The sequence below is a fragment of the Ovis aries genome, chromosome 26, assembly GCF_016772045.2.
Source record: "Ovis aries strain OAR_USU_Benz2616 breed Rambouillet chromosome 26, ARS-UI_Ramb_v3.0, whole genome shotgun sequence".
In the NCBI taxonomy this organism is placed as follows: Eukaryota; Metazoa; Chordata; class Mammalia; order Artiodactyla; family Bovidae; genus Ovis; species Ovis aries.
Genome location: NC_056079.1, coordinates 44,211,619 through 44,283,707, shown reverse-complemented (window position 1 = coordinate 44,283,707; position 72,089 = coordinate 44,211,619).

The following is a 72,089-nucleotide window of genomic DNA, read 5'->3' as shown; positions in this document are numbered from 1 at the left end:
TTTAAGCCAACACACGACTGCAACCAGGACAGAAAACAGTGCATTTGACAAGGAACCCCTGCGATGCTTACCATAGTTTCTTCTTTCTCTGGGTGTGCAGTTTCAAATTTGGGTATTTTGAACTGCAATTTCATGAGTTATGGATAATAATCCCTGTGAAAATGATACTCTTCTAAGCTTTTGATAGACTCCCAAATATGCAAGCCATACACTCTTGAGCAAGAAAAAAAGAGTGGTTTTCTATACCAGGAGAAATAGAGTACAATGTATTACTTTGACAACCTTGAAGGTGACTTTTCCAAGCCATTGATTAGCAGGTCCATGCCCTGAAATCCGAGTCAGGGAGATTCATTACAGTTCTTTCAGTCACTAGAGCATTAAAACCCAAAATGCTTCATTAACTCAGAAGTGGGCTATGCCATTTGGCAACATGAGATGACTTGACTTTAGTGACAAAGCCATCTACGCATATTCTTTGGGCTTCAACACGAAAGGGAGCAGTTGCTTTTTGCATTAGAAATGAAAGCAATCATTTTCCCTACTGCTGTTCACTTTTGCCTGTTTAGTCAAAAAGTACAGATTCCTGGGAAGAGCTTTGGCACAGGTGAAGTCTAAAGAGGAACAGGCAGGGCAGGACTTGGTCGGTCAGAGAGTTCCAGCAGATTTCTCTGACGATGGTCTACCAGCAAGACATTAAAGGGGTTTGGAGAGTTGAGGAAATAGGAGTGTGAGGTGGCCAACCAGCAGGAAGGACAGAGAACAATTGCTATTTTCTTTTTCATTTATATTTTGAAACAAACAAACAAAACAAAGGGCTTAGTGAAAGGCCCTTTTCTCTCTGGTTTTGTCCAGAACTGAAAACATAGTGTTAAATAGATCTGCATTAGTTATCATAAAGCTGGTTTTGGAACTGGACATAATCCTTTTCCATAAGCGATCCTTCTTTTAAAAGGAACTGAAAACAAGCCTTTAGTCAGCGTGACCCTGCACTCTGACAGAGCCCTTTCCTGTGCTACAGCAGCTGGGTGCACAGCAGTGCTCTGTGTTGGATTTTTGTAGCCCTGCCCGCTTAGGAAGTCATATTATCTCAGGGAAGCGTAGCCACCGGTTCAACTTTCCTAAGCCTCAGTGTCTTCATCTGAAAAAATGGACATAAGAGCATTATTTCTCCTGTCTATACAATAGGTAGTTTCAAGAATCAAATTAGATAATGAGAAGCTTGTGTGTGCTTTAATGTACTATATGTATTCATCATATTCATATCCATCCTGTGTGTACCAGATGAGTATTTTCAGTCCACTACCTTATTTAATCTTTATCACAACACTGTGAAGTCAGTAGTAAAATGTAGAGAAACCGTAACTTAATCAATTTTATTACTATTTTTTCTTTTTATTCCATTTTTTAGACATTTGTGATGTGGACATGATTTCAACATAATCCCTGACTTTAGGAGACAAGCAGTCTGAACCTTCCTTGGTGGTCCAGTGGTTGAGACCCCGCACTCCCAGTACAGGAAACCTGGGTTCAGTCCCTGGTCAGGAAATTAAGGTCTGGTCTGCTGTGTGGAGTGGCCATAAAAAGAAATAAACAGTCTACTAGAAAGATATAGGTGTCGATAAAGAGTCCGCTCAGACTCTCTGTGACCCCATGGACTATATAGTCCATGGAATTCTCCAGGCCAGAATACTGGAGTGGGTAGCCTTTCCCTCCTCCAGGGGATCTTCCTGACCCAGGGATCGAACCCAGGTCCCCTCCAGGGGATCTTCCTGACCCAGGGATCGAACCCAGGTCTCCCGTCTTGTAGGCAGATTCTTTACCAGCTGAGCCACAAGGGAAGTCCAAGAATACTGCAGTGGGCAGCCTATCCCTTCTCCAGTGGATCTTCCCAACCCAGGAATCGAACCGGGTCTCTTGCATTGCAGGCGGATTCTTTACCATCTGAGCTATGAGGGACCCAGTGTAAATAAACAGCAGTATAATGGGATAAAGGATATGAAAAGAATAGATATGAGACAGAGTTTGCACAGACGAGGATGCTAACTCTCCTCACTGCCAGCGGTAGAGGGTGATAGAGAAAGGAGAAATGTGTGTGTGTGTGTGTGTGTGTGTGTGTGTGTGTGTGTAGGGAACAGTTATATGTCAGAGAATGCTTCCTCTTGGATAACTTTAAATATATATCTTAGCATCTTCTGAGAAACTAGGTTGACCTGGCAGCCTGGAAGTAGAGAGCATTTCAGGTTGAAAAAAATGAGGATGCCTCTTAAGAAGATAAATGAGTATTAAGCAAATGCTGATTCACATTAGCTTGTATTAACATAAGTGCTTAATAATAAAATAGTGAAGTAAATTCTGTAGACAGCAGGAACGTTTAGAATCTATCTTCCATTTACTGCTAGTGACTAGATGTTACTTGCAGACAAAATTTCCTTCCACCTGCTTGAGCTGCGTTTGTTTCAGCATGAGTCAGTATTATTTGGAGACTGTAACACTCTCCATATCTTTCTCTTCTTTAGACTATGTGGTCTCTGATAATAATGCGACCACTCTTTTTCCCTCCTCTAATTCCATGTAAAGACTCTTAGAGTCAAGCAACTTAGAGCCATAAAGTTTGAAACGGGCAAAATATCTTGGAGTGGGGTAGAATTCTGTCTAGTGGGCATCAAAATACAGAGTCGCAACAGATGGCGGAGCGCGTGGTGGACGGGGCCCCTGGTCCCGTTACTCACTCCGCGGCATGTACCTGCGCACTGCCTGGGTGCGCTCTGGGCGCGGTCTACGTCTCCACTCCGTCAGTGCTGGCCTTTGGCCATGTGACTTGGTTTAGTGAAGACATGACTTGAGCACAGGGTTTAAAAGTGTGTTCGTGGCTTAGTTTGCCTTCTCTGCTTCTGGATCCATAAGAAAATCATGCCTCAGACAGAGGTCACCCCTTCACCTTGGACCCCAGAATGAGGCATGGTGGAACAGAACCAACCTGGCCGGCAGCCTGGAGCCAAGTCCAGCCAAACCCCTCCAAAACTACAGCTTTGTATTTCAACAACAATCTTTGTTTATATGCCTGTCCATGGGACTTGGTGTTGGTTTCTATGCAGCAAAAATCTATTAATAGGCACTTTGGAAAACAGTTTGACCATGCTTCTGAAGTTAAACACACACTGTTTCATTCAACAATTCCACTGCTAGAGATTTATATAAGAGAAACAAAACAAATGTTTATAATAGTCGTAAATTGGAAGCAATCTGAATGTCCATCGGCAGGTGAATGGATAAACAGATTGTGGTAAATCTGTACAATGGGATAGAGAATTAAAAGGAAACTAAAAACCTACTGATACAGAACAACTTGGCTGAATCTCAAAAGCATTAAGCTAAATGCTAGAAACCAAACTGAAATACTATATACAGTATGATTCTATTTATATGAAGTTTTAGAAAGGGCAAAGTTACCTTGACAGAAAGCCAATCAGTGGTTGCCAAAGCCCAGGAAGGGATTAAGTACAAAGAGAAACAAAATGACTTATGAGGATGATAAAAATATTACATATCACTCCTGTGGTGGTGGTTCCAGGATTATATACATTTGTCAGAACTCATCAAATTGAACATTTGTAATTGGTAAGTTTTTGCAAAACTGCTTTTTAAAAATTAAATAGCAAATGTGAATTTTAAAAATTACGAACAGTATTATTGTAAAACAACAAATTCAGCAAATTATTAAAATCAATTGGTGCAGAAGTTCCTTTTTGGTTCATGGTATGTTTAATGACTTAATAATATTTCCTTTATTAATGACACTCCTAGTTCTAAGGAAGCACCTAATGTTTCCATTTACTAGATAAATACTTTAATAAGTATTTGTATTCTTAAAACTTAGCAGCAGTGTGTAAAATGTGTTGTTGTTTTTTATTGTTTTAGTCCCTAAATCATGTCTAACTCTTTGTGACCCCATTGACTGTAGCCCACCATGCTCCTCTGTCCATGGGATTTCAGGCAAGAATGCTGGAGTGGGTTGCCATTTCCTTCTCCAGGGGATCTTCCCACCCAGGGCCTAAACCCGGGGCTCCCACACGGCAGGAGGATACTTTATCTCTGAACCACCAGGGATGCCCTAATGTATAAAATAAGCCTCACAAATTAAAATAAAGATACATTCATTTCATTCTTAAATATCCACAACTAATGCACCTATTGCATGCCGTGCGTTTTCTTGAGCTTTGAAATAAAATTGATCGGTGTCACCCTCATTTTTCTTCACACTGAGTTTCATGCAGGACTGGCTTTACATCACAGTGACTGCTGGGAACTCAGCTTCACAAGGATATGGCATCATCGGAAGGAATACAGCGTGGTTAACTTTGAAACCACGAAAGACCTCAGCATAATAATTCAATGTCTGACATATGCCAGTGTGTTTTCTTAAAAAGTTTGAATTATCCTTTCATGTCACTGTAACTTTGGTTTACTGCCAGAGTTTACGAACTGTGAGATTAATGCAAGAATCCATTTCTACCACATTTAACATTTTGTGGGAGGAGGTCTTTGAGATCTCTGTAAATGTAAATTAAAATATTATTTTGAAATGACTTTGATGTATCACATTGATTTCTCCCATGGAGCCTCTTAATTTTAAACGGGTAGTATTGCAATCTCCTCAATGACTCTCAGTTCAAGACCTCATAATAGGGTGTTGGATGCCAGAACCTTAAAAGTAAGCTCAAAAATTCTTCTCAGGGAAGATAATAAGGGTAGACACACAGGGAAGAGAGACACCTTCACAGCCCAAGGGCTTGGTGTGGGTTTGAGCTACCCCGTGCACATGCAGTTCCAAATGCTTGGGCTAGGAGAAACTGTTCCTAATATGGTGTGAAAATACTGTGCAATAAAGATACAGAGTTAGCAAGACCCGGGATCCCGCTTCACACAGAGTGTGAGTGCCGTCTTTCTGTCAGGAGTTTACCAGAGTTTGAACACAGTGATAAAGGGCACTTAAGTAAGATGGAACCTGCTTGTCTTCTTGTTAATATTTGTAACTTAAGGGGGGAAGCCATCAGAGAGAGAAAGCCTGTGTTCAGATGTCGTGTAAGGAGCATGCCACCAGGGCAATGACATCAGGAGCGTGTGAGCAGCCAGATATGGATTCACTTGGATCACGTGGTGACATCGCATTCCAGAGTCCTCAGGTCAGCTCTCAAGGGGGGTCTCCCATGGGTTTCTCACTCTTTTTGGACATCAGTCCCTCATTGTTGAGTAAAATTATGGCTTTGCTTATCTCTATGGACTCTTCCAACTCTTACTTCCCATAATTGTCTGAAGTGCAGTGTATGAGAACAATTGTAACTTCCACCAATCTTCATGAGGAAAACTCCAAACTCCCAAATTTACGTAAGAAACAACGATCCTTTTAAAGCAATGTATGCTTTATTTTCATATTAGACTACTCAGTGCTTTTAAAAATAAATGGGGGCTTACAAAACTTTGTGGAATAAATGTCTATCAACCTACTGATGATGTTTTGGTTTGGAAGCCGGAGGATTTAGCTGTTCATCTCATTCTGCAAAGATGGATGCATCTCTGCATTATAAGAGGTCGATGTGTAGAAGCTGCTCTTTTTAATTCTCCTCTGAGGGAAAGAAATCATTTTTACATGAAATACATCAAAGACAGAAAGAGCAAATCTCCAGATTTAGCTATTTTTGTAGATGGTAGAAGACTATCTGTAATAAAAATGAATAAAATACTCTGCCAGCACCAACTAAAACGAGGCAAAAGATAAGAGTGTTTGCTGGCTTTGAGGCTAAAGCAGTTACTTCTCTGACAATCTTTTACCATCACTGTCTGTTATAACACTTTCTTGTTTGTGGTATTGTGAAAAAGCTTCTTTTTCAAGTCTGAGGACTTATATACCAGCAAAAATGATGATTTTATAATATAGGGAGTTGTCCTTTTTGAGAACTGTAGCCTTTTACTTAACTTCTTGAAACTTTTGAATTTGGCTATTCCAGAGTGCCGTCTCTGTATGTGTCTGTGCATGAATATGTGTGTGCGTTTGTAATCATCCTAGTATTTTTTAAACATTTTGCTTTATTAAGATGTTGGAAAAATTCTTCACAAGTTCTTCCTTTCACTATTTTATTTCTTTAGGGGGGTTTGCTTACATATTTATTGAGTTCTTATTACACTCTGGACATTGAAGATACCAAGATATAAAAAACACCCTGTTTGGAGAGAGTGGCATGTAAAATGCAAGAACACACCTGAGATGACCCTTCCAGAACGAGAAGGAGGACGTGAAGGGCAGATAAAGACGAGCAGTGATTTGCGTGTGAGAGAGTGCTTTTGCAGGAATCCACAGCCTCAACTCAAATTTTGGTCCATGAGCCACAGCCTTGGCACTGTCAGAGAGTTCACTAGAGATAAGGAAACTCAGTCCCTACCCTTAAACTACTGAACATGAATCTCAATTTTCACAAGATCCCAGCTAATTGTTAGGCATCAAAGTTTGTGAGGATCATTCTTCATAAAGGTTGCTATTTTACCTGTTAAAGAAAAGAGAATGAAATCTCTAGAAAGGAGACTGTGAATAAATTATTGGAGCAACAGTGGAGAGGAAGACCCCATGCCTGATGAGCCACAGTGATCTGAAAGGATATATGCACCCTGGTGTTCACTGTTTACAGTAACCAGGACATGGGAGCAACCTAAATGTCCATCAGCGGACAAGTGGATGAAGAAGATGGGATGCATACATACAGTAGAATATTCGGCCTTAAAAAGAATGAAATTACGCCATTTGCAAATAGCAACACGGGTGAGCCCAGGGACTGTGACTGTCCTGGTAAGTGAAGTAAGCCAGACGAGAAGGAGAAATATCGCATGAACCCCTTACATGTGGAATCGAAAAAAATGGCACAAATGAATCGATAAAACAGAGGCTCACAGACTTGGAGAATGAGCTTATGCTCTCTTTGGGGGAAGAGGAGAGCTGAGGGCCAGTGGGGAGTTGGGATGGACATGTAGCTCATGCTCGCTTTGGGGGAAGAGGAGAGCTGAGGGCCAGTGGGGAGTTGGGATGGACATGTACACACCGATACATTTAAAATGAATGGCCAAAAAGGACCTAGTGTACAGCACATGAAATTCTGTTCATTGTTATGTGGCGGCCTGGGTGCGAGGGGAGCTTGCGTGCGAAAGGATCCGTGGATATGTACAGCTGAGTCCCTTCACTGTTCACTTGGAACTATCACAATGTTGGTAGTTGGCTAAGGGTGTGTGAGTCAGCCGCTCAGTTGCATCCAATTCTTTGTGACCCTGCAGACTGCATGTAGCCTGCCAGGCACCTCTGTCCATGGGATTTTTCAAGCATGAATACTGAGAGGGTTGCCATTTTCCTCCTCAGGAGGATCTTCCCTACTCAGGGATCAAACCAGCATCTCCTATGTTTCCTGCATTTCAGGCAGATTCTTTACCTGCTGAGCCATCAGAGAAGCCCCTTAATTGGCTACAACGCAATGTGAAATAAAAAGTTAAAAAAAAAGTCTGTGAGTACTTGTAACAGGCACTTGGGGAATGAGAGTAGGCCACTGGTGATATCAAAGCTGGCTAATACCAGAAACCAGATAATTAGATGCTGTAGTTCACACAGTTTTCTCCAATACTACTTTTGTAGCTAGCTCAGTTAGTTCAGCTGCTCACAGACATCCAACTCTTTGTGACCCATGGACTGCAGCGTGCCAAGACTCCCTGTCCATCACCAATTCCTGGAGCTTACTCAAATTCATGTCCATTGAGTCAGTGATGCCATCCTAGCATCTCATCCTCTGCTGTCCCCTTCTTCTCCCACCTTCAATCTTTCCCAGTGTGACGGTCTTTTTTTCTAAGGAATCCCTTCTTCGCATCAGGTGGCCAAAATATTGGAGTTTCAGCTTCAGCATCAGTCCTTCAATGAACACCCAGGACTGATCTCCTTTAGGATGAACTGGTTGGATCTCCTTGCAGTCCAAAGGACTCTCAAGAGTCTTCTTCAGTACCACAGTTCAAAAGCATCAATTCTTCGGTGCTCGGCTTTCTTTAAAGTCCAACTCTCACATCCATACATGACTACTGGAAAAACCACAGCTTTGACTAGACTGACCTTAGTCAGCAAAGTAATGTCTCTGCTTTTTAATATGCTGTCTAAGTTTGTCATAATTTTTCTTCCAAGGAGCAAGCATCTTTTAATTTCATGGCTGCAGTCACCATCTGCAGTGATTTTGGAGCCCCCCAAAATAAAGTCCCTCACTGTTTCCATTGTTTCCCCATCTATTTGCCATGAAGTGATGGAACCAGATGCCATGATCTTCATTTATTAAATGTTGAATTTTAAGCCAGCTTTCTCACTCTTCTCTTTCACTTTCATCAAGAGTCTCTTTAGTTCTTCTTTGCTTTCTGCCAGAAGGGTGGTGTCATCTGCATATCTGAGGTTATTGATATTTCTCCCAGCAATCTTGATTCTAGCTTGTGCTTCATCCAGATGAGCATTTTGCAAGATGTACTCTGCATATAAGGTAAATATAGGATGTAGGGTGACAATATACAGCCTTGATGTACTCTTTTCCCAATTCGGAACCAGTCTATTTTTCGATGTCCGGTTCTAACTGTGGCTTCTTGAACTGCATACAGACTTCTCAGGAGGCAGGTCAGGTGGTCTGGTATTCCCATCTCTTAAAGAATTTTCCAGTTTTTCCTGTTCTACACAATCAAGGCTGGATGAAAGTGAAAGGGCAGAGTGAGAAAGCTGGCTTAAAATTCAACATTCAAAAAATGAAGATCATGGCAACTGGTCCCATCACTTCATAGAAAATAGATGGGGAAATAATGGAAACAGTGAGGGACTTTATTTTGGGGGGCTCCAAAATCACTGCAGATGGTGACTACAGCCATGAAATTAAAAGATGCTTGCTCCTTGGAAGAAAAGCTATGACTAACCTAGGCAGCATATTAAAAAGCAGAGACATTACTTTGCCGACAAAAGTTCATCTTGTCAAAGCTATCGTTTCTCCAGTAGTCATGTATGGATGTGAGAGTTTGGCTACAAAGAAAGCTGAGTGCTGAAGAATTGATGCTTTTGAACTGTGGTATTGGAGAAGAGTCCTGAGAATCCCTTGGACTGCAAGGAGATCCAACCAGTCCATCCAAAAGGAAATCAGACCTGAATACTCATTGGAAGGACTGATGCTGAAGCTGAAACTGCAATACTCTGGCCACCTGATGCAAAGAGCTGACTCATTGGAAAAGACCATGATCCTGGGAAAGATTGAAGGCAGGAAAAGGGGACAACAGAGGATGAGAAGGTTGGATGGCATCACTGACTCAATGGACATGAGTTTGAGCAAGCCCTGGGAGTTGGTGATGGACAGGGAGGCCTGGCATGCTGCTGTCCAGGGGGTCGCAGAGTCGGACACGACTGAGCGACTGAACTGAACTGAACACAGTCAAAGGCTTTGGTGTAATCAAAAAAGCAGAAGTAGATGTTTTCCTGGAATTATCTTGCCTTTTTAACCATCCAATGGATCATCATAGCTAGTCATGGAGGAGAAAAATCTGATCTGAGGGTGATCCTGGGCTTTTAACTCACAAGTAGTAAAGATGCCATTATCAGCTTAATTAATTAATTAAAGATCAGCAATAAGCTTCCACTCGAATACCTGTGGGGAAGACATATGGGGCATACTGCGTAGATGGGAAGTTGCTGTTTGAAACAGCTTTTCTTTTTTATGCTATGTACAGTCTAGAATTTGGCTTTGAAATAATTCCTTTTTCACTCCCATGGAACCATAGCCTGAGGGTAGGCTCAGAGTCGGTGTAGAATGTGAAAATTCCGCGTGGTCACGTGAACCTTCGGAGGCTCCTCAGATGTTCCAGCGCAAGTAGCAGCAGCGCATCTCGGTTTGTCACTGCGCCTCTTCCAGTATTTAAGCAGGTTATTATTTGCTTTTCTTGGTGAACGCTCTATGAGCTGGCTAGCTCATGTTTAGGGACAGTTTTGTATGGAAATAATACGACTTCAGATTTTTCAATCACATTCAACCCTGAACCCTTCCCTACATCTCAAACGCTTCCTGGCACTACGTTCACAAGCAGATGCCTGTGCAATCTGATTCCACACTGTCCGCCCTTTGAACGCACCTCAGTCGCTTCCTCTGCATCCTTCTCAGGGAAGAACCCAAAGATACTGTTTCTCTTTGTCAGGATGCTGAAAGAAAGTGATGAGTTTTTTAAAAAATAATATTAATTTACTTTTCTGAGGTGCAATTATCAAAGGGCAAGTTGTAAAGAAGTACAATTCTTGGAGATTTCACATTTGAGGACCTTCGTTTCACCACCATCCAAAACAAAACATAGATTATTGCCGTCACACTATATTAGATGGGGCCTCTTTCCATTCATTCAACTCAACCACTTTTGCTGTCTGTCTCCACAGATTCATTTTGTCTGTTCTTGATTTCACACAATGGATTTCACACAGGATTTTGTGTGCCTGTCTATCTCATTTTACTTGCTTAGCATATTTTTGAGATTTGATGTTTCATTTTTTTTTCATGTAGAGTAGTGGTCCATTATAAGACTATATCATGGTTTCTTTATTTTTGTGTTGATGGATATTAAAGTTGTTTCTCATTTTAAAAAGCCTTCTATAAATAATGTTATGTACTTTTTTGTGAAGATATATGTTTTATTCCTTGGATGGAAATTCTCTATGGCACTTCTAAATTGACCACCAAAAGAGCAGTCACCTAGAACGAGAATTTCATTTGCTCACCTGTATTAGATATGGTTGATCTTTTGAATTTTAGGTTATTATAGTGCGTTTATAATATTTCAATTTCTATTTTTTCTTTATGACTAAGGATTTTGATTGCCTCTTCATATATTTAATTTGTACCTTCTTTCATGAAGTTCAGTTCTAGTCTTTTATATATTATCTGTTGAGCAGTTTACATTTTTAACTGTAAAAAATTTTTAATGTAAAAAATTTGAAATCCTTAGTAATTTTATTTATAGTGGAGTTACTAATTTTCATATTTTTTCACATTGAACATTGTGGAAGCAAGGGAGATACAAGGGAGTCGTTGGGATTTGTTTTTCTTTGTCAGTGGAGGTTCAGATCAACAGAATTATGCATCTTTTTTCTTAAGGAATGACTACGGTTTTCAGATTTCCCAGCCTTAATTCTCACACTGACTCTTCAGTGGCCATTTCCTTTCTCATCCCTGAGTCATTGCCTCCCCTTAACTTGTAATACTTTTCTCCTAAATCCTCCCATGGCAAACGTCTCATTGCTCACCTCTCAGTTGAAATCTGACCTCCTCAGGGATTTTCCCTAACAGGTGGGTATACCCACCTCTGTAACTCTCTGTCCCAAAGCCCTTTGACTTCCATTAGCTTAAGTAGTTTTTCAAGGTCTGAAATCACTAGCTTACTGCATGTTTGCTATTCCTTTTCTTCCACTAGAATGTCATACCCAAGAGCAGGATCCACAAGATACTCAGCACCTTAGCTCATCACAGTAAGACTGTGAGTATCTGCTGAATGAATGAATGGGCTTTGAAATTCATCATCTTGTTTGAACTTAATGCCAACATTGTAGGAAGCCATGCATTCTACCTTTTGAAAGTTCAATGTTAAAAAAGAAAGGCTCATGTTTACAGACGGTTATTTTTATTTGCTTTTCTGGGATGATTGACCATGGAAAATATGTTTACACATCATACTAAAGCTTCTGTTTACTCTTGTGTGGTAAAGTCAGATGGGATTGGGCCTTCTAGTCAAAACAATGAGTTCACGTTTTGGTTTTATCATTTACTAATTGTTTAAGTTTGCACAGCACTTCATCTTTCTGAGCCTGAATTTCATCACTTGTAGATTTTAGATAACAGTGCTTGCTCTCCTCATTCCATAAATTTTTTGGAAGGTGAAATTAGATAATGTATTTATGAGAGCACTTTGTAAATGGAATATGTAGGACTTTATTATTGAATTTAATGTACTAATTCATTGCCTAATGGACCGAAAGAGTTAATTGTTCTTCCAAAATTGTCTAATTTATTTTCAGGGTTGGGGAGAATTTTATGCAAGGTGTCACTAATAGATAATAATAACTCATTTGTTCCTCTATCACACCTTTCCTTAGAGGACTCAGCTTTATTCTGTCTCATTAATCCTTAAGAGCACCTCTGAATCGTTAGACAGCCTGATGATAAGCACTGTTCTCCTGGTTTTTACAGCTGGAACAAATGAGGCACTGAGAGGTCAAGTGACTTTCTCAAAGTCACAACGGATCCACGATGCTGCTATGGAAAGGGGCTGGGCGCCTGGCTGCTCCCTGCCTGGACCCGGCCTCAGCAGAGAACGCCAACTCCATGTTATGACTCAGGACCCCGGGGGTGCACATACACAGGGGTGAGGACGGGTGTGCTGTCCTCGGTGAGCTTCGGTTTCAGAAGGAGAAGAGAAACATGAATGGCTAAGACAGAACACAATTGAAATGTCATCAATTTGTTAACATTTGTCTAAAGTTTTGATGTGGGTAGATCTCATTAGTTACATCAAAATAGACTTTATAGAGACGGCATTTCCCATAGATCACAGAAAATGGAAACCTTGAAAGTAATAAAAACGGAGAGTTTACTAAACCAACAAAGCAAAACGAACAAACAAGCAAGATCATGGGGCACAGCTGAGGAAAGGGACTTATTCTTGAATACAGGTGAACAGCAGAGTGTCAGCTAGATGCATACCAGAGTCACCCCCAAGCATCACTGTCTTTAGCATAAGTAGTGACAACAATTATTGACCCCCAGTTGTGATCGTTCTCATCACCAGTAGTCATCAAACAGGAAAGGGGAAGTGAGTGAACAAGGCTGCCGTGGTGCACTGAAGCCTCCTTTCTCTGTGTCAGAATATCCTTCTCTATCCAGATCCTGGACTTCAGATTCAGCCATGGGTTTTCCTTGCCAAATAGGATGTGATCAGATGTGACTGAAGTGGAGGCTTTAAAATGCTTACACGGTTTGACTTGCTTCTCGCCAAAAGAGAAAGAGTCCAAGGGGAGCTTCTCTTCTAAGAATGGGAGACTTGTTGACCAGGCCTGGAGCCAGTTCAAAGCAGGAGTTCAACCAAACCCTCCCCTAAAGCAAAGGCTCCCTCACCTGACTTATAGACTTATAAATGAGAAAAAGAAATGCTTATTGTTCTAAGTCATCTCACTTTGATATGATGCATTAATATTACGCAAACACACTGGACTAATCTAGCTGGTAATATCTAGTGGTGGTAGATTGCAGAAAATCTTAAATTCTAGGATGTGCTCCTTTCCAGTTTAATGATCATGAAACGGCCTTTATAACAGCAGTCTTTGCAAGCAGTTCCCCGACAGTTGAGCCAACTGATGGGCTCTAGGTCCCATAAATGAAATAAAATGTACATTTGAACCTAGACATAAAATTTTCCTGAGCTGTTCCCTAGTGATAAGAACCATTATCCCAATGTGTCTTGAACAAGAGAGTAACATAGCTAAAGCCTGGCTGTAGAAACCGTCATTTGGCTGAGTGTGTAGGGTAGAAACAGCGTTGAGGGGTCAGGGCGAAGGGTACTGCCAATGCCGAGTTGATAGAAAAGAGTTAACTTGGAGGGAAGTAGAAAAGAAATGGCAAAACAAACGTGCACGCAAGAGGCTCTGCTCAGTTGCTGTGGAGGCGACAGCTACCAGATAATGAGGGTAAGAAAGCTGAAAGCGACTGGAGGGACTTCCTTGTTGGTTCAGTGGCTAAGAGCTTGTGCTACCAATGCACGGAGCCCGGTTTGATTCCTGCTCAGGGAACCAGATCCTGCAAGACAGCAGCTAAAGATTCCACATACCTGCAATGAAAATCGAAGCGCCCATATGCTGCACTTATCACCTGATGCAGACAAATTAATGCATAATTTTTTAAAAAAAAAAGTGTCCTGAGCCTTTGAGACAAGTAACGTAAGCCTACTGAGGTCAGTTGCAGAAATGAAGAAATGAGGATAAGCAGATGGTTTGAATGGTGGAGAGGTAATGAGTTTTATTTTTGACATGTTGAGTTTGGAGCATGCAGTAACTATACATACGGACCTTGCAGTTTTGAACTTCAGAGATGTGAGCGTGTGCTCCTAGGTCCACTCATGCCAGTGCACAGGTCTGGCCTACACTGCCGCTCACACGCAGCCTCTGTGAGTGGTGTGCTTTTGTGTCCTGCATAGAGTCACCAGTACAGTGTCTTTATTTCAAGTCCAGGATGTCCAGAGCAGTGTAAAGCTGGTGATGTAGCTGGTACTACTGCACTTTTCAAGGTACTGTACTGTAAAACTAAAAGTATTTTCTTTTCATTGTTTGTTTTTATGTATTATTTGTGTGAGAAGTATTTTAAACCTATTCCAATGCAGTACAACAGAGCCGGTTAGGTTAGTTGGGCACCTAGGCTAGCTTTGCTGGACGTAGGAATAAATTGGACTGATGACTGTGCTCCAGAACAGAACTTGTTCATATTCAGGGGACTTACTGTAGGCAGAAATTTGAGAACTGTCACAGAAGATGAGGCCCCAGGCTCCTCTTTCCTGATTGTCAAATACCTTTAAATGGAGAATGTCTTTCATGCCAAGGTGGAAAGAATTACTCACATATTATATGTCAAGCTCCAGAGAGGAGCAGTCAATGGTCTCCTGCTTGAAGTGAAGAATATTAGGTTGAGAGTTGGATGTTTATTGAAATTCTATTGCCAGAAACATCAGCAACCTCTTCAAGACTAAGAGAAAATTGGTTTGGCTGCGTAGCTCTGGGGGACCCTCTAACTGTGGGGGACATTATAATTCACATACTGCACCATAGAAAAGAAACTTTAAAATTAGTTTTGTATTTAAATCTGAAAACGCAATGTTCCAAGCTGGTTACTCAATGATAAAGAATTTTGTGGAGGTTTACTTTACTGGCAAGTCACCTGACACATTTTACGTGATCATTTGAAACCTGTAGTTTGTCCACCTCATGCGAAGAGCTGACTCATTGGAAAAGACTCTGATGCTGGGAGGGATTGGGGGCAGGAGGAGAAGGGGGCAACAAAGGATGAGATGGCTGGATGGCATCATCAACTCGATGGACATGGATTTGGGTAGACTCCAGGAGTTGGTGATGGACAGGGAGGCCTAGCGTGCTGCGATTCATGGGGTCGCAAAGAGTCAGACACGACTGAGCGACTGAACTGAACTGAAAGCTGTAGACGTGGTACAGGAGCAGGGCAGGTGGGAACACTGGCTTTGGAATCAGGCTCTTCTGGTTTGAATCCATGGTCTGCCAGTTCCTGCCTACTGATTTATTCATTTAACAAATAATTTCTGAATCCCTACCATATTCTGTATGTGAGAAAAAAAAAAAGCAAAGACCAGTGCTTTCGAGAATTTATATCTTCTTAAAATATTTATATTGTTCATGGAGAGTAATAGTAACATATATTTATTCTATTAAAATACAATAGACTTAAAGAAGAATTAAATTATCCACAGTGTACCAGCATCAGATATAACAACGGCAACTTTTTAAGAATTATTTTCAATCGGAGGATAATTGCTTTACAGTTTTGTGTTGGTTTCTGTTGTACAACAAAGTGAATGAGCCCTGAAGATGCATTTATCCCCTCCCTCTTGAGTCTCTCTCCACTGTACACCCCCTCCACCCTCTGGGTCATCACAGGGCATGAAGCTGGGCTCCCTGAGGTGTACAGTAGCTTCCCACTGTTATCTGCCCTACCCACGACAGTGGATGTCTGTTAATGCTACCTCTCAACTCACCTCACCCTCTCCTTCCCCTGCTTGTCCACAAGTCCCGGGGAGTTTACATCTTAATGGACTCAGATCCTCAGCAAATAATAAACATAATAACGAATATATCTCAAAGAGTAATAAGAGATTATGGATGGCATGCAGAAAAGGAGAGGTGTCTAAGAAGGATTGAGTTTGGGGAGTGGGGGGCAGATTTCATTATTGAACATGGAGGTCAAGGTGGATCTCGTTGAAATGCTGATATCTGAACAAAAAGCCAAAAAGTTGAGAGTTAGACAGAAGGAACAAAAGCAGATAAAAGTTCTAGAGCCCGGGGCCTAAGGCGGACACGCGTCTCGAGTGTTTGCTTGAACAGCAGGGAGGCTGGAGAGCAGGGAGCCATTTGCAGAGTCACAGGGAGTGAAGTCAGAGAGAAAACCTGGAGACCCACCAGGTCGGGAGTTTAGCTTTTATCCTGAGTGAAAAGGAGAGTGATTAGAGGATTATTTTTCTTTTCTCTTCATTATAGAAATTTTCAAAGGCATAGAAAAGTGGAGAGACTAGTACAATTTCAACCCATCATCCAGCAAAAAAACTATTGATATAAGGCCAGTGTTATTCCATCTATTTCTCTGCCCAGTCCCTCAAACCCTGGTTATTTTAAAGCAGATTCCGACAGCAAAAGAGACACAGGTGTATAGAAGAGATTTTTGGACTCTGAGGGAGAGGGAGAGGGAGAGGGTGGGATGATTTGGGAGAATGGCACTGAAACATGTATACTATCATGTAAGAAATGAATCACCAGTCTATGTCCGATGCAGGATACAGGATGCTTGGGGCTGGTGCATGGGGATGATCCAGAGAGATGATATGGGGTTGGAGGTGGGAGGGGGGTTCAGGATTGGGAACTCATGTACACCCGTGGTGGATTCATGTCAATGTATGGCAAAACCAATACAGTATTATAAAGTAAAATTAAGTAAAAATAGAAATTAAAAAAAATAAAAAATAAAGCAGATTCCAGACAATGACTTGTAAATTCTTTAGTTATATCTTCAAGAGAAAGACCTTCATTGTCTCAAACACAACCGCAAAACCATACTTACACCTAAAAATAAAAACTTTGATGTTTTCAGATGTCCAATCAAAGTTCATATTTTCTCCATTTATTTTAGAGACTTTTTTTTCTTATTATTAGTGAAATTAGACATTAAACATTGTTTTTAATTTGGCCACACCGCGCGGCCTGTGCAATCTTTGTTTTCGAATGAGGGGTTGAATTCAGGTGCCCACTGTGAGAGCACAGGTCTTACCCACCGGACGACCAGGGCCTTCCCAGAATTAGGACCTTTGGATTATTTTGAGCACAGGAGTGATGGGCCCAGTGGGGCGGATGTACTGGGAGTAGCCTGTGGGGCAGCAAGGAGGCAGGCAGGAGGGACTGCTGGAAGCTTGTAGCTACTCAGAGACGCACGGCGGCGCAGACCAGAATGGCCCCCGTGCAAGTGGTGACACGTTTTTGGCTTCTGAAACTGTTAGGTTTTCCAATGATATGGGACCATGCAGTGTGTGTGAGGGAGAGACACCAGGGTTTGGATTAAGGAGACAAACACAATTAAAGTGTTTGTGGGAAATAAAGAGTTGAAAAATGTGTGCGGTTAAGATAGCAACTGAGCAGCTCCACCAGACTCAGGGTCACCAGTGCATTGGTGATGAACAGAGATACAAGACTGGATGGAGTCACCAGTGTTGACTGAAGGGAGAGGGTGACCGAGGCTGAAGGCCTTGAGTCCGAAGCTCAGATAAGAGGGAAAAGTGGCAAAGGACACTGAGGGGCAACCCGGGGGCAAACGTCCTGGGAGTCACGTGGGGGGGCGTGCGCCCTGGGAGTCACATGGGGGGCGTGAGCCCTGGGAGTCACGTGGGGGTCATGCCTGCAGCAGGAGCATTGAGAGAGCCTGGAGCCGTGTTACACCCACTGAGATGGGAGCTGTGGTACAGAATAGGGTGACTCACGCACTCCTGTCATTGTTTATTTCAAAATTGCTCACAGTCCACCTACTGTATCATGGGCTTCCCAGGAACCCACCTGCCAATGCAGGAGGCTCAGGAGACCCAGGTTCCATCCCTGCATCAGGAAGACCCCCCTGGAGGAGGAAACGGCACCCCACTCCAGTGTCCTTGCCTGGAGCCTGGTGGCTACAGTCCACGGGGACACAACTAAGAATCTAAGCACACACTCACCTACTGTATTATGGCCACTTATTAGATCCTACAGATAGAAATGAGAACCAGGCCTAATTTACACTCTTAAGAACCTTTTATAAACCTACGTATCAGTACAGATGCAGATAGTTAGAAGAGATTATGGAATACTATTATAACTTGCTTATTCTGTTTATGCTCTATTTGTTCACTTATAAAGTTGGGCTAACTGTACTTCATCATGTGTTGCTATGAGATTTAAACAGTATTATGCTTCCATCAGGATGTGAAAAAGTGATCCCTCTAGAATTATTTAGCTCGTCATTCTGCTTATTTGGGAGAATGATACTTTGTGGCAGCTGGTAAAACCCAGGAGTCAGGCTTACTTGACAAAAGATCATCTTCATGCTGCAGGCTTAAGAAGAGGAGGAAAATGTGAGCTCTCTCAGAAAGACTTTGGAAGCTCAGAAATAAAAATGAAGCCCAAAATAAAGAAGCCCAAAATAAAAATCAGTGAAGAAGATGAGCTCATGGGCTAGAGGAGGGCCTGCAGAGGGCTCAGTGGGCTATGGCTGAGCAGGACTTGGGGCAAACGTCTAAGAGAGAACTGCAAGTGGATGCAGCTTTAATATGTAGAGCTGAACTGACAGACAGTGAGAGCTGGCTTCCAGGTGGCTCCCTGGTAAAGAGTCTGTTTCCCAGTGCAGGAGGCATTGGACTTGCAGGTTCAATCCTTGGGTTGGGAAGACATGGCAACCCACTCCAGCATTCTTGCTGGACACAAAAGCCTAGTAGGCTACAGTCCATGGGATAGCAAAGACTGGACACGACTGAACGCGCGTGCATGCTCACACACACACACACACACACACACCCCTGATGGAAAGTAGAACAGTGTGCAAGAGGACATGACTAATTTCTCTAAACTTTACAAAAATCAAGAAGATGGTAAAGGATTGCTCCTGGCTTGAGAATGGGAGCTGAGGAGAGAGCAGAGCGCAGAGCCAGTGCTGAGTCAGTGCAGAGCCAGTGCTGAGTCAGCGCAGCGCTTCCCGCGGCAGAACACACCCGCCGGCCACCTCGGTGTACATGCCAAGGTGCTGGCGGCAGGTGTCTCAATCAGCGAGGATAGGCTTGTTTGCCTTTTTTTAATATTCTTTTGATTTTATCTTTTGTTTTTCTGAAATAAATCCTTATTACTTTTGTAATAAGCAAAGCAATATTGGAAACTTTATTGGAAGAGAAATAAAAGTTAGCCATATAGCGTTTACTGGTCCTTATGAAGCCAATCGGAAGAAGAATAAATCCATGCTTGGAATGTGGCTGGTGAAATCACCTTGAATGAAATTTTCTAACGTGAAAGAAATACCAAACCTTCCAGGTACGGTGGTACCAATAGCACTAACAGAGTCGCTGAATCAGGGGTCCTGATGCTTTCTGTTGGCAGATAATTCTAAGAAAATATGTTCATTTGGAAATAGTCATAACTTCCTCCTTTTGTGTATTTTAACAATCTTAATTTTGATTTATTAAGTTTTTTAAATTCACCATTTACATGCAAAGCAGGGTACACAGGGAAAGGGTAAATAAAAGTAAGCAGTCTGAAATATCCTTTCAAGACGATTCTGAAATATATTATTTATAAAGGCAATACTTGAAGAGATCATTTAATTAAATTTTTAAAAATTTGCATTGAGTTGTGTTGAGTTCTAGGGATCCAGAAATGAATAAGACATGGGGACTGTTTCCCACCAGGAGAAAAAGCCACGTAAACAAATAAATGGCAGGGTGACAGATGAGGAAATAGAGGCCCAAAGAAGTCACCTGAGAGGCAGGGCGAGAGTGATTCATCTCACCCGTGCGTTCAGGAGAGGGATCCTGAAGTGGGCAGTCTGCGATCTGAGGACTGAAAGAAGGCCTACAGGCCATGGAGTGGAGGACCTCTGTGGATGAGGGATCACGCGACACTTGATGGGCAGTGTTGGAAGGAGCAGGTGCCGCCCAGGGCCGGGAGGAGGTGTGCAGGGGTCGCCTCAGGGGGGCGTGCTGGGGGTGCCGCACAGGAGGACCCTCTGGGGCAGCGTGCGCTCAAGAATGCAGAGTTTCGTAACAAGATGACCACCACCCGTTACAGCCGCTCCATGAAGCAGTGAGGTCTGCACGTACACTCTGCTGTGGAAAGGGAGAGAGAGTGTAGAATCTGAGTAACCTTCAACAGATGACAGGCTTGCGCATTAAAAAACAGAGAATTATGGGGAAATAGGCATGTGGAGACATGTGCCTGGAACAAGCGATGAAGCCTGGGGGGCAGATGCAGGAAGGGGTTCCAGAGGCCAGCTAGGACAGAGAACCTTGAGTCTAACCCGGATCGCAGACGGAGTCTCAGGCAACCTGCAGGGACAGATTTATCGCACTCTGAGATTCTTTAATCAGAGGGGCCAAAAAGAGTCTCAGAGAATTAAAACCAAAAAGGATTCACTGGCTTTAAATAGATGAACACCATAAAAGCTTCTTCAAAGGTTCAGCCCCACAGACATTTTTCTGAGTGCCTAATGTTTGTCAGAAAGTGCCAACTGTGATGCCAGGGGAATAAACTTGTGTTAAGGAGGTGTACTTCTTCTTAAGACACTTATGTCTGACTTTGGTTGTCAGATCTTTAAATAGTTCCACTAAAATGTCCTCAGTGGTAACATACATAGAAAAGAGATATAGAAACTCCAAGGGATTGACCAGTTCACTTAGCGCAGTATACTAGTTAAGTTGTAGGCATGGGCATCACAAATGCTGATAAATCAGCTTGACTGTGTCTCCTGACCAGAGTTCATTTTTACCAGCCGAACTCACATCCTTATGTCACCTGTGGAAAAGGATGGAATGTGTGATGGAGCAAACACATACCTGTCTCCATTATTACATGAATAAAAGCCATGTACAGCAAGTATCACATGGCTGGAATATAGCGGATGATGATATTAGTTGCTTCTGAACTATGGTGTTGGAGAAGACTCTTGAGAGTCCCTGGGACTGCAAGGATATCCAACCAGTCCATCCTAAAGGAAATCAGTTCTAAATATTCATTGGAAGGACTGATGCTGAAGATGAAATGCCAATACTTTGTCCATCTGATGTGAAGAGCTGACTCATTGGAAAAGACTGTGAAGCCGGGAAAGATTAAGGGTGGGAGGAGAAGGTGACGCAGAGGATGAGATGGCTGGATGGCATCACTGACTCGATGGACATGAGTTTGGGTAAACTCAGGGAGTTGGTGATGGATAGGGAGGCCTGGTGTGCTGCAGTCCATAGGGTCACAGAGTCGGACACGACTGAGCGACTGAACTGAACTGATGTTCGTTGGTGAGCTAATAGCCATCGTTAATGGAGTGCTGTTCTACGGCTTCGACACGTATCTCCTCGGTTTTTTGTTTGCAGCCTTATATAACTATGCGGTTCATCGCACAGTGTTGCAAGTGATGCGTAATGGAAGCTGGATTTAAACCCAGGCCCTTTGGCTCTGGACTGCATTTCCTCTCAGATATCATGGAAGACAGCATGCTATAAAATGTTGCTTAGGATGAAGGGTCTAGGTGCAGAAGGAACAATCATGCGCAGAAGCTGACGTGGCTTTCTGGATGGGGAACGAGTGTCTTGGTAGCGTATCTCATGGCTGTGTCAGGTTGCTGCTGGGCTCCTTCTAGTTTGGGTGGAGAAGAACACGCATGGAATACAGATGCAGGAACTGCTTTGCTGTCGGAATCCTGGTGCTTGGCAGATTATTGTTTTTAAGACCATTCCGGGGACACACCCGTGAGGAACAGAACGGTGCCCTAAAAGCTGCTCATCAGAAGCACCTGGAGGGCTTAAAACACATTCTTCTGGGCTCCATCCTAGAATTTCTGATGGAGCAGGTCTGAGTCAGATTTTTTTTCTTTTTTTAAAAAAATTTCTGAAGTATTATTGATTTAAAATATTGCCTTAAGGTCTGCTGTATAGCAAAGTGATCCATTATACCTTGTATATATGCTTTTTATGTTTTCTCCATTATGGTTATTACAGGATATTGAATACAATTTCCTGTACGGTACAGTAGGATTTTGTTTACCTGTAGTCATTCTTTTTTTTTTTTTTTTTACTTTATTTTACTTTACACTACTGTATTGGTTTTGCCATACATTGACATGAATCCACCACGGGTGTACATGAGTTCCCAATCCTGAACCCCCCTCCTACCTCCCACCCCATATTATCTCTCTGGATCATCCCTGTGCACCAGCCCCAAGCATCCTGTATCCTGTATCGAACATAGAGTGGCGGTTCAATTCTTACATGATAGTATGCATGTTTCAGTGCCATTCTCCCAAATCATCCCACCCTCTCCCTCTCCCTCTCCCTCTGAGTCCAAAATCCGTTCTGTACATCTGTGTCTCTTTTGCTGTCTTGCATACAGGATTATAATTATCATCTTTCTAAATTCCATATATATGTGTTAGTATACTGTATTGGTGTTTTTCTTTCTGGCTTACTTCACTCTGTATAATCAGCTCCAGTTTCATCCATCTCATTAGAACTGATTCAAATGTATTCCTTTTAATGGCTGCATAATACTCCATTGTGTATATGTACCACAGCTTTCCCATCCATTCATCTGTTGATGGACATCTAGGTTGCTTCCATGCCCTGGCTATTATAAACAGTGCTGTGATGAACACTGGGCTACATGTGTCTCTTTCAATTCTGGTTTCCTCGGTGTGTATGCCCAGCAGTGGGATTGCAGGGTCATATGGCAGTTCTATTTGCAATTTTTAAGGAATCTCCACACTGTTCTCCATAGCGGCTGTACTAGTTTGCATTCCATCTTGTTTAAATTTATGTTTAGTTGGAGGATGTTTGCTTTACAAGGTCGTGTTGGTTTGTGCTGTACAACAATGTTCTGCATTTCCCACCAGTTTTTGGTTGATGCTGACGCCGCTGTTCACAGACCACACTTTTAGGACCAGCAGTCTCGCTGTCCTCAGGCCTTTTTTGTGTTTACGAAAGGTTGCAGTAGCAGTCCAGTCTCACCCGGTCCTGGCAGCGGTTTGATCTGCTGGACTTAGCAACACTTCAGGCGATCTCAGTCCTCACTACATAAGGGCACCAGCAGTCAGGCTGGCCTTCCTGCAGGGCCAGTGTCCCAGAGGCCTGCCCTCCCCTGCCTTCCACCCAATGGGATGAGAAGACTCAGCCCAGGGGATTCTGCCCTCCTGCCTCCACAGACGTAGCCCAGCAACAGAAGCTACCAAGATGGGTACTGCCTGCCCCGATAGACGACACCAGACAGGACTGAGCAGGAACCCCCGCAGTGCAGAAAAGTGACAAAGAAAAAAGGAGCATTGCAAAGGCTCTGAAAACTAAACTGTCACTGAAACTACATCTCGCAAAGCAAGCCAGAAATCTACCCATTAAATCTACACTCTAAGGGCATTTGTCAGCTAAAACAGAAGATTTGAGAAAGAGTAAAAGTCTCTTAATATAAAATCAAAATGTCCAGGATAAAACAGAAAATCATGTCACACCCAAGACCAGGAAATCCCTAATCTGTATGAGGAAAACAATCAATACTGAATTGAGTCAGATGTTAGGATGATCTGACAAGACTCAAAGCAGCTGTCATGAAAACACAGGATAAGAGAGTAACACATAAAAACTGATTGCATTTATATATACTAGCGCTGAACAAATGGAAACCAAATATTAAAATGCAGTAATGCCACTTATGGTTTCTCCAAAGAAAATAAAATACTTAGTTATAAATCTAACAGTGCATGTCAGGATATCTATGCTGAGAATTATAAAATGCTGATAAAGGGAATAAAAAAGGACCTTAAATCTTTGAGCAACACACACCATCTTTTGGATTTAGAAAACTCCATATTGCAACAGTAGGTGAATTCTTCCTAAATGCATCTATAGGCTTGATGTAATTTCAGTCTAAATCACAGAAATGTTCTTTGAAAGCATAGATAAGTTTATTCTAAAATGTATATGGAAAGCTAAATCCCCTAGATTAGCCAAAAATAATTTGGAGAAAGGAGAGAAATAGAAAAGTAAAAGAAATGATCGTTTTCCAAATATTAAAGCTTATAACATAACTGCAGTGATCCCCACAGTGTTTCCTGGGAGAAGGAGAGACACGTAGATCAATGAAACAAGGTCCACTGGGGACATAGACCCACATACACCTGGCGCTTAACTATTGGCAGAGGAGCCAAGTCAATCAATAGTGCAGAAGGAAGTGGACCTTCATTGGCCAAAATGACTCTCCACCTGTACCTTATCCTTTACATAGCAATTAACTCAAAATGAATCGTGGGCTAGCTTGCAAATCTTGGCGTCTCAGGCTGAGGATATGGCCAGAGACGTACATTAAGGAAGTCCTTTGCAGGATATCAAGGTTATTGCTAAATTTTACTGACCTTTATTTCCATTTTTTAAACTATCAAAAACAATTTATTATTGGTTACACTAAAATAAAATCATTACATTTTGTAAATATGCTCTCATACTTAATATGATATTAAGTAACTCTATTAAGTTTTTCTATAGAGCAAGTTGAGGCCATATTGTAGTGTTAAAATCAAGCTTGTATGTCATATCTGGTCTTTCCATTAAGTATGTGACTTTAGTTAAACCACTTCTTTATATTTCTCAGTTTCCTCAACTGTAAAGTATAAGTGATAAAAGCATGTCTGTCTTACATGACTATTATAGAATGGGAATACATACAGAAAGATTTTCATATGTGGGAGGCATTCCATAAATTACTACGATTTTCATTTATTCACAGTTGACATCTGATGGAAAGTCTATCTTTATAAAATGTTCTACATAAAGCACGTGGCTCTATTTGATTAAATTTTAAATTATTTTAGACTAAGTTTGCTAGTTTTATATTAAATACCAATTTTCCCCATAGTTAGTGTCAGTCACTCAGTCGTGTCCGACTCTGCGACCCCATGAACTGTGGCCCACCAGGCTCCTCATGACAGGCTCCTCTGTCTTTGGGATTCTCCAGGCAAAAATACTGGAGTGGGTCACGATTCCCTCCTCCAGGGGATCTTCCCAACTCAGGGATCAAGCCCAGGTCCCTTGCTTTGCAGGCAAATTCTTTATGGAGTCACCAGGGAAGCCCAATTTTCTCCAGGCTTTCAAGCAAATGCTTGCCTCAGTTTGACCGTGGTTTTATATTTTCTTCCAAAGATAAATTTTGCTTTGTTTTTGGCTACATCTGGAGACAGGTGAACTATTCCAGGAAATTCCACAAGTCTAGATTTTAAATTTCCACAACATAATGAGAAATTCTGCCAAAGACCATGTGAAACGTGTTATTTGAGAATCTTTATCATCAGATTTATTCACTGGAAAGTGGAGGGAAATAGGAATTGGTGGAGAAAGGAAAAAGATTTTTTCTATTTTTCATTTCAACATTTGCCTCTTGAATCTTTATATCCCTTATTATTAAGATTTAGACTAGAGGTCAAAAGTTGGAGCACAAAGCTTTTTGTCTGTCATAATGTTAGCTGTGTGATCATTAGCCTGTTTTTTTTCATCAGTTTCATATTGAGAAGAAAGAGAGATGAACACCAAAGCATTTTGTAACGCTGCAAAAAATGCAGGGTACTGTAAGTCATAGCTTCTCAGCCTCTAGTAAATTGGCCAGTTTGAAAGTACAGAGAGAAGAAAACAACTGAAAGGCTCAGATGAAGCCACAAAATGCTGTAAAGGCTTCCAGTAAGAGACAGCCAGGATCCTAAAGAGAAGTCTGCTGTGGGGTGAAATTCCACTTGTTCCTCATGCAAGAAATATGTGACCAAAGGGTCTCAGAGTCTGTGACATCACATTTCCATGAAGGTTTTATGAGGACTGTTTGTGCTCTGACCATTCTCCTTTGAGAATTCTAGTCGCTGTGGGTTAGGAACCACCCTGTTTATAAGCATATTGATCTTACTGTATTAGCAAAAGATAACAATCAAGTGAATTGTGCTTTCCAGGCTGAAGTGGCAAAATACTAAAGCAGACCTTAATGAAAAGATAAGTGAGGAGATCTCAAATATCCCACGGCAAGGAATTTGGTTCAATGAGCAATTTCAGAGCAAGGAAAGGAGATGATTTCGTGAGTGAAAGACCACAAAGTAGCTCCAGCGCTCTGCAGCCCCGCGGAGAGAGAAAACAAGGGGCCAGTTTCCCAGACCGCCCTGCGCTGGCTGGATTTCGGCTGGGCGGGGCCGCAGCCCAGAACCGGTCCTGCGGTGCAGGATGGCTGTCAGAGGCATCATCTCCCATCCCAGACAGCAATTTACTGAAATAGACCACTTAGAGAAATGGAGCCGGATAGGCCATTTCCCGGAAATGAATAGCAGGGCCTTCTCTGCGTGGCTTTGCACATGAATAGCATGGAAAGTTACAGGATGGTGCAGGAGCGCCTGACAAAGCTGTCAGGTCCTGGAGATGGGAAGACATGACGAGGGAAAAGTCGAGCATCTCAGCTTTGACAGGGTCAGCAGGGGGCACTGGGTGGAGCGGCGCTAAGGCTTGTAGTGTGTGGTATCTCGTCTCACTGGCAAAGGGTTCTGAAGAAAAAGATAAAACAGAATTCGTTATCTGATATCATTTTACTCTATAGGAAGTTATTTAGATTTGAGATGGTCAAATTACTGTAGTTTCAGGATCCCAGGTGTAACATCACCCCCTCCGTCCTTGTATCCTGAGATCTGATGTTTCTTTGCGTCCTTCCCCACAATGCGTGATGAGCCAGAGGAAAAGAGAACATGCAGGATGCTTTATCTGCATCCATTTTTTTTTTTCCTGGCTGATATTGGAAGGCCCTGTCCAGAGATCTACGATCCACTGTAGAATTTTCTGGAGAATGAGAGAACACTGCTGCTTTAGCACACCTCCACACAGTCATTCCTAATCTTGTTCAGCCCATTCTCTCTGCCTGGAATGGCACTGCCTTCCTTCCTCTGTTCAGATTACCCTGGCCTTTCAAAGCCTAGCTCAATCATCTCCTTTCCCCTACAAAGCCAACCTCAACCCTTTTCTCCTCAAGCTATCAATTGTACTTTTTGGGATTCCTTCAAAAACTTGTTAATGCTTAGATAGTATTGCCTTTATTATTTTTGTTTTACTTACATATTACCTCCATGAGTCTAAAAGATAACCTGTGGCACTGAGCTCAGAGTTAAAATACTGACCTGGCTGCATCTTAGCTGGATAATATGAGACAAACACCTTGTGAATCTTTCAGTGCCTCAGCATCATCAGGTATGACGTGGGGATGACAAGGCCACATACGGCGCGTCAGCCGGACACGGTGGACTAAAGCTGTTACAATTCTTCCAAAGTGCCAGGGAGCTAGTTGTTGTTGTTTAGTTGCTGAGTCATATAAAATTCTTTCACAACTCCATGGACTGTAGTCCACAAGGGTCCTCTGCCCGTGGGATTTCCCAGGCAAGAATGCTGAAGTGGGTTTGCACTTCTTTCTCCAGGGAATCTTTATGACCCAGGAACTGAAGCCAGGCCTCCTGCACTGGCAAGTGCATTCTGTACTGCTGAGCCACCAGGGAAGCCAGGTAGGTAGTTAGCATGCAACAAATTCCAGCTATTGCTATTTTCATAATTTTCTTTGAGGACTTCCAGGTTATCACACTTTACTGACATATGCTCAGTCAGTTCAGTCGCTCAGTCGTGTCCGACTCTCTCGACCCCATGAACCGCAGCACCCAGGCCTCCCTGTCCATCACCCACTCCCAGAGTTCACTCAGACTCACGTTCATCGAGTCGGTGATGCCATCCAGCCATCTCACCCTCTGTCGTCCCCTTTTCCTCCTGCCCCCAGTCCCTCTCAGCAACAAAGTCTTTTCCAATGAATCAACTCTTTGCATGAGATGGCCAAAGTACTGGCATTTCAGCTTTAATATCATTCCTTCCAAAGAACACCCAGGGATGATCTCCTTTAGAATGGACTGGTTGGATCTTCTTGCAGTCCAAGGGACTCTCAAGAGTCTTCTCCAGCACCACAGTTCAAAAGCATCAGTTCTTCGGCGCTCAGCTTTCTTCACAGTCCAACTCTAACATCCATACCTGACTACTGGAAAAACCATAGCCTTGACTAGATGGACCTTTGTTGGCAAAGTAATGTCTCTGCTTTTGAATCTTCTATCTAGGTTGCTCATAAGTTTCCTTCCAAGGAGTAAGCATCTTTTAGTTTCATGGCTGCAGTCACCATCTGCAGTGATTTTGGAGCTCCCAAAATACAGTCTGACACTGTTTCCACTGTTTCCCCATCTATTTCCCATGAACTGATGGGGCCAGATGCCATGATCTTCATTTTCTGAATGTTGAGCTTTAAGCCAACTTTTTCACTCTCCTCTTTCACTTTCATCAAGAGGCTTTTAGTTCCTCTTCACTTTCTGCCATAAGGGTGGTGTCATCTGAATATTTGAGGTTACTGGTATTTCTCCCGGCAATCTTGATTCCAGCTTGTGCTTCTTCCAGTCCAGCGTTTCTCATGATGTACTCTGCCTATAAGTTAAATAAGCAGGGTGACAATATACAGCCTTGATGTACTCCATTTCCTATTTGGAACCAGTCTGTTGTTCCATGTCCAGTTCTAACTGTTGCTTCCTGACCTAAATCAAATCCCTTATGATTATACAGCGGAAGTGAGAAATAGATTTAAAGGACTAGATCTGATAGAGTGCCTGATGACCTATGGATGGAGGTTCGTGGCATTATACAGGAGACAGGGATCAAGACCATCCCCATGGAAAAGAAATGCAAAAAAGCAAAATGGTTGTCTGGGGTGGCCTTACATATAGCTGTGAAAAGAAGATAAGTGGAAAGCAAAGGAAAAAAGGAAAGATATAAGCATCTGAATGCAGAATTTCAAAGAATAGCAAGAAGAGATAAGAAAGCAAAGCCTTCCTCAATGATCAATGCAAAGAAATAGAGGAAAACAACAGAATGGGAAAGACTAGAGATCTTGTCAAGAAAATAGAGATACCAAGGGAACATTTCATGCAAAGATGGGCTCAATAAAGGACAGAAATGGTATGGACCAAACAGAAGCAGAAGATATTAAGAAGAGGTGTCAAGAATACACAGAGGGACTGTGCAAAAAAGATCTTCATGACCAAGATAATCACGATGGTGTGATCACTCACCTAGAGCCAGACATCCTGGAATGTGAAGTCAAGTGGGCCTTAGAAAGCATCACTATGAACAAAGCTAGTGGAGGTGATGGAATTCCAGTTGAGCTATTTCAAATCCTGAAAGATGATGCTGTGAAAGTGCTGCACTCAATATGCCAGCAAATTTGGAAAACTCAGCAGTGGCCACAGGACTGGAAAAGGTCAGTTTTCATTCCAATTCCAAAGAAAGGCAATGCCAAAGAACGCTCAAACTACCGCACAATTGCACTCATCTCACACACTAGTGAAGTAATGCTCAAAATTCTCCAAGTCAGGCTTCAACAATATGTGAACTATGAACTTTCAGATGTTCAAGTTGGTTTTAGAAAAGGCAGAGGAACCAAAGATCAAATTACCACCATCCACTGGATCAAGGAAAAAGCAGGAGAGTTCCAGAAAAACATCTATTTCTGCTTTATTGACATATGCTAAATTCTCAATAATGTTTACTTGAGCTTCCCTGGTGGCTCAGAGCTTAAAGCATCTGCCTGCAATGTGGAAGACCCGGGTTCAATCCCTGGGTCGGGAAGATCTGCTGGAGAAGGAAATGGTAACCCACTCCAGTATTCTTGCCTGGAAAATCCCATGGTCGAGAAGCCTCGTAGGCTACAGGCCATGGGGTCACAAAGAGTAGGACACGACTTAGCGACTTCACTTTCTATAACTAATGAACTGTAATTTTCTCCTAATAACCTGGGTAATTTTGGCGCATCTTTAGTGAGACAAAAAAGCAATAGGTTTCTCTGCTTGGTCAAGCACCATGGCTTATGGCTTGAACAGTTAGAAATCCATGTTTAAAACACTAACTTAAGATGAGCAGCAAAAAAATAAAAATTAAAAAAATTTAAAAAAAAAAGATGAGCAGCACAGTTTTAAGGGTAGTGAGAGATTATGCCAAATGTACCTTTTCCATTAAAAAGGACATGTGATTGTCATGAATAGGAAGACAGCACAAGAATCAGAGTTAGGGCATTATGTCAAATACCTGGGGGTCATCAACGTTTAGAACGAGCAAATGCACTGGCACATGAGTCCTGAAGGTCGAGATGGATGTGGACCGAGAATGAGACATCTGAAAGGTGGACCAGGTGTAAACTGCAGCCTCCTTAGAGTATCTGGTAGGAGATGGCCAGGAAAGCTCAGGTTTAGGGTTGAGACGTGGAATAACTGGATGAAATTTGGGCTGAGCATCTAGAAACAGGGCCACAGCAGGACGGAGTGCAGAGTGTGGTCTGAGTCTGTGCGCTTGGCAATGCTCACAGGCTTTTCCCCTGGCTTAAAGACGCCAGTGTCTGCAGGGAAGATTCTCACCAGGCAACTGGCGACTGATACTAAGTGCCCACAGCTAATTTAGGATCCCTAAGGGCAAAGACACATGTGCTAACATGCTTAGTCAAGGATTAACTTCAATCATTATAGTTAAATCCATCTTCAAAGACAGAGTGCTTACATGAACATGTTTAATCATGCCTTCATTTTCATGATTCTTTTGTTCAAGCAGCTTCTTCCAAAAGTCAATCTATCATCGATTTATTTACTCAAGCTTGTTTTCTTCATTACCTTCATATTCCCTACACTGTTTCTTTTATACAATTGAGGTCACTTGCTACAAAGTGATAGTAGCCATTGCCTCCTGTAAAGAGGTGACATTTTTTCCTTATCTCTTCAGCCTTTATTGTGGAGAGTTCCCACATATTCTTCCATAATCATGATGCTTGAACAGTTGGTCCTACAAAACACCTACCTGCTGATAGTCCCTTGATCCTAGAAACCAGATTCTCTCTCCCTATCTCTTACAATTGAGAATCAGAGACTTTAATTGCTTCCTGGGGGACCTTTGGATTGGGATTTTTAAATAAAGCTGTTATGTTAGCACTTTTGATGGCTAGATAGAACTACAACTCATTTTAGTGTAAGAAAAAGAGAACAGATGATGTTTCATTGAACAATTTTGAAGTACATAGGCCCATGAATGGTTGGAATAGGTGTTTATACATAGCTATAAATCAGTGTTCATCTTCCAGCTCTGTTTTTTTTTTTCTTCTATATCTTATTATTTGCCAGGAAAGATGGCTCCAACAGCTACTGTGTATGTGATCCTTAAACCTTTTTATCTTAGAATGAATGAGAGCCCTCATATCTAAAATGTACAGAGAACATTTACAAATTAACAGTAAACCAGTTTGGTGTTTCTTGTTTTTTTTTTTTTTTTTTTAACTTTACAATACTGTATTGGTTTAAAGACAAATGATTTGAAAATTTTACCAAAGAAGATATATGAATTTCAAATAAACATATAAAAAGGCATTTAATATAATTAGTAGTTATTCACTGCTGCTGCTGCTGCTAAGTCACTTCAGTCGTGTCCATCTCTGTGCGACCCCATAGACGGCAGCCCACCAGGCTTCCTCGTCCCTGGGATTCTCCAGGCAAGAACACTGGAGTGGGTTGCCATTTCCTTCTCCAACTCATGAAAGTGAAAAGTGAAAGTGAAGTCGCTCAGTCGTGTCCGACCCTCAGTGACCCCATAGACTGCAGCCTTCCAGGCTCCTCCATCCATGGGATTTTCCAGGCAGGAGTACTGGAGTGAGGTGCCATTGCCTTCTACAGAGAGAATGTGGAATAACAGAAAAATGTGAAACTTTGACAAAGTTCACAAAATTAAATCATCTGTTAATAAAATTCAGCAAAATAAATAATAAAGAGAGAGAAAAAATATATATTGGAAATATAAGTGGGAGTAGATATTACCATAAACCCCATGGACCCTGAGAGGCTAAAATTACCAAAATTGAATAAATAAAAAATATCAATAGCTATAAATTTTTAGAAATGAATTAATCTATAAAATTCTTACAAAAAAGTATCAGACTGGTTATAAATGATATCAAAATTTTAAGAAAAAAAGCACAAATTTTATAAAAGTTCTTTCAGAAAATAGAAGGAAAAATAATGACTTTTATAAATTAAGAATAACACTGATAAAAAATAACAAAGGTATTGTAAGAAAAATGATAAGTGGTACAGCAGTATCACATATGGATACAGATACAAAAGACCTTTACAAAAACATTGGCATGTGAAAGGTAAAAATATAAAGAAATGGACAAATAGCCTTTATTTCAGAAGTTGTTTGGCTTAATAATAAAAAAGAGAAAACTAATTTATATTCTTTATATAACAAAAATAATAAACATAAAATTTTAAAGAAAATGCAGCCAACTTTATTCAGCACTCATTTATGATAAATAAAAATTCTCAGGAAACTAAATACAATGGAATTTTTTTCCTTTTGGGAAACAGTGTCTGATGAAACTATAATTAAAATTTTCCTTAATAGTGAAATACTCAACAGTTTCCCCTTAAGGTGGCAAGCAAAACAAGCAAGAATGTTGAATCCCACCACTTTTATTCAATATTGTTCTGGAAGTCTCAACTTGTGTATAAAATAAGAAAAATAAATAAAGCACATAAGAATTAAGGAAAAAGTAAGATGTTAAAAAATGTGCAGGCCATATATCTTTTTATTTTGAATATTCTAAGGTATCTTCAGCATAAATATTAGAACTAGTAAGTGAATTTATCATAGTTGCATGATGCAACATTGATATAATTAATTGTATTTCTATATAAGAGCAGGAAACAATTGAAAAATAAAATCCAAAAAAGATTTCATTTATAATTACATCAAAAGCATAACATAGTTAAGAATCAGTTTAATATGACATACACAAACATGCAAACTGGTAACTAAACACATTGCTGAAAGAAATGAAAGTTCTCTGTAAACGGAATGACTTGTACAAGGATTAAAAAAACAAAACATTGTTTAAATGTCAGCCCTTTGTAGATTGGTGAATACATTCCTATGACTATGAAGACTGATGAATATATTAATGTGAAAAATGCAGTTGGTAATTTAATAGGGATTGCACTGAATATTTAGATTGCTCTGGGGAGGATAGTCATTTTCACAATATTGATTCTTCCAATCCAAGAACATGGTATATCTCTCCATCTGTTTGTATCATCTTTGATTTCTTTCATCAGTGTCTTAAGTGAGTATAGGTCTTTTGTCTCCCTATGTAGATTTATCCTTAGGCATCTAATTCTTTTTGTTGCAGTGGTAAATTGGAATCGTTTCTGTGATTTCTTTTTCTGATTTTTCTGTTGTTAGTGTATAGGAATACGAGAGATTTCTGTGTGTTAATTTTGTTTCCTGAAACTTCACCAAGTTTATTATGAGCTCCAGCAGTTTCCTGGCGGCATCTTCAAGGGCAATATCTGACTCTTTAAAATAAGACACATAAATGGTCGAAAAGCACATCGTATCACTAGTCACTAGTGAGATGCAGAAATACGCCCACAGTGGCGTACTGCTACTTGCACACTGGAAGGGCTGACATTGAAAGGGCTGAAAACATCAATGCTGGCAAGTATGGTGACACCAGAACTCTCATACATTGCTGGTGTGAGTGTAACATTGTAAGGTCATTTACGGAAACTGTTTTCACAATTTCTCATATAATTCAAGACTCATCAGCTCTATAATACAGAAATTCCCCTCCTAGATATTTACTCAAGGATACAGAATGACAGATATTCACCTTCTTTTTGAATGATCATAAAGTAGCTTTATTCATGAAAACAAAACTGAGATACCCAATTGTCTATTAATGGCTGAATGCATAAATTGTGGAGTAGTCACACATACTGGTACTCCTCAGCAATAAAAATTAACCACTGATACGTGCAAATACACGGATGGGTTTAAAAATATATGTTAAGCAGAAAAAGCTGGACACAAAAACCTCATACCATTATTCTATTTATAAAAGCTAAGCAGCAGAAAACATTAATTTATAATCAGAGAAATCAGAAAGTGCTTGCCTGGAGGGTGGGGCTGAGTAGGGAGAATCACAAGGAAATTTCCTGGGGTGATAAAAATGTTCCCTGTCTTAAACATGGTTATATAGGTATGTGTCATTGTTTGTAAAGTATCTTTAAATTAAAAGCAAACCAAAAAGAAACAAGAGATAAGATTTGAAAAATGAAAGTAGGATTTGGAGGAAAAAACAATCAAGAGAGCCTCAGTAAAGATCACGATCTTTCAATCCATTTGGAATTCAAACTTTCCATCGGCTTGGAAGATTTGGCCTCAACTGCAGGCAAGTTTTCATATAATATATATAAGATATAACTTTATGTGTCTTTCAGCTGTGCTGGGCCTTTGTTGCTGTGCAAGCTTTTCTCTAGCTGCCACGTGTGGGAGCTACTTTCTGGTTGCAGTGTGCAGGCCTCTCACTGCAGTGGCGTCTCTTGCCATGGACCATGGGCTCTAGGGCTCCTGGGCTTCAGCAGTTGGCATGTGGGCTCGAAAATTGCGGCTCCTGGACTCCAGAGCACAGATTTAATAGTTGTGGCATGCAGGCTTAGTTGCTCTGTGGTGTGTGGAATCTTCCTGGGCCAGGGATTGAAAGCATGTCTCCAGCATTGGCAGGCAGATTATCGCTGAGCCACCAGGGGAGCTCCTGTAGGCAGGCTGAACTGCAATTTCTCTTCAGCCTTCTGGCTATGTGACTTTGGGCCAATATCTTAACCTTTCTGAGCCTTAACCTGTAAAGTGGAGAAACTCGATGAAATGCTCTGATTCCTGAAATGCTTTTCAGGCACATGTTGCAAGTTCAGTCTCCTTCGGTCACACGGCACTCAGCCAAGTTTCCAGATATCTTACTTCTGCATATCACTTGTCTTCCAGACATTTGTTGTTTTAGCCCCGAGCTGAATCTGTGATGAAACGAAACTAACGTGTGCCCAAGTGTGAAGCTGCGCTCTTCCTCCCTTATGCCTAGAGAGTCTTTCCTGAGCTGGGATTTGGTCGTAGGAGAAATAAATGACTGTGTAGCTTGTGTTGATTTGTCAACAGAAATCAGAGCTAACCATTTAGCATTCCAGTCCTTGTTCCATGAATGAGCCACTTAAAAATAATCCACTGGGCCTGATTTTTATTATCTTCAGAATAAAAACATTTTCCTGGAGAATATCTAAAATTTATTACAGCAATATCAAGTTGCCTCTCACCTAGAGTATCTGCACTTTATCTCTTTAATACATGAGAGTTATTTTTCTAAAATGTCAAACTAATTTCACTCCTCCTGAGGTCAAATCTTCGACTGACTTCCCTTTATCCCAATGTACCACACATGCATTGTACCTTCAAGTATCCCCTGAGTTATCTGCAATTACACTTTCACCTGCAGTCCTTTGACCCGTTGAGCACTAGTGTTCCTCAAATGCACCAGAAAGTCCAGTGTCCCCCTAACGTGGCTCATCTGTTCTTTCTGCCTGAGAAATTCATGCACAACTTACTGAATTAGCTTCAAACTTCAGCTCAAAGTGTTCTTGTCTCTGAACAGTGATTTGACTTTCTGCATCCCTCCTGCTTAGCCACCCTCCTCCCGACTCCTGTGTAGAGTTAGAGCCCCTTCTGGCCCATTTTTCAGAGCATGCACGTAACTTTGTAGATCTTTGTTGAGAAACAAGGCCCCACATACCCTGCTTCCCCCACCACACACACACTTACATTTACCCAAAACAAGCTGAGCTCACTACTTGCTAAGGAAGAGAGAACTGCTCCCTAGGACACAGACTCTGAACAAAGCAGGAGTCAACCTTGGATAAGGTTGAAAGTGAAAGTGAAAGTGTTAGTCACTCAGTGTCTGAATCTTTTCGACACCATGGATCGTAGCCCGCCAGGCTCCTGAATTTTTGAGGCATAGGTTTTGAAAGGAAGCTTCTCCTGATGACTTGAGATTAACACTTTTTCTCTGACTAGGTATTACAGTTTGAGTCTAGAGCCAAAGAACAGATTTTCAGATTCCTACCATATTCATAATACTTGACATTTCATATATTACCCGTTGACTTCTTTATCTCCCTTTCGCTAGACTTAAAACCCTTGATGGTTGGAATGCAGTCATGTTCATCTTTATATTTAATAGGTGTTCAAATATGAATGAGTACATATTTGAAAATATTTTCAAGAATTTTAAAGTATGGATCACATCTATACTTACCGATGGAGACAAATCCAACTCTAATGTGATGATCCTAACTCAATGATTGAAAGTGTTTATGGGAGAGCCCCCCAAAAAATAGCATGAAGAGCATCTCTAAAAAATTAGCACCAGTTACAAAAATCTGATATTGATAATTTAACATTTTTTTCCTGATTCTTTCATCACTTTTAAAATAAAACTTATTTCTGAGTTACACGCACCCATATAGGCTGTTTTTCTAATATTACCTCTTAATCTTCTATTATTCCTATTGAGAACATGGTTCAGAGAGAAACAGGGGAGAAAACAGTAATTAGGGGACAATTAGCCTAAGGGTCGAGAAGGTATTAGGTTTCTTTCCATTATGCCCAAGCTTTTAAAATCCAAGAAGAAATAAACCACAAGGAAGAGAGTGTAAATTACTTTGTCTTCAGACGGCTTTCACAGGTGTAAATGCGGGAAAATGAAGACATTCTATTCTCATAAGTGCCAGGAGCTGCTATTCAGTGTGTCTTACATGTACAGTCTCCTATTTGCTAAAAACACGTCAATACGTGATTTCAGGACTGCCTCTGGAAGGTGATTTACCTATTGTCTACTACCTGAAGAGCTCTAAGACTTGAGATTTACCTGCAAAAAAATGTTACTTAGTAATCCATCACCCATCAACACAGAATTCTTAGACATAGTATAAGCTCTTGCGTTTAAGAAAGGAGAAACCATCCTTTGTTTACAACAACGAGACCAAAGGGGTGAAAAGCTGGATGGCTCATGTCAGCACTCAGCCTTAACACCAGTTTTTTTTTGTTCTGATCATTTTCCTAAAAAGGAAAATCATGCTGGCTTTCTGCCATTGTCTTTTTTTCCCGCTGCTCACCTGAGTCTTGCTCTACCACCGGCAGCATTTGTTTGGATGGTGTTCAAGCTTCAAAAACGGGATCAGATTTACACATGTCCCTGGGATTCACTGAAGGTAGGCTACCGAGGGTCTTATTTTCAATGAGAGCTCCACTGGGCTCACCTCGACCCTGTGGACTGCAGCCCGCCAGGCTCCTCTGTCCATGGGATTCTCCAGGCAAGCATACCTGAGCGGGCTGCCATGACCTCCTCCAGCGGCTCTCCCCTGACCCAGGGGTAGAACCCTTGTCTCTTATGTCTCCTGCATTGGCAGGCACATTCTTTACTGCTAGCTCAGCTGGGAATCTTCACAGGGTTCACAAATATTCCCACGCAGGTAATCAACACCTGAAACACTGTTCTTTAGAAGAACATCTTGTCAAAATCTGCCTTCAACAGTGGGGTTTCCAGGGCTTGCAGACTGGGCCCCACACTACTGTAATGTCCAGCTGGCTGTTGTCTCGAATTTCTTCTTATTTTTTTTTTTTAAACAAGAGACCTCGCATTTGTATCTTGCATTGTGCTGTGCTGTGCCAAGTCGCTTCAGCCATGTCTGACTCTTTGTGACCTATGTACTGTAGCCTGCCAGGCTCCTCTGTCCATGGGATTCTCCAGGCCAGAATATTGGAGTGGGTAGCCACTTCCTTCTCCAGGGGATCTTCCTGGGTCAGGAATCAAACCCACATCTCTCACGCCCACCTGCATTGGCAGGCGTGTTCTTTACCACTAGTGCCACTTGGGAAGCCCAAAAATGTGAGACTGTGTTAGCCAAAAATTGAACCCAGGCCTCCTGTGTGACAGGAGAGAATTTTATCATTGAACCACCAAAGCTGTATCTTGCAATGGGGACCACAAATTATAGAGCTGATCTTCCTTCTCACGCCAAGAAAGATCCAATGACAGTCTGTCTTGCTCCCAGACAACAAACGGATAAAAGGGAGAAGCATTTTGGGGTCATGCTAAGAACACGTAAAATCTGACATCTTGAGAAGTTAACTTATATGACAGAAATTGTACAAAGCCTAACAAGGGAAAGGTAGCCCCCTGCACTCTGCAGCAATACTGATGGTGAGAAGTGAGGTCACGCTGGGTGGCACTGGGAGTCCACGAGCTGGAAAGCAGTCCTGGAACTGGGGTCTGAAGGATCTCTGGGCCAGAGAAACTCTTGCCTTGAACACCCCCCTGGAATCAACTGAACACCTAGAGCACGTGTGGAGAAGAGAAGACGGCCATGCTTCTGTTCCCAGACGTGCACTCTAATACCAAAGGTGGAGACTGAAAGGGAGGGGCAAGGGGGCCTGGAGCCAATGGGGACAGAGTTCCTGGGAAAGAGCTGGACTCTTGAAAGCGGGAAAGAAAGTTGAGATGGAAACTTTCTTCTGCCAGGGATAGTCTTGGAAACATGTATCTTTGTTACAATTTCTCTGATTTTAAAATTTCTATGAACTAGATCTGTTTAGGGCTCAAAGGAAGTGAAGGAGAGGCCCTGAGAAAAATAGGAATCCAACTTTGCATTTCTATTACATTTTGTGAAAATTAGAAGGAAAAAGGTCTAGTTTGAGTGTTTTCCTTAGAGAAATCTTGAGTAGTGTCAATATGCATAAGTTTGCTTAGAAAAGACTTCATGAGTAAAGATGGAAAAATTGGGAATTTGTGAAGCTTTGTAAGAAAATGGATATAAGATAGGTCTTTTACACAGGAAGAAGCAGATTAAAAAATATATATATGTCTATAAAGCTGGCTTGGACTCTATTATAGAAACAGATGGTCTTGTAGACAATTTGAATTAGCGTACAAAGAAATATTGCTTGACATAGGATGTTTTGGCATTCAAATGAAAAGTTCCCCTCAGCCTTACAGCTGGTTGAAATTTGACCATGAAAAGGCATATAGGGGCCCCAAAACTGCCTATTGCTCAATTGCAAACTACCTGAGGTCAGGACTGCCTTCTGTCATAATGGATACACTTGCTTCCTGGTGAGGCGTGCAGTTGGGTCTATGGGCAGCAACATCAAGGAACAAATAGAAGGAGAATATTTAAGCCCGTTACAGATGTTATTTTACTTGTGTGACATAGAAGGACTCCAGTTTTTTAAAGTCTGATTACTGGTTATCAACTTTTCTGAACTGTTCTTGCCATGCTTGTGTTGTTACGAAAATCTTTTCCTTCCTTAGGTATCATGGTATCTGATGAAGACTTTCTACCAGAGAAATTCTGCTGTCATCAGAATGCAGGGGAGAAACAGATGACAGTAGTTAGCATATGTTCGCTATCTAATTGCTTTAAAAACTATATCAAACAGTACAAATGTTCACTTGTAAGAGACAGCTCCAGAATTCTGGTACCACTGTGTGTCTACTGGTTTCAAATTTATCCACTGATTTCAGACATTCAGAAGGCTGAGCACCTCCTCAGCTTTCAAGGCAGCATGGTAAAGCAAAAGCCACATAAAGCTTTGCTAACATAGACTTGGATTTGAATTGTACTTTCAACGATCACTAGTCATGGTACACAGGCAATCATTATTTTCTCTCCCATGTTAGTGGACGTTGTATTATTCTGCAGAGGCTAGACTATACAGCTGCAACAGATAACCCCCAGACTTCAGGCTGTGTGTGCATGCTCAGTCACTCAGTTGTGTCCCACTCTGTGACCCCATGGACTGTAGCCCACCTGGCTCCTCTGTCCATGGGATTCTCCAGGCAACAATACTGGAGCCGGTCACCGTGCCCTCTTCCAGGGGATCGTCCCGACCCAGGGATTGAACACTCATCTCCTTCATATCCTGCCTCAGCAGGCAGATTCTTTACCACTAGCGGCACCTGGGAAGACCCCGATGGCTTCACACCAAGAACGTTTATTTTTGCTTATGACACCTGTTCAGCCTGAGTTGATGGGGCTCTGCCTGAAGATACTTGAGGACCTAGGCTGGTGGAAAGGTGCTTCCACAAAACCAGTGGAAAAGGCGGAAATTCAGTGCGTATTGTGCCCTAGATCTCACTGCTTCCTTTCAGAAACAACACTGTCGCTGTTGGTAACCAGACATGGGTCAATTAGTCCCATTGTTAAGACAAACTTTGAAGGGAGTGCGAGGACAAAACCCCACCTTATTTCTAGAAGGAGAGGAGAACTTGAGTGCTTTTTTAACAAAACGAATGACTATCCCAGAAAAGCAGTGCCTTCTTCACAGTGTTATTGCTTAATCATGTATGTAAAGCATCTTGACAGTTGTAGGTCAATGAATGGCAGTTACTATTAGAAGCAGATTTGATTAAATAAAATATTTATACTCATGATTTCCAGGTAAATGTGGCACCTTAAACAACTGTGCCTAATTATAAACTTTCCCCAAGTTTTACAGCAATTATAATTATAGTTTAAATATAACTCAAGTTAACTAAAGTATTTTACAAGCTATAAACTAACAATGATAAGAAAAATGAGATAATAAATGATAGAAGAGGAAGACGAGGTGCCAAGGGTTTGTGAAAGGTGCCTCAAGGCGTCCACCAGAGACGACAGAGAGGCTGACTCAGGATGTGAGCCTGACTGCTCCGTGATTTTAGGAGGGTGAAGTGTTGGAATTCTTACCCTCTGGGTTTGGAAGAGGAGATCTTGGGAACATGCTGAGTTGGAGGACTGGGATCTGAGAGTCACAGGTTAGCTGGAAGTTTTGAATGGCCAAGAGCATCCTTGAAATATAGGTTGGAAAAAAATAATGTCTGCCAGCAAAGTCCATAAGGAAATCTGTTAGTCTCTGCCATGGTTCTGAGTGGAAAAACAACTGGTAATAAAAATATTCTTCTATTGAATGTTTAGCCATGATTTGTTACTGACCTTTTCTTGGCTCTTCATTTAAACAATTTAAAAAATCTGGGAAATCAGTGCAGACATTAAACTGTTTCTGAATAAATAATAAATATATATGTATTTTTTAAATTAGCAGAACATAAATAAAGTTCTTCCATTTTGCTAGCTCTCCATCATGCCTAGTGGGAACAAATATTGTCTGGAGGAAAATATCTAGTTCTTAAGATTCCCATGATTAAGCTCAGCCAAACAATGAATTCACTATAGACAATTAACACATGCACACAGAAAATTCACCATGAACAATAAAACGAACAAACAAACAGAAAACAAAGACTTCACCTGATCTACCCCTGTGGTTGGCAAACTACCACTCAAGGGCGAAGTTCATGCTGCTGCTTGTCTTATAAATAAAGCTTTATTGGAACTTCTGTGTGCATGCATGCTAAGGCACTTCAGTTGTGTCTAACGTTTTACAACCCTGTGGACTGTAGCCCTCCAGGTTCCTCTGTCCATGGCATTTCCCAGGCAAGATTACTGGAGCGGGTTGCCGTAACCTCCAGAGGATCCTCCAGACCCGGAGATGGAACCCGAATCTCTTAGGTCTCCGGCCCTGGCAGGCGGGTTCTTCACACTAGGACCACCTGCAAAGCCCTTACTGGAGCTCAGCTGTGCTTTGCTCTTTATTCATTGTCACTACTCCTGCTCTGAAACAGCAGAGTTGAGTGACTGCAGAAAAGACTGCATTGCCCACAGCTAAAGTGTTTACTATATGTCCCTTAACAGAAAATCAGCCTGCCTCTGATTAGATAGTCAAGGACTTCACATTTTGGAGTTACCACTTAGAGAAAATAAAATACCTTTTTTAAGCAAATAAAAACAAAAACTAATATTTGTAAAATGAGTAAAGAATAAGAGACCAATGGAAAAATGACAAGAGAAACCCCTTATACTGTTGCTGGGAATGTAAATTACTGCAATTTCTTGGTAAAATAATTGGAAGATAGTATCTTTTGATCAAACACTTGTATTTCTAGTAAAACGTTTGAGTGTGTGACACACACAAAAGTATGCAGAGCAATATTTTCAATTGTGAAAATCTAGGAATAACCCAGATATCCTCTGCCTGGATGATTAAAGGATTCAGAATATAATCATATAGTAGAATATCAGTGAGAATGAGTAAACTATAGCTATAAATATATATATATATATATTAATAAATCTTAAAAGCATGTCAGAATAAAAATATGAGGTCACATATAAACATCAAAAACTTGAAAAAATTCTAATTTTAATATGTCTAAATCCACATACAATTATCTGGTGTGTATATGTGCATAAACACATTTAATATAATTATTTGGAAAACTCTGATGCCCATGTCATTACCTTGTCCTCCTAGGTTATTTCATCATTTTGCCTGAGGATTCTTTAGCACTGAGCCACCTGGACAGCTGTATACAGCTTTGTGTGTGTGTGTGTGTGTGTGTGTGTGTGTGTGTGTGTGTGTGTGGCTCAGTCGTATCCGGCTGTTTGCGACCCCATGAACTGAAACCCTCCAGGCCCCTCGTCCATGAGATTCTCCAGGCAAGAATACTGAAGTGGGTTGCATTTCCTCCTCCAGGGGATCTTCCCAGCCCAGGAATCGAACCCAGGTCTCCTGGGTTGCAGGCGGATTCTTCACCATGTGAGCCAAAGGGAAGCTGCTGTAGAGCCAAAAGTAACATAAATAGGGCTTCCCAGGGGCTCAGAGGCAAAGAGCCTGCCTGCCAGTGCAGAAGCAGGTTCAGTCCCTGGGACAGGGAGATTCTGTGGAGAAGGAAATGGCAAGCTGCTCCAGTCTTCTTGCCTGGGAAACGCCATGAGCAGAGGAGCCTGGGGGGCTACAGTCCATGGGGTAACGAGAGTCAGACCCATGTAGTGACTAAATGAGAACACTGATATATTAGCATAGACATAGACAGCATTATATACATATATAAATAAGTGCACACATAAAATTGTAATGTACATATATAAATATCATCGTATATAATAGTTAATATGCACATATATGTAATTTTATACAAGATTAAGATTTTTATGTAGTCTAGTTCTTATGAAAAAGTAAAAATTAAAGTAAAAGCCTAAAATTTAAGCTGAAAAACATCAATCAGAACATATTTGGAAAAAAAAAAAGAACATATTTGGGTCACTTCTGTGATGTTTGTTTTCAAGAGAATGGATCCGTGCATCTAACATCTTTAACTGCAGTTCATATACGTTATTTGCTTTCCTTCGACCCCATGGAAATAAATTATTACTGTCTAGAAATATTTTGGAAGTGTGTCCTCCTCTTCCCTCACTTTTTATCCTTTCCCTCCCCACTCAGTCTCCCATCATGGCTTCCCTCTCCTCACGTGTTGCTCCTTCTCTCCTTTCATTTCTAAGTGCCTGCTCTATTTGTTGCTGTTACTGCTATTTAGACAATAAGATCTGATGGCGTATTTCTTCTTACCTCCCCCCACCTTGCACCTGACCTGAGCTTTGTGGAATGGCAGTGGGTGGGAAGAATGATGGATTCTTTTCTATCAATAAGATTTGCCTTAGCCCTCACTTTTCCACAAGCTTGTCATCATCATGTAAAATCCTCAAATGTGCCATCATCTTTCAATATTATTTAAGAGTTCTAGATAAGTTTTATTTTCCTTATCCTGAACCACATTCCTTAAACTAGTCAAATGCCTTCCACCACTATAGTCAGCTCTCTATCGATGTATTTCATCCCCTGCCATCTTGGGGTTATTTCACATTCTTCTACAAAATAAACCTTTGCTACTCTTAAACTAGAGCCTCCTTAAGCTCTATTGCCCTTAATACTGCCACCTTGATAGATAACTAAATAGAGAGATAGAAGTTTACCACTTTATATTTTGCAAGCTCAAACACATCACTAGGAAGAGAAACAACCCAGAAAAAAAAAAAACAAAACCAAAAACTTCTTGCAGTTGTTGTTTCACTTAAAATTCATGTTTTGGGGGGAGAGGGAAAGATGGCGGAGGAATAGGATGGGAAGAACACTTTCTCCCTCACAAATTCCTCAAAAGAACATTTCAATGCCGAGCAAACTCCACAAAACAACTTCTGTAGGCTGGCAGAGGACATCAGGCAACCAGAAAAGCAGACCATTGTCTTCAAAAACAGATTTTTAATCTTTGCTCTTAGGTTTTTGTTGTCAATTTTGTACATTTAAAAACCCAAACTTCACTACTCCAGTTTACCTGAGAGCGAGATTACTGGCTTGACCACTCTCTCCTCCTCTGGACTCTCCTTTTTCTCCACCAGGTGGCCTCTGTCTCTTTTCTCCCCCATCTCTTCTCTATCCAACTCTGTGAATCTCTGTGTGTTCCAGACGGTGGAGAACACCTAAGGAACTGGTTACTGGCAGGATTTGTCTCTCTCCTTATCCTCCTGGTCACCTCTGTCTACTTCCTCCCTCTCCTCTTCCCCGTACAACTCTGTAAATACCTCTGAGCGGTCCAGACTATAGAGCGCACATAAGGAAGTGACTACTGGCTAGCTTGCTCTCTTCTCTTTTGATCTCACCGCATCTCATTCCAGTTACCTCTAACTATCCCCTCCATCTTCTCTTCTCCTTGTAACTCAGTGAACCTCTCTGAGTGTCCCTCAATGTGGAGAAACTTTTCATCTTTAACCTAGATGTTTTATCATTGGTGCTGTATAGATGGAGAAGTCTAGAGGCTACTGTAAAAATAAAACTGAAAACCAGAAGCAGGAGGCTTAAATCCAAAGCCTGAAAACATTAGAGAACTCTTGAATTCAGGGAACATTAAGCAATAGGAGTCCATCAAATGCCTTCATACCTACACTGAAACCAAGCTCCACCCAAGGGCCAACAAGTTCCAAAACAAGACATACCACGCAAATTCTCCAGCAACACAGGAACACTCCCCTGAGCTTCAATATACAGGCAGCTCAAAATTATCCCAAAACCTTTGATGTCTCGTAACCCATTACCGGTCACTCCACTACACTCCAGAGAGAAGAAACCCAGCTCCACCCACCAAAACTCCAACACAAGCCTCCCTAACCAGGAAACCTTGACAAGCCACTGACAGAACCCCACCCAAAGTGAGGAAGCTCCATAATAAAGAGAACTCTACAAATTACCAGAATGTAAAAAGGCCACCCCAAATGCAGCAATATAACCAAGATGAAGAGACAGAGGAATACTCAGCAGGTAAAGGAACAGGAGAGTTGCCCACCAAACCAAACAAAAGAGGAAGAAGTAAGGAATCTACCGGAGAAGGAATTCCGAATATTGATAGTGAAAATGATCCAAAATCTTGAAATCAAAATGGAATCACAGATAAATAGCCTAGAGACAAGGATTGAGAAGATGCAAGAAAGGTTTAACAAGGACCTAGAAGAAATAAAAAAGAGTCAAAATATAATGAATACTTTTTAACGGCTGAGTAATACTCCATTGTGTATATGTGCCACAGCTTTCTTATCCATTCATCTGCTGATGGACATCTAGGTTGTTTCCATGTCCTGGCTATTATAAACAGTGCTGCGATGAACATTGGGGTACATGTGTCTCTTTCAATTCTGGTTACTCAGCCGTTAAAAAGAATTCATTTGAATCAGTTCTGATGAGATGGATGAAACTGGAGCCGATTATACAGAGTGAAGTAAGCCAGAAAGAAAAACACCAATACAGTATACTAACACATATATATGGAATTTAGGAAGATGGCAATGACGACCCTGTATGCAAGACAGGGAAAGAGACACAGATGTGTATAACGGACTTTTAGACTCAGAGGGAGAGGGAGAGGGTGGGATGATTTGGGAGAATGACATTCTAACATGTATACTATCATGTGAATTGAATCGCCAGTCTATGTCTGACACAGGATGCAGCATGCTTGGGGCTGGTGCATGGGGATGACCCAGAAAGATGTTATGGGGAGGGAGGTGAGAGGGGGTTCATGTTTGGGAACGCATGTAAGAATTAAAGATTTTAAAATTAAAAAATAAAAACTAAAAAAAAAATGAATAACGCAATAAATGAGATCAGAAACACTCTGGAGGCAACAAATAGTAGAATAACGGAGGCAGAAGATAGGATTAGTGAAATAGAAGATAGAATGGTAGAAATAAATGAATCAGAGAGGAAACAAGAAAAACGAATTAAAAGAAATGAGGACAATCTCAGAGACCTCCAGGACAATATGAAACACTCCAACATTCGAATTATAGGAGTCCCGGAAGAAGAAGACAGAAAGAAAGATCATGAGAAAATCCTTGAGGAGATAATAGTTGAAAACTTCCCTAAAATGGGGAAGGAAATAATCACCTAAGTCCAAGAAACACAGAGAGTTCCAAATAGGATAAACCCAAGGCGAAACACCCCAAGACACATATTAATCAAATTAACAAAGATCAAACACAAAGAGCAAATATTAAAAGCAGCAAGGGGAAAACAACAAATAACACACAAGGGGATTCCCATAAGGATAACAGCTGATCTTTCAATAGAAACTCTTCAGGCCAGGAGGGAATGGCAAGACATACTTAAAGTGATGAAAGACAATAACCTACAGCCCAGATTACTGTACCCAGCAAGGATCTCATTCAAATACGAAGGAGAAATCAAAAGCTTTACAGACAAGCAAAAGCTGAGAGAATTCAGCACCACCAAACCAGCTCTCCAACAAATTCTAAAGGATATTCTCTAGACAGGAAACACGAAAGGGTGTATAAACCCGAACCCAAAACAATAAAGTAAATGGTAACGGGATCATACTTATCAATAATTACCTTAAACGTAAATGGGTTGAACGCCCCAACCAAAAAGACAAAGACTGGCCGAATGGATACAAAAACAAGACCCCTCTATATGCTGCTTACAAGAGACCCACCTCAAAACAAGGGACACATACAGACTGAAAGTGAAGGGCTGGAAAAGATATACCACGCAAATAGAGACCAAAAGAAAGCAGGAGTGGCAATACTCATATCCGATAAAATAGACTTTAAAATAAAGGCTGTGAAAAGAGACAAAGAAGGCCACTACATAATGATCAAAGGAACAATCCAAGAAGAAGATATAACAATTATAAATATATATGCACCCAATATAGGAGCACCGCAATATGTAAGACAAATGCTAACAAGTATGAAAGGGGAAATCAACAATAACACAATAATAGTGGGAGACTTTAATACCCCACTCACACCTATGGACAGATCAACTAAACAGAAAATTAACAAAGAAACGCAAACTTTAAATGATACATTAGATCAGTTAGACCTAATTGATATCTATAGGACATTTCACCCCAAAACAATGAATTTCACCTTTTTTTCAAGTGCTCATGGAACCTTCTCCAGGATAGATCACATCTTGGGCCATAAATCTAACCTTGATAAATTCAAAAAAATCGAAATCATTCCAAGCATCTTTTCAGACCATAATGCATTAAGATTAGATCTCAATTACAGGAGAAAAACTATTTAAAATTCCAACATATGGAGGTTGAACAACACACTTCTGAATAACCAACAAATCACAGAAGAAATCAAAATATGCATAGAAACTAATGAAAATGAAAACACAACAACCCAAAACCTGTGGGACACTATAAAGGCAGGGCTAAGAGGAAAGTTCATAGCAATACAGGCATACCTCAAGAAACAAGAAAAAAGTCAAATAAATAACCTAACTCTACAACTAAAGCAACTAGAAAAGGAAGAATTGGAGAACCCCAGAGTTAGTAGAAGGAAAGAAATCTTAAAAATTAGGGCAGAAATAAATGCAAAAGAAACAAAAGAGACCATAGCAAAAATCAACAAAGCCAAAAGCTGGTTCTTTGAAAGGATATATAAAATTGACAAACCATTAGCCAGACTCATCAAGAAGCAAAGAGAGAAAAATCAAATCAATAAAATTAGAAATGAAAATGAAGAGATCACAACAGACAACACAGAAATACAAAGGATCATAAGAGACTACTATCAGCAGTTGTATGCCAATAAAATGGACAACGTGGAAGAAATGGACAAATTCTTAGAAAAGTACAATTTTCCAAAACTGAATCAGGAAGAAATAGAAAATCTTAACAGACCCATCACAAGCACGGAAATTGAAACGGTAATCAGAAATCTTCCAGCAAACAAAGCCCAGGTCCAGATGGCTTCACAGCTGAATTCTCCCAAAAATTTCGAGAAGAGCTAATACCTATCCTCCTCAAACTCTTCCAGAAAATTGCAGAGGAAGGTAAACTTCCAAACTCATTCTATGAGTCCACCATCACCCTAATACCAAAACCTGACAAAGATGTCACAAAAAAAGAAAACTACAGGCCAATATCATTGATGAACATAGATGCAAAAATCCTCAACAAAATTCTAGCAATCAGAATCCAACAACACATTAAAAAGATCATACACCATGACCAAGTGGGCTTTATCCCAGGGATGCAAGGATTCTTCAATATCCGCAAATCAATCAACGTAATCCACCACATTAACAAATTGAAAATAAAAACCATATGATTATCTCAATCGATGCAGAGAAGGCCTTTGACAAAATTCAACATCCATTTATGATAAAAACTCTCCAGAAAGTAGGAATAGAAGGAACATACCTCAACATAATAAAAGCTATCTATGACAAACCCACAGCAAACATTATCCTCAATGGTGAAAAATTGAAAGCATTTCCCCTAAAGTCAGGAACAAGACAAGGGTGTCCACTTTCACCGCTACTATTCAACATAGTTCTGGAAGTTTTGGCCACAGCAATCAGAGCAGAAAAAGAAATAAAAGGAATCCAAATTGGAAAAGAAGAAGTAAAACTCTCACTGTTTGCAGATGACATGATCCTCTACATGGAAAACCCTAAAGACTCCACCAGAAAATTACTACAGCTAATCAATGAATATAGTAAAGTTGCAGGATATAAAATCAACACACAGAAATCCCTTGCATTCCTATACACGAACAATGAGAAAGTAGAAAAAGAAATTAAGGAAACAATTCCATTCACCATTGCAATGAAAAGAATAAAATACTTAGGAATATATCTACCTAAAGAAACTAAAGACCTATATATAGAAAACTATAAAACACTGATGAAAGAAATCAAAGAGGACACTAATAGATGGAGAAATATACCATGTTCATGGATCAGAAGAATCAATATAGTGAAAATGAGTATACTACCCTAAGCAATTTACAAATTCAATGCAATCCCTATCAAGCTACCAGTCACATTTTTCACAGAACTAGAACAAATAATTTCAAGATTTGTATGGAAATACAAAAAACCTTGAATAGCCAAAGCAATCTTGAGAAAGAAGAATGGAACTGGAGGAATCAACTTGCCTGACTTCAGGCTCTACTACAAAGCCACAGTCATCAAGACAGTATGGTACTGGCACAAAGACAGACATATAGATCAATGGAACAAAATAGAAAGCCCAGAGATAAATCCACACACCTATGGACACCTTATCTTCCACAAAGGAGGCAAGAATATACAATGGAGCAAAGACAATCTCTTTAACAAGTGGTGCTGGGAAAACTGGTCAACCACTTGTAAAAGAATGAAACTAGATCACTTTGTAACACCGCACACAAAAATAAACTCAAAATGGATTAAAGATCTAAATGTAAGATCAGAAACTATAAAACTCCTAGAGGAGAACATAGGCAAAACACTCTCAGACATAAATCACAGCAGGATCCTCTATGATCCACCTCCCAGAATTCTGGAAATAAAAGCAAAAATAAACAAATGGGATCTAATTAAAATTAAAAGCTTCTGCACAACAAAGGAAAATATAAGCAAGGTGAAAAGACAGCCTTCTGAATGGGAGAAGATAATAGCAAATGAAGCAACTGACAAACAACTAATCTCAAAAATATACAAGCAACTTATGCAGCTCAATTCCAGAAAAATAAACGACCCAATCAAAAAATGGGCCAAAGAACTAAATAGACATTTCTCCAAAGAAGACATACGGATGGCTAACAAACACATGAAAAGATGCTCAACATCACTCATTATTAGAGAAATGCAAATCAAAACCACAATGAGGTACCACTTCACACCAGTCAGAATGGCTGCGATCCAAAAATCTGCAAGCAATAAATGCTGGAGAGGGTGTGGAGAAAAGGGAACCCTCCTACACTGTTGGTGGGAATGCAAACTAGTACAGCCACTATGGAGAACAGTGTGGAGATTCCTTAAAAAATTGCAAATAGAACTACCTTATGACCCAGCAATCCCACTTCTGGGCATACACACCGAGGAAACCAGAACTGAAAGAGACACATGTACCCCAATGTTCATCGCAGCACTGTTTATAATAGCCAGGACATGGAAACAACCTAGATGTCCATCAGCAGATGAATGGATAAGAAAGCTGTGGTACATATACACAATGGAGTATTACTCAGCTGTTAAAAAGAATTCATTTGACTCAGTTCTGATGAGATGGATGAAACTGGAGCCAATTATACAGAGTGAAGTAAGCCAGAAAGAAAAACACCAATACAGTATACTAACACATATATATGGAATTTAGGAAAATGGCAATGACGACCCTGTATGCAAGACAGGAAAAAAGACACAGATGTGTATAACGGACTTTTGGACTCAGAGGGAGAGGGAGAGGGTGGGATGATTTGGGAGAATGGGAATTCTAACATGTATACTATCATGTAAGAATTGAATCGCCAGTCTATGTCTGACGCAGGATGCAGCATGATTGGGGCTGGTGCATGGGGATGACCCAGAGAGATGTTGTGGGGAGGGAGGTGGGAGGGGGGTTCATGTTTGGGAATGCATGTAAGAATTAAAGATTTTAAAATTAAAAAAACAAAAACCCTAAAAAAAAAGAAAGAAAGAAGCCCCCCTAAGTCACATATTAATTGATTTCATTTACGTGAAATATCTAGAGAGCAGATTAGTGGTTGCTAGTGACTGGGGGAGAGAATAGGGTGTGACTGCTCAGTGCGTGTGGAGTCCCCCTAAGAATGATGCGAATGTTTTGGAACTGGGTGTGTTGGTTGTACAGTATTGCGAATGTATTAAAGAAGGAAAGATTTAAAAAAAAATAAATAAATAAAAAATAAATAAAATTCATGTTTTTATAATCATATCAAAGCTAGTCATTTTAGATACCAGCAAAAGGAGGGTTAGTGATTACCCTTCCACATAGGCTAACGTTGCCCTAGGAGAATAGAGTGGGGCAAGCAAGATGGTTTCTGGAAAATACAACCCCTGTTAGAGATTTTCTCTCCTCTGATACTCTGACCCACAGCTTGTCAATGTCAAAAACTGGAATGGATTTGAGGAGTCTGAGCTCTCCCCCAAGTGTAACCAAGAGTGGGGTCCAGCAGCCTGCTGCTCAAAAGCCAATAAGAAGACAACATTGGTGGAAAAGAAAGTTTGCTTTATTTTGAATGCTGGCAACTGGGGCAGGGAGGGGGAGGGTGGACTTCTCTCCAAAGGCCAGCCGTGCCATGAGCTCAGCAATCACAGGGGAGAGTTTTACAGACAGAAGGAGGGGCTACATGCAGACACAGCATGGTCAGCCCTGGGGGTCATCTTGAAATTGGTCTTTGGTGGTCTGACTGGCATTGTCTCGATTGTTTTTTTTTAATAAATTTATTTATTTTAATTGGAGGTTAATTACTTTACAATATTGTATTGGTTTTGCCATACATCAACAGGAATCCACCACAGGTATACACGTGTTCCCCATCCTGAACCTCCCCCCCCTCCTCCCTCCCTGTACCATTCCAGGGGTCACTTTTAAAATACCTCTTCCTTTTTGTAAAAGTAAATAACTTAAAAAGAACAGGAACTATAATGTATCACAATCAGCAGCCCTAGTACATCTATTCTGTATCCTCAGGTGAGAAAGCAGGCACAGGGAAAACATAAACCTCAGGAAAGCAGTGAGTCTGGGAGCAGGGAAGAGAAATGCGAACAGGCAGTGTAGTGAGTCATATATGGTAATGACTAAAAAGAGATTTAAGGGTCTGTGGGAAAACCCCAGTGCTGTGAGTCCAGTACACAGCCCCCATTAAAAACGGAAGAGGGAGCAAAAGCAAATACTAGAGTGGGCTATGTCAACTCAAAGAAAGAAAATATGAAAACGAATCAAAGCAGGCCTTATTCTTTAGGGTGCTTTATTTTACTTCTGCTTCACTGGCCTTGCCTAAAGTGCTTGCAGTGTTTAAAGATGGGAAGTGCTGAAAAAGACCTGAAGGACTGTAAAAAAGTGACTCTAGGGCTGTGTTAGTAATACACATATTTGAGAAAACAACTAAGAATCTCTGACCTCATTCAGTTCATTTATATATTTCATATAGATATATGAGCCAACTCTAAGCTCTAATATAAGCTAAAATCTAAACTTGGTAAGACAGAAAGAGAACAATCATAATTGGTGTCAGACATACTTGTTGAGTGTGAAGCTTTTTTTTCTAGGAAATGAGTCAAATCATAAAGACTCCTTCCTTGAAATCATTCAATGATTCAATGAGTTGCCATTTTCCATAGGAATTAACCCAGAACCTGATCCTTGAGCTCTGACCTGGATTCTTACTTAACAGTTTATGCAGAAGAGTTTATGTGCCTTTTATATACATTTTGAACTTAACTATACAAAAAAGGTTAAAAGTCACTTTCAGAGTAATCACATTTTTAAAATTGTAATGAGTAAGAAGTAAAATAATTTACCTCAAGGCCACCAAGTTCTTTCTTATATAACTCCTTTCTTATAAGATGCAGATCTATACGAAGAAATACCAACACATCTTTATGGTTTACAAAGATGGAATTATTGTATGTATTATAACATTATATACGATAATATGTATATATGACAATTGTTCCTCAGTATCTTTAGGGGACTGGTTCCAAGACCCATCATGGATGCCAAAATCCGCAGATGCTTAAGTTTTATGTTTGGTACCCTGTATCAGCGGGTTCCACACGGGCAGATTCAACCCATAGTTGATCATAAACATAATATCAAGGTTATTAATGAACCCATGCATAAGGAAGGTCCACATTGCATTTATTGAAAGAAACCCACACATGACTAGAACCCTCGCATTTCATACCTGTGTTGTTCAATAGTCAACTCTCTCTCTCTCTCTCTCTCTCTCTCTCTCTCTATATATATATATATATATATATATATATATATATATATATATGCACAATATATGAATGGGCTTCCCCAGTGTCTTACCTGTAAAGAATTCATCTGCAATACAGGGGACGCATGAGATCTGAGCTTAATCCCTGGGTCAGGAAGATCCCCTGGAGGAGGAAATGCAACCCACTCTAGTATTCTTGCCTGGGAAATACCATGGACAGAGGAGCCTGGTGGGCTGTAGTCCACGGGGTTGCAAAGAGATGGACACAACTGAGTGATTCTCAGTTTATTTTATATATATATATATACACACACACACACACATATATATAGAATAGCAGAGTATTATTTTAATATTATATGTCATATATTATCCTCTTATTTTTGCCTAGCATTTTTTTAAGGAGAGAAGAAAAAGGTAGAAAATGGGAGAAATAACAGAAAAGATGAAGAAGGAAATGGCAACCCACTGCAGTATTCTTGCCTGGAGAATCCCATGGACAGACAAGCCTGGCAGGCTACAGTCCACAGGCTCGGAGGAAAGAAGGAAAGAGAAACACTTGTTAAATATAGTGACTCACCATGACAAATAGCTTCTTCAGTTAACTTATATTTCTTAACGCTCTATTTAGGGCCCTGCTGAATTTTAGAGCTAAGCTGATGTATGTGAAGAAAAGGTCTGATCATGTCTCAGGAGTCAGCTGGCTGTTAACCTTAAAAAGTAGCTTCTACTTTCTGGGACTTGGTTTCCTGACGTTCCTGGGGGTCTCAGAGGCTCCACGAGGTGCTTGGGGGTCTGTTCACAGTGATAGTCACCAGAGTGGCTGTGTGTTTAGCTCTTCGGCAGTTATTCTGTCGGAAACGTTCCACCACTGAAAATGTGGGAAGACGAACCTCTACTTGATCTCTAAGGTTTTGTTTTGGTTTTTTTTTTTTCCCCCTTCTTCAGCATCCTATGAGTCTATGAGAGCCATCATCTTACTGGTTCTCGTTGAAGGAGCTTTTGGTGTCAAGTCATTGTTTTTCAAATCTACCAGAGATCAAATTCATCTTTATAGGTTGTTTATTTTTAATAGAGATCCCTGAATTTCCTTTTGAATTACTAAATCAGAATTGTAAGGGAGGAAAACTAATTTTCCTCCTGTTAAATTAAACTCTTAAGTCCAAGACTGAGTCAGTCCTGCCTGGGGCACCAGGTCAACAAATAAAAACAGAAATGACTTTTGTTTCCCTGTAAAATGCCCTGCTTGACTAGAAATGCAGAATATCCCATCAGCCGGTTCCAAATGTCAGACCAGTCTGGGCTCAGGACATGTCCTGTTCCTTCTCAATCCAAACAAGGGCCACTGTGCAACCAGCCCATCAGATAGTTTCTATTTGCCTCTTTCTTGTTCTTTATCCTGTTAAAATTTCTTAATTTCACTCCATTTTTCGGATCTCCAAAAGGAGACTATCCACTTCATGAATGTTAAATAAAGCTTGTTAGTAGAACTCAAATTGTATTTTTTGTTTTCTAGCAATTTTTTTCAATGATGGGACCTGATTAATAATGGCTCATGGGACAAATAGATGCTAAGGTCAGGCACCCACTGATCTTATGGGTTCTTCTGTCCTCTCCTTCTTATGGAGAATCCTGGGTAAGTCACTCTCAGACCTGAGTTTCACTCCCTTGTGTGCAGCTCTCTGATCCAAACAAACATTATTTTTAAAATAATTACCAAAAAACTTGAATATACATATGCATGTGTGTGTGTTAAGTCACTCCAGTCATGTCCAACTCTTTGTGACCCTATGAGCTGTAGGCCAGCAGGCTCCTCAGTCCATAGGGATTCTCTCAGCAAGAATACTGGAGTGGGTTGCCATGCCTTCCTCCAGGGTAAGCTTCCCAACTCAAGGATTGAACTTGCATGAGGATTCTCAGTCACCAGCACAACCTGAGAGACTCCACATACATAATAATTAATGTTATGTATGTGCATATATAAAATAGTTACATATATTGCAGAAAGATAGAAAAACAAATATTGTATATTAATGCAAACATGTGCAATCTAGAAAAGTGCTATAGATGAACTTATTTTCAGGGCAGGAATAGAGGCTTATATGTAGAGAATGGACTTCTAGACACAGCAGAGGAACGGGAGGGTGGGACAAACTGGGAGAGTGTCACTGGCATGTATACACGGCCATGTGTAAACCAGATGGCTGGCGGGAAGCTGTTGAACAGCACAGGAGCTCAGCTGGTCTGTGATGACCGAGAGGGGACGGACAGGGGAGAGGGGAAGAAGGTCAGAGAGAAGGGGTATGAGTATACACACTGCTGATTCACCTGGTTGTGCAGCAAAAGGGACAGTGTGCAAGTGAAAGTCACTCAGTCATGTCCAGCCGTTTGTGACCCCATGGGCTACACAGTCCATGGAATTCCCCAGGCCAGAATACTGGAGCGGGTAGGCTTTCCCTTCTCCAGGGGATCTTCCCAACCCGGGGATCAAATCCAGGTCTCCTGCATTGCAGGTCGATTATTTACCATCTGAGCTATCAGGGAAGCCCTGTATAGCAAAAGCTAGCCCAATATTGTAAAGCAATTATACTTCAGAAAAAGAAAAAGATTTTATATAAATATATGTATATATGATCATATATATGTATATATATGTATACATAAGTATATGTATATATATGTGTATATATATGTATGTATATATGTATGTATATATAAGTATAGTACTATATATAGTGTGTATATATATATAAGTATAGTACTTAGAAAAGTTCTGAGGTCCTTTGAAAGGTTCTAGGCTTTGCAAAAGTTCCCAAAAATGTTTTGAGATCACGGATAGATTCCAGGGTGGCAGTCTTGGGAGTCACAAAGTATAGTGGCCACTAGGGAGCTCACAGAGGCTCAAAGTAAGTTCATGAGATAAAGTGCTGGAGAACAGGGAAAAATAAACAAAGTCAAGAAGCACAGACTGTTTAGACCAGAAAAATAAAAATCTAAGTACCTATAAATTGGGCTATTAAAAGAAATTAGGATGTCCATCATGATAAAGACATCTGTTATAAAAGGCCTAATAGCTCTATTGCTAATGAGAATCTCAGGAGCCAGGGCCACAAAGTGATTGAACACTTAAAATCTACTGAGCAAGTGCTTGTCATCTAATTTCAGTGCTAGAATAACCTAATTACAGAATGAGTTGGACTGAATTCAGCTCTGAGAGAACCAATCAAGGCCTAGCTAAAGAAACGGCATCCTCCAGTTTCAAAGAATTGAGACGGCCACGATCCTGCACAACTTTTTAATGTTATGTCTGAAAACCGTGGTCCTGAAAACTGTTATCGTTCACTCACAGAATCATGTCTGACTCTTTACAACCCCATGGGCTACAGCACACCAGGCTCCTCTCTCCTCCACTGTCTCACAGAGTTTGGTGAAACTCATGTCCATTGAGTCAGTGATGTCATCCACCATCTCATCCTCGGTCGTCCCTTTTTCTCCTGCCTTCAGTCTTTCCCAGATCAGAGTCTTTTCCAATGAGTTGGCTCTTCACATCTGGTGGCCAGATTATTGGAGCTTCAGCTTCAGAATCAGTCCTTCCAATAAATATTCCTGGTTGATTTCCTTTAGGATTGACTGGTTTAATCTCCTTGAAGTCCAAGTGGCTCTCAAGAGTCTTCTCCAAAGCCATAGTTCAAAAGCATCAATTATGCAAAGCTCAGTTTAATTTACAGTCTAACTCTCACATCTGTACATGAATACTAGGAAAAAACCATGACTTTGACTCTATGGACCTTTGTCGGCAAAGTGATGCCTCTTTTTTTAGCATGCTGTCCAGGTTTTGTCATACATCCCCTTTGAAGGAGCAAGTGTCTTTCAGTTTCCTTGCTGCAATCCACACTGTTTCGGATCCCAAGAAAAGAAAATCTGCCACCGCTTCTACCTTTTCCTCTTCTATTTGCCAGGAAGTGTGGAACCAAATGCCATCATCTTCATTTCCTTAATGCTGGATTTCAAATCATCTTTTTCACTCTTCTCTTTCACTCCCATCAAAAGGGTCTTTAGTTCCCCTTCACTTTCTTCTGTTAGGGTGGTGTCATCTGCATATCTGAGGTAACTGATATTTCTCCCAGCAATCTGATCCCAGCTTATGCTTCATCCAGCCCTGCATTTTGCCTGGTGTATCCTGCATAGATGTGAAATAAGCAGGGTGACAATATACAGCCTTGACGTACTCCCTTTCCAATTTGGAACTAGTCAGTTGTTCCATATCTGGTTCCAAATGTTACTTCTTGACGTGCATATAGGTTTCTCAGGAGACAGGTAAGGTGATCTGGAACTCCCATTACTTTAAGAATTTTCCACAGTTTGTTGTGATTCACACAGCCAAAGGTTTACCCCTGTCAATGAAGCAGAAATGGATGGTTTTCTGGAAATCCCTTGCTTTCCCCATGATCCAAAGAATGTTAGCACTTTGTTCTCTGGTTCCTCTGTCTTTTTTTCTAAATCCAGCTTGTACATCTGGAAGTTCTTGTTCCACGTATTGCTGAGGCCTAGCTTGAAGGATTTTGAGCATAACCTTCCTAGCATATGAAATGAGCAGTTTTACAGTGAACACTTTTGGCATTGCCCTTCTTTGGGATTGGAATGAAAACCTGATTTTTCCAATCCTGGGACCACTGCTGAATTTTTCAAATTTGCTGACAGATTGAGTGCAACACTTTAACAGCATCATCTTTTGGGATTTTTAAATATCTCAGCTGAATTTCCATCTTCTCCACTAGCTTTGTTTGTAGTAATGATTCCTAGGGCCCTCTTGACTTAATACCCAGGGATGTCTGGCTCCAGGTGAGTGACCACACCATCATGGTAATCTGGGACCATTAAGATCTTTTGTTGTATAGTTTTCCTGAATATTCTTCACACCTTTTCTTAATGTCCTCTGCCTCTGTTAGGTCTTTATAATTTTTTCCTTTACCATGCCCATTGTTATATGAAATGCTCCCTTGATATCTCCAATTTTCTTAAAGATCTCTCTAGTCTTTCCCATTCTGTTGTTTTTCCTCTATTTCTTTGCATTGTTCATTTACAAAGGCCTTCTTATCTCTCCTTGCTGTTATCTAAATTCTGTATTCAGTTGAGTATATCTTTCCCTTTCTCCCTTGCCTTTTGCTTCTCTTTTTCCTTCAGCGATTTGTAAAGCCTTTTCAGACAACCACTTTGCCTCCTTGTATTTCTTTTTCTTTGGGATGGTTTTGGTCACTGACTCCTGTGCAATGTTATGAATCTCCATCCATAGTTCTTCAGGAACTCTGTCTGTCACATCTAATCCCTCTGATCTATGCATCACCTGCACTATATAGTCACAGGGTTAGATTTAGATCATACCTTAGTGGCCTCGTGGTTTTCTCTATTTTCTTCAATTTAAGCCCAAATTTTGCCATAAGGAGCTCATGATATGAGCCACAGTCAGCTCCACAGTCTGTACAAACAGATTGCATAGAGCTTTTCCAGTTTTGGTTGCAAAGAGCATAATCAATCTGATTTCAGTATTGACCGTCTAGTGATAACCATGTGTTGAGTCGTTTCTTACGTTGCTGGAAATGGTTGTTTGCTATGACCAGCACATTCTCTTGACAAACGTCTGTTAGCCTTTGCCCTGCTTCATTTTATGCTCCAAGGCCAAACTTGTCTGTTAATCCAGGTATCTCTTGACTTTTTACTTTTGCATTCAAATCTCCTATGATGAAAAGGATATCTCTTTGTTGTTGTTAATTCTAAAAGGTGTTGTAGATCTTCAGAGAACTGGCCGATTTCAGCTTTCTTGGTATTCGTGGTTGGGGCATAGACTTGGATTACTGTGAATGGTTTGCCTTGGAAACGAGTAGAGATCATACTGTTGTTTTTTGAGATTGCACCCAAGTACTGCGTTTCGGATTATTTTGTTGACTGAGGGTTATTCCATTTCTTCTAAGGAATTCTTGCCCACTGTGCATGTATTAGTTGCTCAGTCATGTCTGACTCTTTGCAATCCCATGGACTGTAGCTTGCCAGGCTCCTCTGACTATGGAATTTTCCAGGCAAGAGTACTGGGGTGAGTAGCAATTCCCTTCTCCAGAGGATCTTGCCAAACCAGGCATCAAACCCCGGTCTCCTGCATTGCAGGCAGATTTTTAACATCTGGTAGATATAATGGTCATTTAAATTAAATTCACCCTTTCCCACCCACTTTAATTCACTGATTCCTAAGAAGTTGATGTTCAATCTTGCCATCTCCTTCTTGACTGTGTCCAGTTTATCTTGATTCATAGACCTAGCTTTGCAGGCTCCAGTGAAGTGCTGCTGTTTACAGCATCACAACTAGGCTGTGAGCTATGAAAGCGCCTGGAAGCTACATACCTACAAAAGTGGTGAAGGTCTTACTAAGGCGACATAGAATCAGCACAGTCATAATGGGGATATTCCCGTTAAGCAAGCTCATTTATTTAAGTGCACTTTAAGGTGAGGGTGCCCAAATAAAACAAACAGAAGGGAAAGGGGATACCTGTTTTGACTGGCATGCTGAAACCTGCAAATGGCTTCAAGTTCCCAAAATAGCTTAATTAAAAGAGTCATTGCACAAACCCAGTCTGAAAATTAAAGACAAAGAGGTACATAGGACAAAAGACTTTAAGACTAACGTGTTGTGGTGGGGAGGGTAGATAGTGTATTGAATTAAAATATGCAAATAATGTCCTCCTGAAAGAGGAGGCGCAAGGTTAGCAGGGAGCTACCTCAGCATCCAAGCTCCTATTTGGGGGTAATGAAAACCCTGGGTTGTTTTGATTGAAGATGCAGTTTCAGTATACTCACACAAAGGAAGTGAAGCCGCAAGAGTTATTATGCACAGATCTCAGAAGCAGGGGGTCAGATGCACTATAAGCTGGGAGAAGGGAAGCCCTCTGCACCAAGGCAAGAGTGAGCAGGCAAGTGGAAGGCAATAGGAAGCTCATATGAATTATTAGGTGGTCAGCATGAAAGGTCTATTTAGTCAAAGCTCTGGTTTTTCCAGTAGTCATATATGGATGTGAGAGTTGGAGTATAAAGAAAGCTGAGCACCAAAGAATCGATGGTTTTGAACTGTGGTGTTGGAGAAGACTCTTGAGAGTCCCTTGGACTGCAAGGAGATCCAACCAGTCCATCCTAAAAGAAATCAGTCCTGAATATTCATTTCAAGGACTGATGTTGAAGCTGAAACTGCAATACTCTGGCCACCTGTTGTGAAGAACCGACTCATTGGAAAAGACCCTGATGCTAGGAAAGATTGAAGGCAGGAAGAGAAGGGGACAACAGAAGATGAGATGGTTGAATGGCATCACCAACTCGATGGACATGAGTCTGAGTAAGCTCCGGGAGTTGGTGATGGGCAGGGAAGCCTGGCGTGCTGCAGTCCGTGGGGTGGCAAAGAGTTGGACACAACTGAGCAACTGAAGAGACTGGAAGGACTAACTTTTCTCTGGCTCAACTCTAAGTGGTTATTTTAAAAGCAGTCATTCTTTACCCATTCCTCAAGAAAATGTGGTACATATATACAATGGGATACTACTCAGGCATGAGAAAGAATGAAATGATGCCATTTGCAGCAACATGCATGGATATAGAGGGCTTCCCAGGTAACACTAGTGGTAAAGAACTCACTTGTCAGTGCAGGAGACCTACGAGCCATGGTTTGATCCCTGGGTGGGGAAGACACCCTGGAGAAGGGAATGGCCACCTACTCTAGTATTCTTGCCTGGAGAATCCCCTGGACAGAGGAGCCTGCAGGCTACAGTCCACGGGGTCACAAAGAGTCAGACACGACTGAGCGATTAAGCGTGCACACACACACAGATAGACCCAGAGGTTGTCATATCAAGTGAAGTAAGTTGGACAGAGAAAGAAAAATATCATATATCACATACTTGAGTGATAAAAAACATGGTACAAATGAACCTATGTATAAAACAAAAATAGAGTCACAAAGGTAGGAATTAAACTTATCATTTCCAAGAGAGAAAGGATAAATTGGGAGACTGGGACCAACAAATCCACAGTGCTGTATACAAGATAGGTAATCAACAAGGACCTGCTGTGTATCACAGGAAACTCTCGTCAATATTCTGTAGTGGCCTATGTAGGAAAACAATTTTACGAAGAGCAGACATACACATATGCATGCCTGACTCACTTTGCTGTAGCAGAAACTAGCAGCCCTTTGTAAATCAACTACACTTCAACAGAAATCAAGTAGGTGAAAAATACACTTCAGGTTAAAAAAGCAGTCCTGGGAACACCAAGTCGGAGCCCACAGTGGGAACCCTAAACTCCAGGCTTTATCGGAACGTCCAGACTCTGGTGGGAGCAGGGCTGCCATACAGCACAATGCTAGACAGGTGCTCAGACAGGCTCTTTTCCCATCAGGTGATGTGATCTCTGCTGTTCCCCTCTATCCTCTTTTACCTATGTCTTCAGTTTACTCATCCTCTATTTAAAATGCCTTTCCACTTTGAAGAGACTGCAAGACCATAAACAAAATTCTGCCAAGGTAGTGGCCTTACAACTGTAACAGCTTCAAAGCGTTAAACCTACAAATTTTGTGTCTCCACTTTTGAACCCTCAGGGGTCCACCATCAAAACATTGGTGTCTCTTTTGTAATCAACTGGAACACTGGAGAAAAAAAGATTGCCCTTGAAGGTTTTGTCAAATTCCTTCATACCAGCTCCGCAAAGAGTTGGACATGACTGAGCAACTGAACTGAACTGAAGTGAACTCTACTATTTTAATATCTACCTTCAAAGGAAGACTCCCATAAGAGCCCCATTCAGGGTTCACAAGATTCTGAAGTGTCCTTTGGTTAATTGCTACCAGTTAGTCAGGGGCAGCAGCCTAGAGTGCCAGGCTGTGCTGGCGCAGGAACAGCCGAGAGGAGCTATCCTGCGTCCAAGGTCAGGGGCAGCGGCCAGGAGGAGACACCCCGAGTCCAAGGTCAGTGGCGGCCGGAAGGAGACACCCTGTGTCCGAGGTCAGGGCAGCAGCCAGGAGGAGCTACCCCATGTCTGAGATCAGGGGCGGCCAGGAGAAGCCACCTCGTGCTTGAGGCCAGGGTCAGTGACCTTGAGAAGCCACCCAAGCCCAAGGCCAGGGCTGGCGGCCGGGAGGAGCAACCCGAGGAGCAGTGTCTGCGCAGGCGCAGGAGGGCCTAGAGGAGCTATCCCACGTTGAAGGTCAGGAACGGGGGTGGTAAGGAGATACCCCTCATCCAAGGTAAGGAGCAGCGGCTGTCCTTTGCTGGAGCAGCCGTGAAGAGATACCCCATGCCAAGGTAAGAGAAACCCAAGTAAGATGGTAAGTGTTGCAAGAGGGCAGACACACTGAAACCATACTCACAGAAAACTAGTCAATCTTATTACACTAGGACCACAGCCTTGTCTAACTCAATGAAACCAAGCCATGCCTATGGGCCAACCCAAGACAGGCGGGTCATGGTGGAGAAGCCTGACAGAATGTGGTCCACTGGAGGAAGGAATGGCAAGCCACTTCACTATTCTTGCCTTGAGAACCCCATGAACAGTATGAAAAGGCAAAATGATAGGATATCAAAAGAGAAACTCCCCAGGTCATTAGGTGCCCAATATGCTGCTGGAGATTAGTGGAGAAATAACTCCAGAAAGAATGAAGGGATGGAGCCAAAGCAAAAACAATACCCAGATGTGGATGTGACGGGTGATAGAAGCAAGACCTGATGCTGTAAGGAGCAACATTGCATAGTGTTAGGGACCAAATGACGGGCTCTAGGACCTGAGTCATGTTTACCAGAAAGAGACAGGATATGCGCTCATCCTGCCTGGCCAATCATGTAACGCCAGCTACTCCTGTAACTGAGACAAAGAACTGCCTGGATATAAGCCACCATACTCCTTTGTTCGGGGCTCTTGTCGAATTCCCTTGTGTGGGATGAGACTTGGGCCCTAGCGCACTAGGAATAAACAAACTCCCTTCTCGCTTTTGCATTACTGAGGTGGACTTGCTCTCTCGGTCGGTTCGGAGATACAGGCTCAGAGCATAACACATAGGAACCTGGAATGTCAGGTCCATGAATCAAGGCAAATTGGAAGTGGTCAAACAAGAGATGGCAAGGATGAACGTTGACATTCTAGGAATCAGCTAACTAAAATGGACTGGAATGGGTGAATTTAACTCAGATGGCCATTACATCTACTACTGCGGGCAGGAATCCCTCAGAAGAAATGGAGTAGCCATCGTGGTCAACAAAAGAGTCTGAAATGCAGTACTTGAATGCAATCTCAAAAACAACAGAACGATCTCTGTTCGTCTCCAAGGCAAACCATTCAATATCACAGTTATCCAAGACTATGCCCCAACCAGTAACGCTGAAGAAAGTGAAGTGGAATAGCTTTATGAAGACCTACAAGATCTTTTAGAACTAACACCCAAAAAAGATGTCCTTTTCATTATAGGGGACTGGAATGCAAAAGTAGGAAGTCAAGAAACACCTGGAGTAACAGGCAAATTTGGCCTTGGAATGAGGAATGAAGCAGGGCAAAGACTAATAGAGTTTTGCTGAGAAAATGCACTGGTCATAGCAAACACCCTCTTCCAACAACACAAGAGAAGACTCTACACATGGACATCACCAGATGGTCAACACCAAAATCAGATTGATTATATTTTTTGCAGCCAAAGATGAAAAGCTCTATACAGTCAACAAAAACAAGACGGGGAGCTGACTGTGGCTCAGATCATGAACTCCTTATTGCCAAATTCAGACTGAAATTGAAGAAAGTAGGGAAAACCACTAGACCATTCAGGTATGACCTAAATCATATCCCTTATGATTATACAGTGGAAGTGAGAAATAGATTTAAGGGCCTAGATCTGATAGATAGAGTGCCTGATGAACTATGAAATGAGGTTCGTGACATTGTACAGGAGACAGGGATCAAGACCATCCCCATGGAAAAGAAATGCAAAAAAAGCAAAAATGGCTGTCTGGGGAGGTCTTACAAATAGCTGTGAAAAGAAGAGAGGCAAAAAGCAAAGGAGAAAAGGAAAGATATAAGCATCTGAATGCAGAGTTCCATAGAATAGCAAGAAGAGATAAGAAAGCCTTCTTCAGTGAACAATGCAAAGAAATAGAGGAAAAGAACAGAATGGGAAAGACTAGAGATCTCTTCAAGAAAATTAGAGATACCAAGGGAACATTTCGTGCAAAGATGGGCTCAATAAAGGACAGAAATGGTCTGGACCTAACAGAAGCAGACGATATTAAGAAGAGGTGTCAAGAATACACAGAAGAACTGTACAAGAAAGATCTTCACAACCCAGATAATCATGATGGTGTGATCACTCATCTAGAGCCAGACATCTTGGAATGCGAAGTCAAGTGGGCCTTAGAAAGCATCACTATGAACAAAGCTAGTGGAGGTGATGGAATTCCAATTGAGCTGTTTCAAATCCTGAAAGTGCTGCAGTCAATATGCCAACACATTTGGAAAATTCAGCAGTGTCCACAGGACTGGAAAAGGTCAGTTTCATTCCAATTCCAAAGAAAGGCAATGCCAAAGAATGCTCAAACTACCGCACAATTGCACTCATCTCACATGCTAGTAAAGTAATGCTCAAAATTCTCCAAGCCAGACTTCAGCAGTACGTGAACCGTGAACTTCCTGATGTTCAAGCTTGTTTTAGAAAAGGCAGAGGAACCAGAGATCAAATTACCAACATCCACTGGATCATGGAAAAAGCAAGAGAGTTGCAGAAAAACATCTATTTCTGATTTATTGACTATGCCAAAGCCTTTGACTGTGTGGATCACAATAAACTGTGGAAAATTCTGAAAGAGATGGGAATACCAGACCACCTGACCTGCCTCTTGAGAAATCTGTGTGCAGGTCAGCAAGCAACAGTTAGAACTGGACATGGAACAACAGACTGGTTCCAAATAGGAAAAGGAGTACGTCAAGGCTGTATATTGTCATCATGCTTATTTAACTTCTATGCAGAGTACATCATGAGAAACGCTGGACTGGAAGAAACACAAGCTGGAATCAAGATTGCCAGGAGAAATATCAATAACCTCAGATATGCAGATGACACCACCCTTATGGCAGAAAGTGAAGAGGAGCTAAAAGCCTCTTGATGAAAGTGAAAGAGGAGAGTGAAAAAGCTGGCTTAAAGCTCAACATTCAGAAAACAAAGATCATGGCATCTGGTCCCATCACTTCATGGGAAATAGATGGGGAAACAGTGGAAACAGTGTCAGACTTTAATTTGGGGGGGCTCCAAAATCACTGCAGATGGTGACTGCAGCCATGAAATTAAAAGATGCTTACTCCTTGGAAGAAAAGTTGTGACCAATCTAGATAGCATATTCAAAAGCAGAGACATTACTTTGCCAACTATGATCCGTCTAGTCAAGGTTATGGTTTTTCCAGTGGTCGTGTATGGATGTGAGAGTTGGAATGCTAAGAAAGCTGAGCACCAAAGAATTGATGCTTTTGAACTGTGGTGTTGGAGAAGACTCTTGAGAGTCCTTTGGACTGCAAGGAGATCCAACCAGTCCATTCTGAAGGAGATCAGCCCTGGGATTTCTTTGGAAGGAATGATGCTAAAGCTGAAGCTCCAGTACTTTGGCCACCTCATGCGAAGAGCTGACTCATTGGAAAAGACTGTGATGCTGGGAGGGATTGGGGGCAGGAGGAGAAGGGGACGACAGAGGATGAGATGGCTGGATAGCATCATGGACTCGATGGACGTGAGTCTGAGTGAACTCCGGGAGTTGGTGATGGACAGAGAGACCTGGTGTGCTGCAATTCATGGGGTCGCAAAGAGTCGGACACGACTGAGCAACTGAACTGAACTTAACTCAACTGAGTCCCTTAAATAGCCAAGGGAAGCTAAAATTAAAATTAATGGAAAAACTTGTGAAATTTGGGTTGCTACCAGGACTATCCCCTTCATGATCACTAGAAGACCCAGCAGTGGCCACGGGACTGGAAAAGGTCAAGCCTCGTCCCGTTTCCCAGGAAGGAGAGTACCACAGAACGTGCTAACCATAGGACAATTGCGCTCATCTCCCGCGCTCGTAAGTGGAAGTTGCTCAGTCATGTCTGACTCTTTGTGACCCCATGGACTGTATAGTCCATGGAATTCTCTAGGCCAGAATACTGGAGTGGGTAGCCTTTCCCTTCTCCAGGGGATCTTCCCAACCCGGGGACTGAACCCAGGTCTCCTGCACTGCAGGTGGGTTCTTTCCCAGCTGAGCCACCAGGGAAGCCCCATGTTAGTTAGGTCATGCTCACAATATTGCATGCTATGCTTATGTGAGCCAAGAGCTCCCAGATGTCCATGCTGGGTTTAGAAAAGGAAGAGGAACTAGAGATCAAATTGCTGACATTCGCTGGATGATAGAGAAAGCAAGGGAATTTCAGAAAAGCATCTACATCTGTTTCACCAACTACACTAAAGCCTTTGACTGTGTGGATCATGACAAACTGTGGAAAGCTCTTGAGAAGGGAATACCAGACCATCTTACCTATCTCCTGAGAAACCTCTATGTGGGTCAAGAAGCAACAGCTAGAACCCTGTATAGAATAACTGATTGGTGCTGGATAGAGAAAGGAGTAAGACAGGGCTGCCTGCTGTCACCCCGTCTGTTTAACCTATACACTGAGCACATCATGAGAAATGCTGGGCTGGATGAGTGACAAGCCAGAATCAAGATAGGCGGGAGAAGCATCAACAAACTCAGATATGCAGATGATGCCACTCTAATGACAGAAAGCGAAGAGGAACTAAAGTGCCTCTTGATGAGGGCAAAGGAGGAGACTGAAAGGGCTAGCTTAAAACTAAATATTAAAAAAAAAAATCTAAGACCACGGCATCAGTCCCATCACTTCACGACAAATAGAAGGGGAAGAGGTGGAAGCAGTGACAGAGCTCCTTTTCTTGGGCTCAGAATCACAGAGGATGGTGACGGCAGCCATGGAATCAGATGACTGCTTCTCGGCAGGAAAATGATGACAAACCTAGAGAGTGTGTTGAAAAGCAGAGACACTACTCTGCCAACAAAGGTCCATGCAGTCAAGGCTTCCGTCTTCCCAGTGGTCACGTATGGATGTGAGAGTTGGACTATAAAGAAGGCAGAGCGCCGAAGAACTGATGCTTTTGAACTGCGGTGCTGGAGGAGACTCCTGAAATTCCCTTGGAGGGCAAGGAGATCAAACCAGCCAATCTTAAGGGAGATCAACCCTGAATATTCACTGGAAGGGCTGATGCTGAAGCTGAAGCTCCAGTATTTTGGTCATCTGATGCACACAGATGACTCACTGGAAAAGTCCCTGATGCTGAAAACGGTTGAGGGCAGGAGGAGAAGAGGGCTTCAGAGGATGAGATGGCTGGACGGCATCACCAATGCAATGGACATGAACTTGGGCAAACTTCAGGAGATGCTGAGGGACAGGGAGGCGTGATGCGCTGCAGTCCATGGGGTCGCAAAGAGTCAGACACGACTGGGCAAGTGAACAACAATAACAACCAGGACTATATTGTTTGTTGTTCAGTCGCCAAGTTGTGACTGACTCTTTGCGATCCCATGGACTGCAGCGCATCACGCCTCCCTGTCCCTCACGATAGACTAGACCCTTGATTTTAACCCCCTCCACCCACCCAGCTCCAGATTCTGCAGGTGGAATCTGGGGAAAACTGGCAGAAGCTGTCAAAAGGGTAAGAATTCCTAACAAAGTTAGCTTTCTGAGATTTCTAAAGTGCCCGGTCAAGAGAGGAAAAGAACATTTCACACTGTCCGTTCCTTATGCAAATTCAGACCTGTGGGTCTGGTTTGGGGCGCCTGCTGGTTTCTGATCTTCCACGCCCCAGGGACACCAATTGCTTGCTTGTTGTCTTGTCCTGTGTTCTGCAGTCTTAACTGGGTAGCTATCAGCTTGCGAGTCCCCAGAATCAGGCCAGAAAGACATGTGGGTCTCTCCATTTGGGGCTCTATATGGCCAAAGAAAAACATGGGTTACACTTTATTGTGGCCGGAGGCCTCTGGACTGTGGCTGTCATGAGAATCGTCTAGGCCTCTTCTTCCTGTGGCGTCTCTGGGACTGAGACTTGGGAAGGGCAGCAGCTTCTGCCCTCTCATCTGGGACACGTCTTGCGCCCAAGGGGTCAGTCAGTGCTTCCAGGAGTACTTGCTGTTTGTCGTGGCTGAAAGCTGACGAGGCATTTGAAGCGACCTTCTATGATTTTACACTGAGAGCCAAAGACACAGTTGTGACTGGGAGTCATCCTAAGGCTGATGTTTTTGATTAAAACTCCTGAATATTAATTAAAAAAGAATTCCTGGATGGTGAGTAGGATGGTCAACTGAGGGGAATTATGGAAACTAAATTCTAGGTCCAACATTGGAGCTGCTCCTGCTTGGGCTGCCATGTTAACAAAACACAACTTGGATAACTTTCATGCCCCTGTAGATGCTCTCCTTGGCCAGAAATGTTGCATATCTAGTCACATGCCCTTCTCCCCTCCCAGATTATCCACATAAACAGGCAACATGAACCACTACCAGGGGTGCAATATGTAGGGCTGCCCTCAGGAAGTCAGATAAGTACCTGTAGCTCGATGAAATTAAAAGATGCTTGCTCTTTGGAAGGAAGGCTATGATAGACCTAGACAGTCTAGTAAAAATCAAAGACATCACTTTGCCAACAAAAGTCCATGTAGTCAAAGCTATGGTTTTTCCATTAGCCATGTACAGATGAGTGATTTGGACCATAAAGAAGGCTGAACGCTGAAGAATTATTGCTTTCAAATTGGGGTGCTGGAGAAGACTCTTGAGAGTCCCTTGGACTACAAGGAGATCCAACCAGTCCATCCTAAAGAAAATCACTGAATATTCACTGGGAGGACTAATGCTGAAGCTGAAACTCCAATACTTTGGCCACCTGATGAAAAGAGCTGACTCATTAGAAAAGACCCTGATGCTGAGAAAGATTGAGGGCAAGAGGAGAAGGGGATGAGAAAGTTAGTTAGCATCACTAACTGAATGGACAGGAATCTGAGCAGCTCCAGGAGACAGTAGAGGACAGAGGAGCCTGCCGTGCCGCAGTTCATGGGGTTGCAGAGTCAGACATGACTGAGCAACAAATAACTAGATATAACAGGTAACAAGTTCTAAGCAGTTCACAAATAGTAAGTCTCAGAGCTGAAGATTCTGTGTTAGTAGATATGGCATAGGCTCCAGAGAAATTTGAAAAGAGGCATTAGCGTGTAATTGTGTTTTTAAATCTCTTCTTCTATAATGGGTTGACATGTAAATATGTTCTTTGTTTTTGCTTTTTATACATATTTAGCATTCAGGAGAAGGCAATGGCACCCCATTTTCCAGTACTTTTGCCTGGAAAATCCCATGGACGGAGGAGCCTGGTAGGCTGCAGTCCATAGCGTCGCTAGAGTCGGACGTGACTGAGCAACTTCACTTTCACTTTTCACGTTCATGCACTGGAGAAGGGAATGGCAATCCACTCCAGTGTTCTTGCCTGGAGAATCCCAGGGACGAGGAAGCCTGGTGGGCTGCCGTCTCTGGGGTCACACAGAGTCAGACATGACTGAAGCGACTTAGCAGCAGCAACAGCATTCTTGGTAAGTTAGCTAACTAGTAAAGGTGATTTTTTGGTCATTCATAACTTAAACGGACTTAAGATAGATTACCAGGAGAAAAGCATACACAGTTTCTATAAGTTTTAGGTGACATGGAGACCGTCATAAGGAATGAAGACCCAAAGAAACAGCAGAAAGGACAGGCTTTTATGGTAGGTTAAACAAACAGAGGCAGTGGTGGGAAAGCAAACCATGTGGGGAGCCTAATGGAATATAATAATTATTTCAATAAGGTTTGTTTGTGTAGAATTCTTTTCCACTTCTTAGCCCTGATGATGAAAGCGTCCCTTTCCTTCAGCTGGAGGGAGGACATCTTTCACAGGGCACCGCACCCCCTGCTTTTAACAGAAAGAGAGGAATTCAGGGTGCTTTTACTTTGTTTTGGCACCTGCTGTTTTCAAGCGCTCTGTGAACACGTGGTAAGTCGCTTCAGTTGTGTCCGACTCTCTGTGACCCCATGGACGGTAACCCGCGAGGCTGCTCTGCCCGTGGATTCTCCAGGGAAGAACACTGGAGTGGGTTGCCATGCTCTCCTCCAGGGGATCTTCCCGACCCAGGGACCGAATCCATGTGTCTAGTCTCCTGCCTGGACAGGCGGGGTCTTTCCCACTAGCGCCACCTGGGAAGCCCCGAGTGCTCTACATCAAAGCAACTCAGGCTAAAGCGGCCTGTTTATTTTATTTTTATTTATTTATTTATTTATTTTTTTAATTTATTTAATTTTTTTATTTTTTATTTTTTTAGTTTTTTATTTTTTAAATTTTAAAAATCTTTAATTCTTACATGCGTTCCCAAACATGAACCCCCCTCCCACCTCCCTCCCCATAACATCTCTCTGGGTCATCCCCATGCACCAGCCCCAAGCATGCTGTATCCTGCGTCAGACATAGACTGTCGATTCAATTCATGATAGTATACATGTTAGAATTCCCATTCTCCCAAATCATCCCACCCTCTCCCTCTCCCTCTGAGTCCAACAGTCCATTATACACATCTGTGTCTTTTTTCCTGTCTTGCATACAGGGTCGTCATTGCCATCTTCCTAAATTCCATATATATGTGTTAGTATACTGTATTGGTGTTTTTCTTTCTGGCTTACTTCACTCTGTATAATTGGCTCCAGTTTCATCCATCTCATCAGAACTGATTCAAATGAATTCTTTTTAACGGCTGAGTAATACTCCATTGTGTATATGTACCACAGCTTTCTTATCCATTCATCTGCTGATGGACATCTAGGTTGTTAAAGCGGCCTGTTTAGAGATGGCGTATTCTGCCATCCTTCGCTACATATTCGTGTCACAATTATTTTTCAATCGCCTGTTTATTTTTGGCTGTGCTGGGCCATCACTGCCGTGCACAGCCTTTCTCTAGCTGTGGTGAGAGGGGGCTGCTCTCCAGGTGGCTGCGCGGCGTCTCACCTCGGCGGTGTCGGGCGTCTCACGGCGGGGGCGTCTCACGGCGGGGGCGTCTCACGGCGGGGGCGTCTCACCGCGGGGGCGTCTCACCGCGGGGGCGTCTCACCGCGGGGGCGTCTCACCGCGGGGGCGTCTCACCGCGGGGGCATCCCTGGTTACTGAGCCCCGGCTCTGGGCGTGCAGGCCTCAGCGGCTGCAGCAGGAAGGCTCAGTGCCCGCGGCGTGCGTGCTTGAGAGCACGGCCTTAGTGGCGGTGGTGCACAGGCCTAGCTGCTCCGCAGCACGTGGGATCATCCCAGACCAGGGATCCGTCTGGTGTCCTCTTCACTGAAGGCAGATCCGTAACCACTGGGCCATCAGGGCAGCCCCATAATTAATTTTAATGTATCCTTCTACAATCATAATAATCCTTAGAGCGAGATAATCCTCATAACCCATTTTACAGATTTTTAAATGAGAGCACAGAGTATACAGAACATTAGTGCAAAGTCACCAAGCTTGAATGTCAGAACTGGAGTTCAAACTCAAGCTCTGACACAACAATACACTGACTCTAAAGGGTGCTGCCTCTCTTCGAAGCTGTTTGGAAAGCCCTCAGCTCTGCTAGCGCTGTCTTCACTGGCTAAAGGACTCCTTCCAGACGGGAATAGATGAAAAGAAGTAAAACAAGCAGCAAGCGAGTCAAAGGACTGTATATTATGTGATGCTCTGCACAGGTCGTGAGGAGAAGCTATCTTGGGCTCAGAGACAGGACTGAGATGGAGGGGA